General features: G+C 31.9%; 3 protein-coding genes and 1 non-coding gene across 6 annotated transcripts; 3 read left to right on the top strand and 1 right to left on the bottom strand.

The window, feature by feature from the left end:
• The first annotated feature begins 24,661 nt into the window (after window positions 1-24,661).
• On the top strand, window positions 24,662-26,319 carry LOC124834082 (iron-sulfur cluster assembly protein 1-like). Its single transcript, XM_047308689.2, has 3 exons — window positions 24,662-25,015; window positions 25,243-25,297; window positions 25,900-26,319. The coding sequence occupies exons 1-3, from the start codon at window positions 24,712-24,714 to the stop codon at window positions 26,057-26,059; spliced, it is 519 nt and encodes a 172-aa protein (XP_047164645.1). The 5' UTR covers window positions 24,662-24,711; the 3' UTR covers window positions 26,060-26,319.
• Window positions 26,320-37,425: 11,106 nt separating this feature from the next.
• On the top strand, window positions 37,426-37,497 carry TRNAT-UGU (transfer RNA threonine (anticodon UGU)). Its single transcript has one exon. It is a non-coding gene; the product is annotated as a tRNA-Thr (tRNA).
• Window positions 37,498-43,480: 5,983 nt separating this feature from the next.
• LOC124834079 (pantothenate kinase 2-like) lies at window positions 43,481-62,751 on the top strand. 3 transcript variants are annotated; one of them, XM_047308685.2, is made up of 23 exons: window positions 43,491-43,640; window positions 44,000-44,419; window positions 44,946-45,158; window positions 45,353-45,405; window positions 45,664-45,780; window positions 46,218-46,337; window positions 46,645-46,739; window positions 46,822-46,915; window positions 47,022-47,153; window positions 48,069-48,181; window positions 48,259-48,451; window positions 49,247-49,458; window positions 50,529-50,573; window positions 50,644-50,692; window positions 54,553-54,635; window positions 55,944-56,060; window positions 57,003-57,066; window positions 57,696-57,842; window positions 57,912-58,070; window positions 58,470-58,553; window positions 60,642-60,836; window positions 60,924-60,995; window positions 62,384-62,751. In XM_047308685.2, the coding sequence occupies exons 2-23, from the start codon at window positions 44,119-44,121 to the stop codon at window positions 62,471-62,473; spliced, it is 2,748 nt and encodes a 915-aa protein (XP_047164641.1). In that variant the 5' UTR covers window positions 43,491-43,640; window positions 44,000-44,118; the 3' UTR covers window positions 62,474-62,751. The 3 variants fall into 3 exon arrangements, with proteins under 3 accessions (XP_087962358.1, XP_047164641.1, XP_047164640.1); XM_047308684.2 differs by having other exon boundaries at window positions 43,498-43,888; XM_088106232.1 differs by lacking the exons at window positions 60,924-60,995; window positions 62,384-62,751 and adding an exon at window positions 58,897-58,963 and having other exon boundaries at window positions 43,481-43,888; window positions 60,642-60,772.
• A 6,793-nt stretch (window positions 62,752-69,544) lies between these two features.
• Window positions 69,545-71,666, bottom strand: LOC124834085 (dof zinc finger protein DOF5.6-like). The gene is made up of 2 exons (XM_047308692.2): window positions 71,422-71,666; window positions 69,545-71,021 (listed from the first exon to the last, which is right to left on the bottom strand). Exons 1-2 carry the CDS (start codon window positions 71,473-71,475, stop codon window positions 70,059-70,061), a joined length of 1,017 nt encoding a protein of 338 aa, XP_047164648.1. The 5' UTR covers window positions 71,476-71,666; the 3' UTR covers window positions 69,545-70,058.
• Between the last annotated feature and the right edge of the window lie 423 nt (window positions 71,667-72,089).

Here is a 72,089-nt window from a genome sequence, read left to right as displayed (position 1 = left end):
ACTCGGACTCCAAACAATCTTTACATACGAGAGAATATTTTAAAGTTTAATCTGATTTTACATAGTATTGTTTGATTATTTGTTTGAGAATATTTGATTTCATGTTACGCTATTTGTATTCGTAATAACTCAGCATTTGAAATTGCGTTCACAAGTTACCATTTATGTTTTACATGTTTTCGGTATATTTTAAACTTATTGAAATGAATAATTTGATTAACTTAAAATTGAAACTAGTTTTCGGAATATTCTACAAAATTGTTAATTCTATATAATTTGTTTCAGCAAATTTCATCTAAACAAACTAAGTGATAACAAACTTGATGTACTTACAAGGTTGAAGAGATATTTTGTGAAGAGTTTTTCATTTCTCATACAACTTTTACTCCGTCTTTATTTATTAATTTTATTATGTTTTCTCAATACTCATTTTTTACATAATGAATGAGTCTTTGCTCTTTACAAGATTATCTCATGCTCAAAGTCAATTTCTAGAGTTAGAGAATAGTCAAAATGAAGAATAATAAGATTATCTCATGCTCAAGTCAATTCCTAGAGTTAGAGAATAGTCAAAATGAAGAATAATGTAAAAAATAAAATCAAAACCTTATTATTGTGGTATTTATGGAAATATTTTAATATTTATGAGCATTTACCTAACTGGGTTTGGGTAGACTTAGTGGTCCACTGGCTTGTTTACCTTAATGGTACTTAGCCAAATCTGGTTAAGTTATGTAGAATAGGGTTCATTAATATCTTCGGCATTCGAAGTATGTTGCTCTTTGTGCATGAGGTACTGGTAAATAGCACCAAACTCTAGTAGATAGTGCACATTGGTAGTCGACATTCGATATTTACAAGCAGTGCTAGATCTTTAGAGGGAGTGCTAGATCTTTGGGAGGGAGGGAACAACATTTGACACTTGGCATCTATACTCTGCCTTCGCAAGAAGTACTTAGTGGGTACAAAGTAGGTGGTACTTGGTAGGAGGTACTCGATAGGTAGTATTTAGTATGTGAAACTTATCCCTCAAGCAGATGTTGATATGTGAATAACTATTAACCTTTACTATAGTTGGTCCTCAGATATCGGTATGCAATATGTTTTGTGCACCCTATTATCATTAGAGGTCACCATTAGCAAGGCCGAAAGGTCTTCAGTTACATTACATCAGTCCCTCAGTCTTTTCATGTCTTGAAGGCATGGAAAGAGTTTCAGTAAAGGAGTAGTAGTCTACCTTTCTAGTTGAGTTATAGGATCGTGATGCCAGTACAAAGTAATCAGCTTGCACAGTTTTGCAAAGAATTTGCAAAGAAAATTTGTATTATTTTTTGTTATAACCTTACAAGTATAGTTGATATAATCAATAAATTTTTATTTGTCGCACAAATCCAAACCTCAGAGTAATTAGGATAATTTTCTGATTAAATCCACTCAATGAATTTTGTTTCACACCTTTAAATGTGTATGTTTTACTTGTACTAGATATCTTTCTTTCACTAATATGTGTGCTAATCTTAATAACTTATACTTTTTGTGTTTTGGTGTTGCTTGTATGACTTCTTACTATGATTATATTTGATACATGAGTAAAAGATGTTAAAGGTCTAAGAAATACCTCTGAACAAACCTAGGACTTTACATATATATTGTGGATAATAATACTGTGGATAATAATATTGTGGATAATAATACGTATTTTTAAATACTTGATTTTGTAAGCCCTATGTTAGAGTATAATATATGAATCTTGTTGAATATAATGACAATAAACGATTATGAATCCAAGTATGAGTTCAAGTCTCACATTGAATAAAGATGAGAAAGTTGAGGACCATATAAGGATGATATATAAATTCATTGTCTTAAGTTTTTAGGTTGGAGGTGTTATTAATCCCTTATGTGGATTGGACTCGTGTCTCATTGGTGTCATTTCTTTCCAATGAATCATTCCTTGAAAGATCGATCAATGGTATCATTGAAGGCTAATGATAGGAAAAGATTGTCACTATCAATGAGTCTATGCAAATCACTAGTTACAAGAACAATTTGAGTTGATATGTTAGTAGTGTGTCAAATATTTACTTTATAGAATGTGAGACTTTTGGTGAAGGGAAGATATGTCAAACACCAATGAGTGACACCACCTCCTAGCGAAAACTTTCAAACAATGGATTTATGGTCTTTCTCCTTATATGTTGCTCAACTTCCTCATTTTTACTCAAATGTGGAACTCATATTCACTTGGATTCCTAACAATCTCCTTCTCAAGTGTGAAATCACTTGTATGATTGCTTACCCCCCACCAACGAGATACACTTACTTGAAATCCTTGCAAACAAGAAAGACTTTTTATATAAAGAATTCTCTCATTTGGGGTTCTTAACCCACACATTCATACCAGTCACCAAGATAAATCATCGACTTTGATACCATTGTTACATATTTCGTGAGGGGATACATAAAGTAGATTCGACACCAAAAAACTATAAGTAATCTATATAAGAGATTGTTACACCAACTCTAACGTAAAACCTTAAGACAATGAGTTTATGGGTCTTTTTCCTTATATGTTGCTTAACTTTTTTATTTGTACTCAATTTGAGAATCTAACTTACTTAGATTCCAAATAATTTCTCCCTTAAGTATGAGTCTCTTCTACATTGGTAATCTCTCCTCTCCCAATTCTGACCTTTACTTAGTTGGCTATTTATCTTAAAGAAACACGCTTACCTGAAATTATCATGAAGATGTTTGATGTAAGAAATCCTCATAAGATTCTTTACCCACTTTCTATGGACACACTTGCTTCAAATTCCTTCTAGAGGAAAACTCTTAATACAAGAAATTATCATATATAAGATTTTTTACCCATGTATTATTTTGAGTCAATCACCAAGATTAATCACTATCTTTAATATCATTGTTCAATCTTTCAAGGAAGAATTCATAAAAGAAAATGACATCAATAAATTATGATCTAACCCATACAAAAAACTTAACTCCACATCATATTCATAACCTTAAGATAATGAATTTATAATTATTTTAATATATTACTAAATTTTTTTATTTCTACTGAACGTAGGAGTCAAACTCAAACTTGGAATCCTAACGTATAAAACTCCAAAATTTGTGGTTGTGAATCTCACAAAACATACAAGTTACATGATACATTCTTAATTGAATATTTATTATATCTTTATATTATATATAACCCAAAAATATACAACTCATAACAAATATAATATAACATATGTATAACTATAACTCTACATAACACTTTGTGAAATCATACAATTTCATGTCAAAAGCATGATCACAGTAGGATCATAACACAACAAAATATATGGGTGACCTAAATATTGAATTAAATATACTCAACATCGATATATGAGTAATCACACATCAAGAATACCAAATGCTACACATTTCCTCCACAAAAAGATATATATTGATTGATTGCTTTCAAAAGACTACAATTAAGTTTGTATTTATATACTAACACTTGTAACAATACCTGGTTTGTTTGATAATTTATCCGTCTAGTGTAGGTTGCATATAATAGGATAATTTCTTATGCATCTCATTAAGCATCGATATCGATGACTCTCTACCCTTAACTTTGTCAGATATCTCAATTGGCTTTCACCTATAATACATTTGTCTATTTGGCTTTTATTGGGTCTTATCAAATTCCCTAAGTAATGCTTATACAACACATTACAACTTAATATACCTTTTATATATATATATATATATATATATATATATATATATATATATATATATATATATATATCATACTATTGAAAGTTATTATTAAAAAAACTATTAAAATTATGCATCGTTAAATTAACTTCAAATCACTTAATATATACTTTAAATAGATTCTCAAAATAATTTAATTTTAGTTTTAAAATTAAATGTTTAATTATAATTTTATTTTTATCAAAAATAGGATTGATGAGAGTCTTACACATAGATACACATGGACATTATTTTTAGCATAAAAAACTGATACTTATAATGCTTTCAAAAGATTTTCCAAGGTTATAAAAAATGAGAAGGATTTTAAAATTGTTTCTATTAGAAGTGATCATGGAGGAGAGTTTAAAATGAAATGTTTGAAAACTTTTTGTGAAAAGCTTAGTATAAAACACAACTTTTATGCTCCTAAAACTAACAAAATGGTGTGCTTGAGACAAAGAATATATCACTTGAAGAACTAGTTAGAATCATGTTGAATGAATCTTTATTGTTGAAATACTTTTGGGTTGATGTTGTCAACACATCTAGCTATGATTTAAACTATTTGTTGATTTGGTCCAATTTAAAGAAAACCCTTATGAGCTTTATAAAGGAAGAAAACCTGTTATAACTCATCTAAAAGTGTTTAGCTGAAACAATAGTAAAGAAAAATATGACAAGTTTGATGCAAAAGCTTATGAAAGAATCTTTCTTGATTATGCTTCAAATAGTCATGCATATAGAGTATACAATAGACTAAATCAAATTGCAAGATCAAGTGTATATGATGCAAATGAGGAACATTCAATTCGAGAAAAGCAAATTGAAGTTGAAGTTGAACCATCTTGTAGCAATGAACCAACAGTTAAAACTCCTATTCATAGCAGCTTGCCTAAAGATTGGAAAATTCCCAAAGGACTATCAAAGGAATGTCATTGGTGGAATTGATAAGGGAATTTTTATTACATTCAAGCTTAATAATTTTTGTGAAATTGTTGTTGTTGTATCACAAGTTGATTCTAAAACTATTAATGATGCATTGAGTGATAATAATTGAATTGTTACTACAGAAGATGAACTTAAACAATTCACTAGAAATTATGTGTGGTCTCAAATTCCTAGAAGTGATTATATGAATGTGATTGGAACCAAACAGGTATATAGGAATAAAATGGATTAAAATGATAATATTGTGACTGATCTTTGTAATCAAATTAATCAAAACCTTCAATCTGATTATTAAATGATATTTCTGTAAATGCGACACCTAAAGAACCTTTTAAGAGTTATAAAATAGATATTATTTATTTACTTTTTAAATGAATAATAAAGATGAAGAATAATTGGAAAATTTTGAAGAAATAAAAGTTGAAGTAAGTATTTAACCTAAGCATAAATCAAAATTCACAAAGGTTGAAAACAGTTTTGTTTCAAATATTAAAAAGCAGAAAAAAAAAACTATATATAATAACCGTAATCAAAACTCATGTATCTTGAAAAGCTAAAAACTATGTAAGTTTTGAGAAAAAGAAGCTAAACGTTTCCCTTTCTTTTTTTTAAAAGAGAAATGAGAACACCCACAACAAAGAAACAAAAAATGTGAAAGTAAACTCATAAATAAGCTTTAAGCAAACTCCACACTACAATGTAATAATATAATCAATAATGTTATACATTATTTGATTATACCTTATAATCAAATAAAGGACCATAATATATGTGATGTGTCTATGTTGAGTTGGTATAACATTACTTTCGACCCATAAAAGAGAATGCTTTTTAACACTAAAAAAAATGAGTTAAAAGTTCAATAATTTAGATGGTCCAAGGTTTCCACTTTTGATTTACGTTCGATTTCATAAAGAAGTTGAAATTAAAACGTGATTTTTTTTATGGATGGCTCTAAATATTATTAAAAATATTGAGACAGAAAGTTTTTAACTTAAATTTGTTCACAAGCATTCTTGATCATTCTTAAAGCACTTTCTGTCTTATTGTCAGGTCTTGCCCTTCAAACAAATATTCCTTTCTGTCTTTTCGTGATTATGTATGTTTAATTCAGTTTATCATTAATTGGATGATAATGGAATTTTTTTACATAATGATTAATGTTTACATAATAATTTACTTAACAAAAATTGTTATACTCAGCTCTTATGATTGTGTTAAGACCATGTTATCTATTTTATTGACGAAAGTATTAATATTTTGAAGCTAAAACACACCTATGTAAACAACTTCGAGTTGCTCCCATATGACTACGAAGCTATTAAATATAAGGCTTAATTACCTACTTAGTCCCCATGTTCAGAGGTAATTTGCTGTTTAGTACCCGGTTTTAAAAATGTAGTTTGGTACCTATGTTTTGAAATTTGTATCAATTGAATCCTACCCACTTAACGCCGTTATAAATCTAACGTTTTTCTGACTGTGTATGTGATTTATGGACGAGCGGTTATGGACGAGCGTTCGCTTCGTTGGACGAGGGTCCTCTTCTGCCTAACTGGGCGATCGCTTCGCTGGACGAGCGTCCTCTTCTGCCTCGCTGGACGAGCGTCCTCTTCGCTGGACGAGCGTCCTCGTCGCTCGTCCACAAACGCTCGTCCACAAATCACATACACAGTCAGAAAAACGTTAGATTTATAACGGCGTTAAATGGGTAGGATTCAATTGATACAAATTTCAAAACATAGGTATCAAATGCCTACATTTTTAAAACCGGGTACTTACCTCCGAACATGGGGACTAAGTAGGTAATTAAGCCTAAATATAACAATATATAATATGTAATATATAATGAAATTTTCTATTCTAATTTATACATTTCATACTATCACTTTATTTTTATATTTTAAAATTAAAATAATAATATATATAATAAAAATAGAAATTTCTGTTTTATTCATATATTTTAAAATTATAAAAATTGAAAAAACAAATATAATTACTTATATTTTAAAGTTTATACTACACATTACGAATCATACAGTAATATTTTTACTTTTACCTACTTATTATTATTTTTATTTTATTAAGAAAATAAAGTTACTGAGTACCTCTATCCTACTAGTAAAATAAATTAAGACCAATATAAAATAAAGACAAATTCAATTATATATATTGGTGTAACTAAAAGAGCGAATGTATATGAACATGTTGGGTGTCACAAATGCGAAAATAAATTACTTGGTAAGATACAGAATATAAATTATATATTCAAGTATATTTTTTTAATTATTTGTTTTTACTTAAAAATAATAATGTTATATGCCTAAAATATTTTTTACTGTGAATTTTAATTATAAAATATAATATATTCGTTGTGCGTGTGTCAAAATACAAGTTGGCTTGAAATTTAGGTATAAAAAAAGCACAAAAAGAATATTAAAGTAGTGTTGTCAAGAGACATATTTGGTCGAATTGGATTTTAAATAAATGAAATTTTTATACGGATAAATCTTCAATCCGTTAGAATCCGGTTTACTCGAATTAAACTCAATGGTGAATAAAAATAACTCACCTGATTTAATTTAATTATTTATTATTTTATGTTTTAATATTATTAGTTAACATTTTTTTATTGTATTATAAATAAAAATAAAGAAAAAGATGTTTCAAGAGAGTAAAATATTATAAATTTATTCATTCAACACTCTAATCTTATAAATTTATCCATTCAGTACTCTAATCTTATAAATGGATAAGTGACATAAAAATTATCAATATTATAAACTTTTATTTATTCGCTTTTTTGAGTTTGCTTTAAGATTACAATTGAGTTGTATGTTAATTTTTTGAATTGTCTTTGAAATTTAACATCATTTTAAAGTGAAATTATTTAAATTTAAATTACAAAAAATTATAATCTTCTTTGGATTAAAAAAAACTTGATATTAAATAAGTCACTGAGTCAATCCATTTAATCCACCAACAAGTTGGACTGGATTCAAATTTTTTCAACTTGTTAATAAATGAACAGAGTTGGATTAACTCACTACTAGATAGTCAATTTGTGATTAGCTGAGTCGAGTTGAACTGGATGTCCCGTTTTGATGCACAAGTTGCATTTATGTATTTCTTGCTTTAATTATTTAAATTTAGTAAATTATAATTATGTTCTGACCATTTATGTACATACTCGCCAAAAAAGAATGTTTGTGAGAGTAAAAGTTACAACTTTCTTTTATAATAACGATGGTTTTCTCATTAACAACCTCTAATTAATAAAGAAAAAGCATCTGACAGCTTTTTCTTATTATAATAATTTGTTATTCGATTTCACAGTCACAATCACAATCACATTACTACCGACCATTTTCTCTGTCAAGAAAGAGTAGACAATTTTGAAGTTGAGTATAGAACTCAACAACACTGCCAAATGATGCATTCATGCGGTCAAATTCTTTCTTTTATCTCAGAGGTTCTTTAAAGTCATTTATGATCACAGATGCAACAATAATAGTTATATAAATAAATTTATGATCTCAAGTGAGTACAATAATAATTAATATAATTATTAGATGCCTTCAATTTTGTGGTAATAAAACAATAAATATTAATTAGTATAGTAATTATTAAAATAAAAATTATTATTTCAGTTTATATTGAAATTATGGAAAAAGTATATAAATAAAAATTATATAAACAATTTTTTAAATTAATTTTTATACTTATAATTTAAAAGTGACAATGTGATAAGGACGCACAACTGACTTGCAGAAGATTTGAGACTTAATATGTGGTTTTTCCCCACATAACTACCAGATTGTCAGCATACATTTTTTTAAAAAATTGGGAAACAAATTAGCAATTTTTGATAATTATTATCACAAATTTACCTATTTTATGTAAATAAAAATTTGTTGTTGTATGTATAAAAATTTAAAAATTGATAATTTATTATTCAATATAAGTAAATTATTAAGTATAATACAAAAAAAAAATAGATTGAATCATAAAATAAAGTATAAATTCATATATGTAAGCATATAACATGAATAAAATAATAAATAAAAATATAATCATATTCCACTTACAAAAACTATAATAACAAGACATTAAAAAAAACATGGAATAGACTCACCCCAATTTAGGTTATGTCCGTTGTAAGTTTGGTCTGTACCAAGTTTTAACCAACCTTGATTATAATATATGATTGTTATCTTTAGGTTTAATACATCATTTTGTCTTTAGTTTTGGGGTTGTTGTTCAAAGTCGTTCTACGTTTTAAAAAAGTTCAGTTAAGTTCTATACTTCGTTAAAAAATGTTTTAAATAGTCCTTTTGGCTTACGACATTAAAAACATATTCGTGCAGTTGCCTTCGTGGCCAAAACTGAATGATGTGTAAAGTTTTTGCAATAGTGGCACATATGATATATTTGAATGTGTAAATTAAAAAAACTATAATGACGTCAGTTAGGTTTAATGAAATGGGTTAAATCAAATTACCCTTATCTAAGAATCCTATCGTGATTTTTGGGTTTAACAATCTGGTGAAACTGATCTTGTAATCATTGTGGCATGGTGATTCCTTGAAGGTGAAATTTGAAGAGCATACGTACGTGAGGTAAGTGTTGCTAACCCTAGCCTACTTACTTGATGTTCTTGTTGTTGGATTTGGGGGATAGGGTTTGAGGTGAAAATAGAGGGTGGAGTGGAGGTGGAAAGTAATATGGTGGAGAGGAAGCGGATGGTGGAGTGGATGGTGGAGTGGAAGTGGAAACTAATGGTGGAGAGGAGGTGGATGGTGGAGTGGAGGTGGACAAAGATGGTGGACTGGAGGTGGAAACTAAGCCATATATCTTTCATGTGTTTTTCGTTGATATCCATTTGAGACCAAAGTACACAGTTTTAAATTGAAAAGGGGACCACAGTGCACATTTTTTGACCAAAGGGAAAACTAAATTTAACATTACATATAAACACCTGAACGTAAACATTGAACATCACCTTTTGCTACTACTTCTGTCCCTAAATTGTTTGAACCCTAAACCCTTGTACCGACCACTCAATTGGATTTTGGGAAAAAAATTAGGATTTGGTTCACTCGATCTTGCATCGCCGCTAGTCCACTCCACAACCTTCCCCCTTCCTTCCGGTCTCGCCACCAACACACTATCAATGGAGCCAAAGAATCTTGCGCGTTGCCTTGCCACTAACGGACAGAGCCAAGCACATTTTGTAGCCAATAAAACCACAACGACATTGTCTAGCCCTTAATTGCGGACAAGGATCTTTCACTCTAGGTTCGCTTTTCCTTTCTCAAATTCATTGATTAATTCCATTGTAAAAATGCAATTTCATAGGAGACAAAAGTGTTTCAACAATCAAAATGCATCCGACATGTTATTTACATACATTGGATTTGTTAGAACGACAACAACAGTTTTTGTGATCAGCACCTTCTACACCGAACGACAATGCTGATAGAGTCAATAATTATGCACCAGACGTCAACGCCTTTAGACCGAACAACAATGCCATGAACCGAACGGCAATGAAGGTACAAAGAAAAAGAACAGAGAAAGAAAAGACTAAACTCAAGATTGTGCTGAAAAACTTTATATTATTCACACTACTCACTTACACTCTCATCATCTTAATATGTACAAGAGTTGGTTTATTTTACACTAGAAAAATACAACTGCAAAAGACAATTAAGCAACAGCAGTCAAGGCTAACCGACTAACAGACTCGGTTTACATTCTAACACTCCCCCATAAGCCGAGCACCTAGGAAGGTAGCACCCATCCTTATCTTCGATAAACGTCAACCTATCTCGAGCAGCGTCGAGACCGAATGGTGTGTGACCGAACGGTGTGTTCGGTGACACGTAGAACTGCACTTGCCAATTCGTTGAGCAACTGTCCTTGTCAATCACGTGGCGGAGGCGGATGCCAATTTGAGCGAGCTATTCGACCAAGACCGATCGGTGCGAAATAGCGACCGAGTGACGTGATCGAACGGCGTGAGTGCATGAACTGAGTGCGCAAATGCCAGTTTGGCGCCCCTGTGAGATGCCCCTCCTGTTTGGCAGCACTTCCTTCAACGCTTTTCTTCCCAACTGGAAGATCAACTAGCTTCCCAGTTCCATTCTTCCCAATGGAATCAACTTTTTCTTTCATTGCCTCCCTCCACACGGATTTCTTCAAGGCTTTTGTTTGACCGATCGGTTCTGCACCTGCAAACATAGCTATGTGCACCAGATCTTCCTCATCACAAGTCTATGTATCAGTATTCACCTCACATTCAAGAAATCTCTGTGGCAGCTTGTGTCTCCTTCGTGGTTTAGCAGCTTTAGAGTGATGCTCACTGTTTTACACATCTCCACTGCTTCTTGATTGCACACCCTTACTGCTTCCAGAATTAAATTTTGGCTCTGTTGTATTGCCAGATTCTCCACACATTGTAGACTTCACTAGGCTGATCTGAAATGTTCTATTCTTCGAGATCTTGCTCCTCAAGATCAGGTTTTTGCTTTTATCAAACAGCTCAACCTTATTGAAGCCTCCCATTACTACTGTAAAGCCCTTTTGAATTAACTGGCCAATACTCAGAAGATTGTACCTCACTGCAGGCACAAACAACACATTAGTTACAATGGCACGTGAGCCATTCTTCCTTTTGATAACAACATCACCAATTCCCTCTACCTTTGAGGTGTTGTCTTCAGCAAATTTCACCCTACTCTTCTTGGTTTCATCAAAATTCACCAACCATTCTCTGTGGCACGTCATAAGATTCGAACATCCCGAATCCAAATACCACAATTGATCTTGAGAGTATGAGCTTACTGTGGATGTAGTTACCATCAATGTGAGGGGTTTTGAATCAAACTCTTCTTGAGCTATGTGGGCCTCCTTTCCTTGACCCTTCTTATGCTTTTCCCTTTCAGCATGGCACTCATAAGAGTAGTGCCCGTACTTATGAAAATTGAAACATTCAACATTCCTCCTATCCTTCTTGCGGAAGTTCTTATCTGGTTTGCCATTCTCCTCCTCTGTTGAACACTCATCTTGATCTTCATTACTCTTATCATTTCTCCACTTCCCTTTTTTCACGTTTCCCGTTTCCATTTCTTGAATGTCTTCTTCTCTTTCTTCTTGGAATGATGCACCTTCAATGCCTGCTCATCACTCCTGATTGGATTTCTGTTAAACAGCCTTATCTCGTGTGCCTCCAAGGAACTTTGCAATTCTTCTATCTTCATCTTATCCAGCTCTCTTGACTCTTCTATAGCCACAAATATGTAGTCAAATTTATGAGGAAAAGACCTCATGATCTTTTCAATGATCATTAAGTCCGAGATGACCTCTCTCCATCCCTTCATCTAATTGGTGATGGCAATCACTTTGTCAATTGACTCTATCACCTTCCATCATCTCCATCAACTCATATTGCCTCCTTAGCGTCTACAACTTGACCTTCTTGATCTTTTCACCTCTAGTGTGGCACCTGATCAAAATACTCCAAGCTTCCCTCGCAGTCTTCGCATGCTGGATTTTCTCAAAGTGAGCATTGTCTATGCATTAGTGAATAATGAACAACATTTTATTGTCTTTCTTTCTCTCCTCGGCCCTCTGATCATCAGCTGCACCTGCAGGAGACTCTTGATGATTGCCTTCAACCACTTCAAGCACATCTTGGTATCTGAATAGGACCCGCATTTGTGTACTTCATTTACTACAATTTTTGTCCATGAGAATTGGTAGATTAGCGGACGACATACATTGTTGACCATTCTTTACACCCTCGATCTTTCACCAAGAAACACAATCTTAATCTTCTTCACGCTTCAATCACCTTTCCGCCAAACCTTGATGATTTATGAAGCTCCCAAGTCTCGAACCAGGCTCTGGGTACCATTTTTAGAACGACGACAACAGTTTCTATGATTAACACCTTCTGCACCGATCGGCAATGCTGATAGAGTCGAGAACTATGCACCAGACGTCGATGCCTTTAGACCGAATAGCAACACATTGAACCGAACGGCAATGAAGGTACAAAGAAAGAGAATAGAGAAAGAAAAGACTAAACTCAAGATTGTGCTGAAAAACTTTATATTATTCACACTGCTCACTTACACTCTCATCATCTTAATATGTACAGGAGTTGGGTTATTTTATACTAGAAAAATACAACTGCCATAGACAATTAAGCAACAACATTCAAGGCTAACTGACTAACAGACTCGGCTTACACTCTAATAGGATTTACCCCATCTGGGTCATAGGATTGAATTCCTCTCTGGTCATCTTCATCCTATTAACTAAGTAATACACATCCATTAAAGTCTTAAAACTAACAATATCAAGTTTCCACCAAGTTAATTCACTTCACATTGCCACATGTTCATCAAAGTGCACAAGTCATCCAGTTTTGGCCACGGTAGCAATTGCATCGTTATGTTTTTAACGTCGTAAGCCAAAAGAACTATTTTGAACATCTTTTAACGAAATATAAGACCTAACTGAACTTTTTTAAAACATAGGACGACTTTGAAAAAAAGCCCTAAAACTAAGGACCAAATGATGTACTAAACCTTATCTTTATTATAATATCACAATAAAAATATTAATTAATATTTTTTATCATAATAATTATTAGTTTAATGCATATCAACAAATAAAATTACTTGCATTTACAAAGATAAAACATGCTAAAAGAAAATGCAAAAGATAAATAGTTATAAAAACTAATTCATCATTAATTATTTATTAATAAATATAGATGTATTGAAATTTTTATTATATTAAAATAATATAAGTTTTTTAGTATCAATAATCTTATAGGAGTAAAAGTTAATATTAATTTAAATATATTTTTCTTTTAATATTATTTAAAGATAAAATCATAAATATATGATTTATAGATAATGATTTGTAACAAGAAAACTCATTTTCTCTCTTATTCGTATGTCTGTCGTGTGTGTATATATATATATATATATATATATATATTTATATTTATATTTATATTACAATATCTATAAAACAATGTTTATAATTATGTTTTTAAATATATTAAGAATATATTTTCTGATAAAATAAATAATTATAATTAAAATATGTGAATAATATCTCAATATCCCTTTAAATTAAGTATGAAGATCTTGTCTACCTTATACAAAAGAGACTTAAATTATGTTTTGTCCAAGGAGGCTTGTGTAGAAACGTATGCTAGTTGTACATTGGTAGGAATATATGATGGACAAATGGTGTGTACAGGCTAGCACATTCAGGTTTATATCTCCCATGTCCAATATAAACAATGATTAATCAGAATGAGATTAGGTAAAGCAATAGTGCTTCAATGTCGTAGCAAACCTACAACGAGGAGTTTGTTTTAAGTCATATAAGAATTTTTTCAATTTACAGACTAAATTTGGGTCAATGTTTTTGAAACTTTGAGGAACTTTCATGTACATCTTTTCAACCTATGAAGAATCATGTCATGTACATCCATTTGATGAACTTTTCACTCTGTAATTGTTGTAACTACCAAGAAGGTAAGTACAATCACCATTTTTCTTGATGTTCAAATGTGATAAGTCTCACTTTCAAATGTTTTATCCTCCCATCTGAGAGTTGTTTTATTTTGTTTACTTATTTACTTTCGAGAGCTTTCTTTCGGAGCGACAGTTCCTACAGAACTCATGTCTCATTCTCTTTAAAGGCTTATATCTTGTCAGTCATTTGGGCATGCCAACAAAATCCTTTAGATCCTTAAAAAATTTAGGTTCTTTCCCTTCTGTTAGAGCTACAACAAAATTTCGATTTCTAGTAGTAAATCGTTAATTACTTACAAAGTTAATAATAGGGTAAGACGTATTTGAGGCATGTTGTTGAGTAGATGAACTTCTCGGAGACTTTACTTTTCTAATAACATGAGTTACATAATCCTTATATTTTGTCAATGAATTTTGTTTCTCATCTCCCTTTCCATTTTTGTCTCCATATTTTCTTCTTGTAGCAACATGGCATCATCCCCATCAACATCTTGTAGAGACACTACCTCACCATCCACACCACTCATACTTCTTCCATCATTTCTACTACAATCTTTATACAATCTCCCTTGAAGTTATGACACCTTTTTTTCCTTCAAGGCCACGGATGCGCCCTCTTTTATGAGTGATGCATTATAAGTCTCTCATCTAATACCATTATCAACATACTCAATATCAGAATTATTGTGAGGAGTATAAAGAGTACATTAGTACAACGAAAGAATACGACAACGATTTTTTGGGATTATGAGCAGTTTCAGAACTGAGATATATTTACAGGAGGTACAAAGGCGGGACTTTTGGCTTCGGTTCAAAAACTGAAGCAAAAAAGGTTATGATTTTTCTCCGGTTAAGAAAACCCGAAGCAGTAAGCAAAAATAAAAATTGGGTTTATTGTTTTGGTTCTAGTTCCAACTAAGGTCGTAGACCCTTAAAATTAATTAATTAAAGGGTCTATGACTTCGGCTGGATCCAAAATCGAGGCAATAGACATTTTTCTCCCTCGATTTTTACCACAATTGTTGTCTAAAGTCTGTTTTTTTAAAACATTTCATATGACAAAAACACAGAAACAGACTGACATATAAAAACAAGTATCCACAACATAGAAATACAGTCCTACATATAACTATTTACTTGTGCTTTTTGGTTTTGATAGTTATGGTTATTATTTTTTATTAAAAAAAATCTTACAACTATTTGAAACTCCTATTTTTGGGGAAAAACCCTAGGAGCCCTTATTTTGGGTGAATATGAAGTTTAAAAATTATTTTGATTGTAGATCTTTAAACGATCATAACTTTCACTCTGGTTGACAGGTTTTGCATTATTATATATTGATTTTGGATAAAACAAATTATGATATCATGGTAGCTCACGTAGGCAGCTAATCCTTCTACATTTTTCCAAAAAAAATTGTTTTCTATTTTTCAGAATTTTATTTTATTTTTTCAAACTTTGCAAAAATATTTAAAATAGTTAGACTTTGAATTTTGAACTGAAATTTTTTGTGAGGGTTTTCATGATATTTTGGTCCTTCCAACAAAATTTCAAGTCATTTCAAGTTTATTTGAGCATACTATCAGTTTTACTTATACATATGTTTTAATGTATATGGTGTATGAAGAACAATAAACCAAATGAAAACACCAAAAATCTAAAATGAAACTAACATTGAAGGTGGATTTGGTGTTGAAACAAAACGAAATGAATGTCCCAAAGCACCTATCAAAAGAGTATCTGTGCACAAAATCAATCAGTCAAAACAAAAGAAAATGATACATTAGTACTTAATCAACGTAAAATCAAAGAAAAATGGAAAAAATGTTGAGGATGATGGTCACAAAAATGGAAGACGAGACGAGAGAGCGGTGCGATGGAGAAAACAAAGAAGAAATGTGCAAGAGTTTCTATTACTTAGCAAAATTTAACCCTAGAAACACATGTTATTACCTTAGTTATTTTATTAACTGAAACAATAAAAGCTCTATGACCTCGGTTCTACTAAGAACCGCTGCTTAAAGCTTCTTAAAAAAATAATAATATTTTCCATTATTTTATATCTTAGTTCGCGGCATAACCAAAACATAAAGACTTTATGGTCCTCGGTTCTCTAAACAATCGAGGCCATAAACCTAGTTAAAAAACGAGTCAAGTGAAAAGTCAAATTTGCAGTAAGATTTGACCATGGTTGTTCATAGAATTGAAGTCATAGGCCCCTTTAAGAACCGAGACATATATGTTTGCGATAATTGCAAAAATGCCACTGCATCATTTTATGCTTCGGTTGAAAAGAAACTGATGCCAAATATACAAGTTAATATCCATATTTTTTAGGGTTAAATATGTTTTTAGTCCCTAAACTATTGGTCGTTTCTGGTTTTCGTCCCTCTTTCAAAGTAAGGTACAATTTGATCCTCATTCTTTTGGAAACGTTCGTTTTAGTCCTCGGAATTTTGGTTTTAGTCCTCATTTGTTGCTAAATGAGGACCAAATTTTTAAACAGTGTTTAGTTTTCGAGGACTAAAACGAACGTTTCGAAAAGAATGAGGACCAAATTGTACCTTACTTTGAAAGAGGGACGAAAATCAAAAACGGCCAATAGTTTAGGGACTAAAAACATATTTAACCCTATTTTTTACTAGTGGTATTGTTTAGTTACAAGATAAAGGAAATTCATTTTCGTAAAATTTCACATTTGTAGAGACAAAGTATTGGTGAGATTCCAAATCATACAATTTTCATCCCTTATATCCATAAGGATACCCCACAAAAATACACTTTGACTTCTATTAACAAATTTATCTCCATCATGACGTTGATGATGTGCATAACACAAGCAACCAACAACTTTCATGTTATCATACCTTGGTGGTTCAACATAAATTTTTTTGTTAAGGGTCAAATAATTGTGTACATTAGACGGTGTGAGATTAATTAAATGGCATGTTGCTAATACACATTCATCCCAAAACTGTATTGGTAAAATACCTTTAAATTTGAGTGTTCGTGCTACATTCATGATATGTTGATGTTTTCTTTCCACTCTTCCATTTTTTTTTGGAGTACCCACACAAAATATCTCAAACATAATTTCATTCTTTAATGAAATATCATGCAAACAATTAAATTTGGTGTCATTGTCACTTTGTGTTTTCTTTATTTTCATATCAAATTATCTTTCAACAAAGGCAACAAAGTGCGTAAGCATAGACATAAATTTAGTTTTGTTGCATAACAAATAAATCCAAACTAAACTGGGATAATCATTGTTAATTGTTAAGTAATAGTGCGCCCCACTAGATCAAGTAGTGTGATGAGGTTCTTATAAATCACAACAAACTAATTCAAACAAACTACTTAGAATATGCTTACTTAGTGAAAAGCGGTTCCTATGTTGTTTACCACAAGGGCATATATAATATATTTTAGTATTTTTGCTTTTACTAAACTAACTCATAGGAGGGATGAACTTTAACACCTTTTATGATGGATGACCCAACCATTTATGTCATAGATCAATTGATCAATCCTTGTCAAACATTAATGGGTATATCTTCATAATATCGAAAAAAAGTTTGTCCGTTCCTTCACCCACTCCAATTAATGTCATCATATTTTGGTCATGTATTATAGACAATGCATTTGTAAATTGAACGTGATACAATTTAAGGCATCGATTAATTAAAATACAAAATTTAAGTTGTAAGTTTATTCTAGCACACAAAGTACATTATCAAATTGAAAACCACCATCCAAAATCACACTACCCTCATTTGTAGTAGTGACATCTTTCCCATTTGGCAATCCTACCAATATGGTTGTAATCCTTTTCACGTTTATCAAATAAAGAAATTTCCTGTCATGTTGTGTCCATAATTATGTTCATAAATAGGTTAAGAATATATCTCATAATTAATGATAAAATAAATAACCAATGATAATATCACAATAATATCTCAATAATTTAGGTTTAAAATTCACTTCTTAACATGGTATCAGAGCCACATTTTTAACCTATTTTAGCGACTTTTGTTATTTGTTGAACCTATTGTATCACATGTTGTCAGAAGATTTATTGTTTGTTTAGTATTGTTCCATCTGTTATCGGGTCGCTATTTGACCACTTATTAATTTTTAGTCCCAACACTTGAAATGTATATGTCTCGACGTGAAGGATAAGTGTTAAAAGTCTCACATTGACTAAGGATAACCAATTTACAATATATAAATGAACTCAAACTTAATCTTATAAACAAATTTTATAGAATTGGTTAAATTTAAAGTTCACTTTTTACCAGATATAACAAATTTCAAATTTTAAAATAGATAATACCTTAAATATGGTAATTTAACAAAATACTTAAAATGGAAAAGGAGAAAAAAAAACTTATTCTAAAATTATTCAACTTGCATTTTGAAGTAATAGTAATGCTGATTTTTGAATATATGAAACTCTTTCAAAATTTATTGACACAGATTAGACTAATGATAGAAAATGTTGTCTCATTCAGGAGGTTTGACTTTGATTATGAAGATAATATTCTGAAGTTGGGTTTTGTAGTACGTAACTGCATAAACAAAATTTATCGTTAGTGGAGGAAAATAATGGCTTACGTATTCCAACATATTATTGAAATGGTGATACGTGTGAAAATGAAAAACAGGAAAGTGTGTCACTGGGCTACTCTTCCTCAACTGCATAACTGCAAATTTCACTCCTCCTTCTTCCTTTCCTTTTATTTTAGATCGTTTGAAATTTGTGAAGGTAAATTCAAGCAAATATTATTATTATTATTTTATATTGTTGAAATTAAAGGTCATTTTATTATGTAACAAAAAAGATAATCTTATGCTATATCATTTTTTATATTTTTGTGCAACATTACCCATCATTGTAACTCTAATTAATAATTTAATAACAATGATGTTGGTAATACTTCTTCATTAGTTATTTAAACTCTAACAACTATTTGTGATACGTCATGTTTTATTTGTTCATAAAAAAACTTAACATCATTAAACAAATAATAGTTTAAAAATTTAACCAATAGGTGAAGAATAAAAATAGGGTTTATGAATAAAATTACATGTAAACTTTTATGTATAATGGTGTGAACTTTGATTAAACTAACATTGTAGTAATTAACTAATGTTATTTGATAACATATAAAATGTCGTTGAAAAATTTAGAAACTAAAACTCGTTAACTTTTATTTAAAAATTAAAAATCCAGATAAAATTCAGAAAAAATCACAAGAAGAGATAAAGATATGTGTTTCTAATGAATTGCTAATTGGTTAATGGGGTTGCATTTCCTAAAAAATCAATATGAAGATATTTTGCATCAATTGGGAGATGATGTATGCAGGGTAACTAAGTTCAAAGTTTCCACACTCTCTTTTCTTTACTTTATTCTGACGATTTGTTTTATATACAAACCATGAATCATGTAAACCAAAACAATTATAAAATGCCTCGGAAGCAAAGATTAGGTCAATGATTAGAGTTTAATTTTTTAAAGAAGAAATTTATAAAAATGCATTATTGTAAAATATTGAACCTAAAGTCAATATTTTACCCACTTGTATTTTTTTAAACAACAACAGAACTAGACCCTAAGTATTTTTACCACTAATTAAACCATGATTAGCTTATTTTCAAGTTGCTAGAAGTCTTAACAATTGTTATAGCAAACACATAAAAACATTCATGTATAGTATGAGACCAACATGGACATTGGGAAGTGGTCGGATCCGATTTTGATCCACCTGAATCCTAGTATGGGCAGTAGCCAAGAAGCTCATTGTGTCTTTAATGAATCGTTTTGTAAGTTAACCTATCAGTAAAATTATGTTGTATAGTCTACGTGGTTAAAAACATTAGAAAAGATTAGCACGAATCAGTATAATAATTGTGGTTAAGATGTGATTGAAACATAATTACGTTAATAATAAGTAAAAGTTCAATATAATTTATATAAATACAGAGTTTAAGCAAAAATAGTTTGTCATATTGATTACTTAACATTCATATTCTTTCTAACCTTTTTTATAGGGTAATTCTCAATTTGCATTGAAGTTGCATTCTATTATATGTCGCTTGCTAGAAACAAATTTTGTTATAGTTGAAGGTTTTATATATGAGTATCCCATTACATAACCAAAATTATACTAAACAAGAAATTGATTATTACTTGATGTAAATTATTCTAAAAGATAAATTTTTAAATTATTTTTTAGGTATCCATTACCTCAGTCCTACTAAGCTATAACAAACAAGTTGTAAGGCTTTTTCGATGTAACCCTAAAGAAAGAAAGCAAATATTATATTGTGATGAGGATAGGAGTCGGTGGTTGAATATGAAGATAATAATATTTTTTTCCATTAGACCCACACACACTTTAAGAAAATATTATTATTATTATTTATTATTACTATTATTATTATGGACTATTAACCAAATATATGATACCCTTTCATGATTAGCCTTTCTGGATTAAGAAATCATAAATTAATGATTGATCAACTAACTTATTCATTTATTTATTTATTATTATCATGGTTAGTCAAAATTACATCAAGCGTGATTTTGTTCATTTACTAAGAAAGCATAAGTTAGGAGTAATTAATAAAAAAATAAAATGTGTACGGCTTCTTTTGTTTATTATCACGTGCGTGGTATTTGCTTGTAAAATAATTAGCCTATTTCTATTAGCTTTTAATAAGCATAATTGTATATTGTTCCCTAAAGGTAAGTTTAAGTTGCATTCAAATTCTTTTATTTTCTAGAGTTAACAATTTTATATTTTTTATATGTGTATTCATTTTTCTTATTTATGTTTCATATTTCTTCTTTGTTTTTGTCTACTTTTAGTGATTTGGATTAAAATGGTGGTTAATTACTCCTACTTTCTAGTACCCTTTGTCTACACTTCTTAATTTCTTTCTTTTGGTTTAATATACTTAAATAGAATCTAAACTAGAAATAGAATTATTATGGAAAGATATAAAAGACAAGTTTATATTTTATGAATAAAAAATACAAAATAAAAGAATAAAAAACTATTAGCTTTTATCTTACTTCTCTTTTATCTCATTTCGTCATCATTTAAATAATAGTAATATTGAAGCTTTATTGATGATAAAGGTAGCACCCAAACTCATCGATGATAATAATAATAATAATAATAATAATAATAATAATAATAATAATAAATAATAATAATAATTAATCTTATTATTATTACTATTATGATATATCAATCAATCGAATTAAAATGACCATTATATATGTTTAATTTGTTTGAGGTATATTTCATGGAATTATCTAACGCTCCGCGTGACTAATCAAAATCTGAGATCAAGAGATGAAAGATCCATGTTAATTACGTTGTAGATTAAAATAAAATAAAACAAAATCTAACCTACACATACTCAAAGTCGTTAACAACGTCTTGTCATTTTAATATAAAATCCGTGCTCAATTAGCCGCCTTTATATTCCTTGGCAGCTTTAAATACCATATTCTGTTAGGAAGAAATTAAAAATGGATTTTTTTTTAAATTTGAATTGAATTTTAAATAATAAAAATTTCAATTTTATTTCTAAACTATTTTTTTCATTGTTTTATATTTTTTAATTCTCTTTTATTAAAATTTAAATAATTTCCGAATTTTCATTTTTTAAATATTTGTCTCAAATAGGTATGTTAATTTTTCTTTTCAATTAAATTTTTATTTTTTAAAAATTAAAACAGGTTCTTATTGTTAATATTTTACTAAATCGTTAAAAAAAGGAAAAGAGTATCACGTGTTAGTTTTTGGTCATTTTAATTTTTAAATTTCTTTTAATTATTTTTATTTTTATTTCTTTTTTCATTTATTTAAAAATAAAAATTTGGCAAATATCAAATTCATATTGTGTTATGTGATAATAACACTGTAACATAACATTGACAGTCATGCATTAGTCTCAATTTAGTTTTTTATATTTATCTTGTCTTAATTTAGTTTATTTTTTTAAAAGAATTAAATAATTTTGTCTCTTCCCAAATTTAAATAAATTTAATTTGTATATAAATTTTATATAAATGTTTTTATTAAAATTGATATTTTTATTAAAATATTTTAATAATATTAACTTTATTTATATTTATATTTAATTAATTATATAAATATTAATTATGTCTTTTAAATATATCTTAAAAAATAATAATAACATGTCAAGCTAGTGTGGATTTTTCAAATGAGATCGAGTCACTAAATAAATTATTAACATAAAATTATATTTTTTTTAAAATAAAAAATGAGAGAAAATTTTCAAAGAAACCGTAATTATAGGTCGATTATGTTACTCTTTTTTCTTTTTCATACTCTTCTACATTAATTAGAGTTTTCATGAAATTTTCTCCAATTTTTAATTTTAAAAAATTAAAATTTCATGACATTAATTTGTTCATTAAACCACGTAATTTAAAAATTCACATTAACATGTCATGTCACTGATTTTTTTTCAACTCTTATTAGCATATTTAAATAACATAATTAAGATTTATATAATTGACTAAATATAAATATAATCTAACTAAATTTAAATAAAAATATTTAATAAAAATATCAATTTTAATAAAAATATTATATAACATTTATATACAAATTAAATTTTGTTTTAATTTGGGATGGGACAAATTTGTTAATTTTAAAACAAAAATTAGGACTAAATTGAGACAAAATAAAAATACAAAAATCAAATTAAGACTAATGCAATGATATGTCACATGACAATTACACATGGCACTGTTAGTCTCACATCACACTGTCATTGTCACGTGACACAATGTTAATTTGACACATGACAAATTTGTATTTTAAAAAAATTAACAAGAAATAAAAGATATATTTTTTAACAACAAAGTATAAAACATAATTTTATAAGCACACAAACTTAAGCACTTTGTCTAGTTAGTCATATACAAACATTTTACTTATATACTTCGTTTCATAAACTTTTATTTAAATAGACACAAATGTGGTAGCTTCGTCTTATAAGCTTTTACTTGAAAAGACACAAGTCTTTTGCTTTGTCTAATAAACTTTTCTTTGATTAAATGAATGTTTTATGCAAATGTTATCTTTTTTTTTCTTATAAAATAATATTACATTATCATCTCTACATCAAAATCTCTTGAAAAACATGCCTAAAACAACTCCATACAAATAATTTTTTCTAAATAATTGGAATTCTAGCTTTTGTTTATATATAGTTAGACGTATTAGACTTCTACTTTTCCCAGTTTGGAGAGAAGATAACTACGTAGGCTTGATAAGTTGTGTGTGTATTATAAAATTGAATAACAAAGTTACATGCATTTAATGTTTGTTTAAAGAGTTAACTCATCTACTAGGACATGGACAAACACTAGAATAAAAACCTCACAATATCTCACAATGACCATAAGTCCTAAACTCTTAAAACTTTTTTTATATTTTGTATTTTGGAAACACCTTACAAACTTCCAAAATTGAAAGTTGAAATTACAATTCCAAATAGCATAATCTAAAATTCTTCTAGCTAGTAGTGGGATGCTTCTTCCATATTATGTAATCCAAAATTCAATCCATTATGATTATAGAATCCATAACTACATTACATATGAAATTGCTATTCTAGATTGCTAAATCCAAAAATAACTCAAAAATCAACGTGCCATTGCTCAAATACGTTTAAATAAAAATTTGAAAAACCTATCCAGAAGAGCTAACTAACTTCAATAGCTATTACATATTCACATCCAACAATATTTTTTTGCTAAATCCATTGATCAAAGCATAAACTTGCAAGTAAAGGCACCAATGGAGAACACGAATAAATTTTGTAGATTGAATTAGTTATAAAATAAAAAGGAAAAAAAATAGTCATTCTAAAAAATAGGAGGTGAAGGAGAAAAATATAAGAACACAAGAAGTAAAAGCCTTCCTTGAATTCTTTGAAAGAAAACGAAAAACTTGTCCAAAAATGCTATCTAACTTTAGCACTTATAACACCTTCACCTCCATAATACATTTTGCTAAATCAATATCTAATGTAAGAGCTGACAAGTAAGAATATTAATAGAGGACATCCATACAAATTTTGGAGGTTGAATGGGTTACAGAGCGAAAAGAGCAAAAGACCTTTTATATATATATATATATAAAAGAAGAAGTGCATGCATAAAAATTGCGGTGCAAAAGGTAAAAGCCGTCCAAAGGGTAGGAAATCCGTTTCTATTGAGCGGCAACTAAGGCCCAATTGAACGATCAAAACCAACATAGTTCTAAGAAATATTGAAGAATCTCCACTCGCCACGTATCCGATCAAAACCGCCTCAAAGGGAATCCTATTTATTGTCTTCCTCGTCTGTGTCCCTCTCAAAACCACTCGTTCACAACCAAAGAATAAAGAGAAAATGATGAGAATCGCTGCAAGCGCGAAGAGACTTCTTCCAACGCCGTCGTTGGAGGTGTCACCGGTGGGAGTTAGGGTTCTGCCGCGCCTCTACCACGAGAGGGTGGTGGACCACTACGACAACCCCCGCAATGTTGGATCCTTCGACAAGAACGACCCCACTGTGGGAACTGGTCTTGTCGGGGCACCCGCGTGTGGCGACGTAATGAAACTCCAAATTAAGGTTGACGAGAAAACTGGAAAGATCGTCGATGCTCGCTTCAAAACCTTCGGTTGTGGATCCGCCATTGCTTCTTCCTCCGTCGGTAATTTTATATTTATTTAATTGTTTAATTTATTATCGTGTTAGTTTCAAGCTTATCTTTTGCTGTTAGGGTTTGTGCAATTTTTGGTGTTTTAATTTTCGAATCTTTATTTCATTTTTCCTGGAAATTTGTCGTCAATGGTGTTGAAGAAATTTGTTGTGCATAGTACCTCCTGCCTCCGATGACTGAGGGTGTTTCTGATTTGTAGTTTTGTTATATTTTTGCAGCTACTGAATGGGTGAAGGGAAAGCAAATGGAGGAAGTTCTGTCAATTAAAAACACGTGAGTTGGAGCTCTTGAAAACGTTTGCTACACTTGGTTATTATTTGTTCTGGACATCGCTTGTATGTTATGTGATTTGGTATATTAATTACATTCTTTGGATTCGAGGGTTAGTGCTTGGCTCTTTCAGAAAAGTAACGTAATTGTATCTTAGCCATAAGAATGGTGAAAGTTGACAGTTATAGCAAGTTTAGTGCCTGGAATTGAACAAGTAACATGTGAACTATGTGGAAGAATTTACTTTAGATGGTATTTTTGGAGAAAACACAGCCTAGTTCAACACGAAATTTACATTTTCTTTTATTGTTTTGATGATTAATATTTGATGTTTTCTTGTTTTGCTGTCATATGTATGCATATGTTTGTGTGTGTGTCCTCCTCAGATGACTATGAGCTGATGAATCTAATGACTGATGAAGAATATTTTCATCTTTTGCTATGTTGTTTACATACCTTTTGCTTTATTGATTAGTGCAACACATCTCTAGGACTTCTAGTCCTGCTAGGTGATATTATTCTAGCTTTGGTTATGCTTTTTCATGATTAATTGCTCTCTTCTCCGTTTATTAGTTGTTGAAGAACACATTGCTAATTTTATGCAGTGAAATTGCGAAGCATCTTTCACTTCCACCCGTCAAGCTTCATTGCAGCATGCTTGCAGAGGATGCCATAAAAGCAGCTGTTAAGGATTATGAAGCTAAACGTGCCTCAGCAACTACTGATGAGCAGGGAACAACTTCAGAGAAAACTGCCACTGCTTGACATTCTTGCATTTCTGAATTGTATGATGATGAAAACAGCCATTGCTATGGCTTTTAGACGACAGAGTGAATGGAAATTGTATGAACATCTTGAGGTCAGATATGTTTGGTTGGAGCTAGTTGTAGTATTTGAATTGTCCTAATGTGAAGTAAATACTTGTTTCCCAGGATGTAGTTTGTCATCTGTTTTGAGAAGCTAAATTATATTTTTACTAAAAAATATGTACATGTAATAAAATAAAGCTATGATGTTGTGTTGAACCCACGTAAATATTTTGTTAGTGAAGCTAACACACCATTTTACCCTATTTTGTTTTGGATATGTTTGTCTGACATTCAACTTTATACGTCTTCTGACAATGAGTATAGAAATACCACTGTATAATGTGTAATGCATCCTTCAAGTGAAGGATATTGGAGCTGGGAGAAACAGAGAGTGTGCGAGTGTTGGGTGCTTATGTAAAACAGGGTTAAGAAACCGTTCGTATCATGAACCTTCATAAATATTTTTATGGCATCTCACTCGATCACAAATGAGATATAGACACGGATTAAAAAAGGATTAGTTCTGTAGTAGAGTCCTTAAATCAATTGGCAGCAATTGATTAAAACTATGAATTGTGAATCTGCGATAGAGGATGGGAGTGTAAACCTTTGATAATCTGGATTGTTCAGGGTTGTTTGTCAAATCTCATTGGTTGCGTAATTTAGCAGTGTGCTTTTAGCTTAGGTCTTGTAATCTTTATCTTTAACAGAATGAAGCTTTGTTTTTAAAAAAATTATTTTAGTTGTTTGTCAAACCTCATTAGGTGGTTATTTAGTTTGCCTCTAGTGTTTCCTATTATAATTGATTAGATTTTTCTGGCAAACCTGTCCGAGGGTTTTGTGATCATCTTGTTCACAGAAGCTATTATGACCTTCATGCAGTTAAAATCAGCAGAATAATTAGTGGAGAACATATAAATCTATCAATATTGGTTACGACTTGTTTCTCCGTAAACATTTTTAAAAGAAGAAAATAAGTGATACAATATTTTTTACAAAATTAAAATTAGTTTATGAAGAAGTAAAAAAAAAATTTGGGAAAATATGATAGCTTTTACAAATTTAATTATGTATATGTTGTGAAGTTATGTTGTGATAAATATTCCAGTGATGTGGGTTGTTTTTATCTTTCTTTTCATATCTTTAGTAAACTATATTACGATAAAAAAAATTGATTAAATAATTTAAAATGGATTTATAATTTGGAATAAGAATACTTTTAGGTAATTTAACTTTACGAATAATATTTTAAAAAAAAAGAATCTAAGAAAGATAAAGAATTAAGTTCAAAATAAACAAATAAAACTAATGAGAATATATTAAAAGAAGGCTAACAAAAAAGTGAAAAATGAAAAAATCTTACTTCAACATCTCTTCCATTTGATAACTTTTCTATTTATTTTTTTACATATTTGCATCTTCGTCTTTTAATACTGATGGAATAAACTCTTCCAAACTATACTACTCAAACCAAGGAGAGAAAGGAAAGATTATCAAATGGATGTGGTTTGCGCAAGTTTAATAATTAAAATATGATGTGTATAAGATAGTTTTGATGTAATGAGATGATGACTCTTCCTCTAAATTATATGATTAAGTAAAGGGAAGGGGCTATGATAATGTTTGGGTGCGGTTAAGAGAGGTTGAGCCAAGAGTGACTAGAAAAGATTTAGATGGGGTGTTTTAGTTTTGGTGACCCAAGTTAAGTAGTATGACACAAATTTAATAGCATAACACTACTCAATTCAAAAGTGAATTTACACAAGGGGAGATACTTCTATTTATAAGTTTAGGTAACCGTAAAAGTGTTTTCAAATTCCACAAATAAAACCTTAACACTTTAACTTAGAAACCAAAGTAAAATAATCTTCGTTAAGAGCATGACATATAACCACTACAAAGGAGAAATAATCTCTATTTAGAGCATGACACATGGTCATAACTAAGGAGAAACTCTCTCCATCAAGAGCATATGGCCACTGTTAAGTGTTAAGACAAAATTGTCTAGAGAGGCTAGACTATCTAACAATTTGAGTTTTGAAGTTTAACATAAAACATTAACAAATTATGGTTTAGTGAAGTAAAGTTTCTAAGCTAAGTACATATTAGAACATCATTATTAAATGCTTGCAAGATAAGCAATGACGTATCAATAACTAAAGGATAAACAATACTTGATAAAAGCACGTCTAATGAAAGAAGCAATAAATGTTGTATAATTTATCAATTGTGGTAATACTTTAAAAAGCATAAACTTACACTAAATGTTCATATTACAAGTCATGCTTCAACGTTCTTTTAACGTAAAGAACATTCAATGCATGAACGTATTATACCTTTTTCTGATTTACTTTTTCTCTCTTTCAAATATGACAATACCAATATTTACTCAAAATGGTTGCACATGGATTAGAAAGACTAGAGCTGTCAAAACGGGTAACCCGACCCGACCCACCACGAGTTGGACACTTAGGCTGTGTTCTTTTGAAGGGATTTTACTGTTTACGGAGATTGACGAGTATGGATTTGCAAAAGTAGGTTTGTTCTCTTCGCATGATTTGCACCGATTTGCAAGGACGGAAGAGCGAGGATTTGCGAATAAACATTGTTGAATTCATCTCGCCAAAACTGTGACGATTTGCGTTGATTTAGGAGACAAAGACTTATATGCCCCTGAGAAATGAAGGAAGGAGCAGTGGTTGAAGAAGTGATGGAAGAAGCCAGGTATTCGGTTCGAAGAAGAGGGTATCCGGTTAAGAGTGTTGTTGAGTCGCACATAATCGGTTACAACGTTGGTGTAACCGGTTACACATTGTAGAAGACGGAGGCGTAAAGCGTATTCAGTTACACATGCCGTAACCGGTTAACTCTGTGTTTGCTTTGAAGTATGCACTGTTCAGAGAGATAGAAAAGTGGTATCTCCCGTTACGATTTTTAAAATTTTTAAAATGACCTCTAATAAGAGAAACACATTTTACCAACTTTCTTATCCTGCAATGCAAACTCGACTTTGCTTTTATTTTATTTTCATTAATATTGGTTTGTTTACAGTAAAAAAAAGAGTACTTACTGTCTTGAACATTTCTTAGGCGATCACACATGCATCATTAGCAAAAGAAAGAATTTTTTTTGAAGCACAGAGAGTACAATCCAATCCAACTAACAACATCATTTTACATATGCTCTTAAAATGAATATTGTAGGCAATGTTTTTACATTATTAGCAGCTGTTGCAGTGAGACGTTGCTCAGTTTTTATGTGGAGTAAGAAGATTAAGTAAGAGAGTCTCTGCTTCAAGGAGTTCTGCCCTTAGTCCATTCAAGTATATTGCACCCATCACATCTTCAAACTCTTCTGATCTCTTGAACCCTTCAGCACCAGCTTCGTACAGCCTCTCTATTTCTTCACCTCTTCCTCTCAAAACACCACCAATCTCTTCATATTTTCTCACACCATCACGCTGCTCTTCTCTCTTCTCAACTACCTCTTCCTCTCTTCATATTTACTACATTAATTGCACTACATTAATTTTCTCTTTATAAACATTTTTACAAATAAATATAACATTAAAAAATAACATTTTATATTACTTTTATAACTAGGGACATTTCGGTAATCTTTAATTTCTACCAATTAAATTAATTTTTAAAATCTATCACATCAATCAAATCCTACACTAATTCTCACAAACTTTACTTTCAAATCTACTCTCAATTACCCACAAATCTACTCAAAAAAACAACTAAAAAATTACCCTCAAATCCACTCAAATCCATTCAAATCATCTCCCCAAAATCATCTCCCCCAAATACACCCAAAAGAACACACCCCTAGTGAGTCAACCCAACCCAACTCATTTATTAGCGAGCTGAAAAAATTCGAACCTGACCTGACTCATCATGAGTTGGTGGGTTAAATGGGTTGACTCATTGGCTCATTTAATTAACGTCTTTTTCACCCTCTTCTTCTGAGATTCTTATAACATGTTACTTTGATCTATCAAATTGAAACATTAATAATTGGACCAATTGATATAAAAGAAAATGAAACAAAAGAAATATATTGTTATATATATTCTAATTTATCAAGCATAAAATTTTGCCAATTTAATTTAATGAGACATACACAACCGTTTGACCAAGAAACTAAATATAGCCGTTAACAAAAATATATAGCACAAGATAAAACTGTCATGCTTGTAGATAGGTCTAAAAACAAGATAAAACAAATGATATATTCTTGAATTATCCAATCTATAATATTATCCATCTATTAAATTGGAGTCCTAAATGGATAAATCCACAATATTATGCTCTCTTGAAACATCTTCTTCTTTATCTCCATCTATAATATTATCAAATCTATAATCTTAGGGTTTTATTTGCAAAGGGGAACTTTTGGAAAGACAACAACGCGAAGTAAAGGTTGTGCGTTTTGAATAATTAATTTGATTTCAATAAAAAAATAGGATTTGGATAATTAATTTAATTAAAAAAATAGGTGGATTGATGAGCCAACTCGACCCACCACGGGTTCTACCCGTATGAGCCGGGTTCTTGGTGAGCTGGGTCAAAATTGGCTCGCATCAAAATTTTTGTATTTTTTCGAACCCAACCCGACTCAAACCTGTGGTGAGCCGGATTGGCTCAATGGTTTCAACCCATTTTGACGGCACTAAGAAAGACGTTGTGAAATAGGAAGACATTCCTGGAATATTTCTCTAAAGCTTTATGATTTGCCAAAGTCATACAAGCTCTCATTGCTAAAGCAATGATGTTCTTCCCAAGATACAGAAAAGTACAAAACTTCGTACAAGAAGCCACGTACTCTCAAGAAGATCAATTATTTCTGAGTAACTATCATCTTTCAAAGAAAACTATATAAGGACGCTAAAGAGAAAAGAAGAACTTTTGCTATCACTAAATTATTACGTTGTTATTCTCTCTAAAGCTTACATTGTCTTAGTATATTCTTAGAACAAAAGAAAAATCTTTCAAGTTACCAGATTTCATTGTATTGTATTTATCCTCTATCTGAAAATTATTCAAATTTGTACTTGTAATCAAACATTGGTTGTGTTTATATATTTAGAAGTGAAAAAATACTTGTACTATTTAACTTAGTTGAGTTAAACATTCTAGACAGGTTGTCTAGGGTTCATACCAAGAGTGGTTAAACTCGAACTAGTCAAGTTGACTAGGAGAGTGGTTGATAATACTTGTATACTAGGAGTTGTTTATACTTGTTTGTAATATTGTATAAGATTAATGGAACCTTTTAAGAGATCTTAAGGGAGACTGGAAATAGTTTAGTTGAGTGTGTTAAGACAAAATCGTTTGAGAGATTAGATCGTCTAACATCTTTAAGTTTTTAACTTTAACAAGAATAGTAAACGAAATATCATCTTAGAGAAAATCACGTATGAAGGAAATAAACATAGACACAAATAAGAGAAAATGAAATATCGTCTTAGAAAGTAAAGCATCTGAGGTAAACCAAAAAGGTGAACAAAGACATGTCTCATCAACAAGACTAGACAAAGATCACTAAGGAAACCTGTAGAAAACAAAAGTCTGAATGCTAGGTGACAAAAGATCTATCATCTAAGAAACAACCCAAGTGTCTCCAAAAATGTCTAATCAAATGAACAACGAAGAGCTTTGCTAACAATGTTTACCAAGCTACAATCTCAAAGATTATCTAAGAAGAAAAAGATGAATCAGACAACATAACATGTTCTAGGTAGAAGCTTCTGATCAGTAGGAGAAGCCTACACAAAGTTAGTAAGACACCATGCTTAAGATACCTACACACAAGTGTCTGAATTACTATTCTAAAACAGTAAGCATGAAAATTCTTTCTAAGGAAGAAACAAGTTTTACAAAGATAATCTATGATAAGCATTGTCTGAACCTGTGCAAAACTTAAGGATAAGTTCTCAAGCTTTGAAATTAATATATTTATCCTTGTATTCAATTAATGTTAATAGAAAAAGAGCTAACACAAATATACTGTCTAATGAACATAATAAATAATAAGATGAAGTCTTAATCATGTCATCAATGAAAATGTCTTATAAAGGAAACAATCTAATGAAAAACATGCCTATTATTATACTTCAATAATGCTTTCATTAACAAGTATCCAACACTTTACATTGTTTGTCAATATTTGAACGTTTTACTAAACCAGATGCATTTATTATTGACATGACATATGACAAAATGGTTTTGAACAAGAAATAATACTTAACGTATATAAACGTTCAAAAACATTAAATGTCCATGTAATGCTTGTATGCTTTGTCCTTGTTCACTGTGTAGGTCATAGATATATAATGGATAAATTAAAACTAAAGCACACGTTGAATAACGACCTTGAGAGAATTACAGAACAGTCTAAGAATGTTTCTATTGAAGATTTCTGCTCTGACCAAAACCACAGGAAAATACTAGAAGGGGGGCTGAATAGTGTTTTAAAAATTCTTTCGTAATGTAACGTCTCACGAGTGTTATGAAGTAAGTTGATCAATAAGATTTATTTATACGAAATTGTTTTACAAAGCTTGCGAAAAGATATAATGAATAAAACAGTGCGGTGAGCACAAAGAAATGTGTTTCTTTATTCAGTGTCTAGAAAATGATTTGTGAAAATCTTTTAGAAGAGTTGTGCAAACACTAGGTTTTATGAGAAACTTTTGAAGAAAAAGATTTGTAAAGCAAAACAATGAACAATGAGTATTTTTATACTAGTTCATTCTAACTAAGTTACATCTAGTACTCTCTTAAGAACTCTTGAGAGGTTCTACTAATCTTTTTGAAGATTACATAAGTATTCTCACCACTTCTGGTTTATGATGAGTTTTCTCACCATTCCTAGTACCCTAGACAATTCTAGTATCTTCTTCCTAATACGTTGCCTAGTAAAGTTTCACCACTTCTAGTTTACAAGTATTTTAACCACTCTAGTTTACAAGTATTCAAACCACTATTGGTTTATAAGTCTTTACAGTTTTGGATGGTGTTGCAAAGTATCTTAATTTAGTTTTATAGCTTTAGAATTTGCTTGAAGTGTTGTAGGAGTTTATGCATACTGTTTTCAGTTGGTTGGTTCATTCTTTTAGTCTTTCTTTCCCTGGTTTTATGGTACAACATCAAACTTTATTTGTTTAAGCTATGGTAAAATGAGACAAAAGCTAGGTGAAAGAGGAATTTGAATGTTGGTTTCTTTTGTCTTATGGTGCATCTCATGCAGGAACCAATTCATATTAGGTTATGTTTTAGTTGGTGCAACAGATTTTTCACAAGCTTATAATTGAAATAAAATATCATTTTTGGATAGGATGCAATGTTTAATTTTAGTTTAAAGCAGAAAATGGATATTGTTAAATTAAATATTACAATGTTATTTCATTTAATTTACAGTATAAAATAAAATTATCTAAATAAAAATTAACTTAATTTAGTTATAATTCTTACCATAAAACATATTTCTATCAGTTTTAATTCTGTTAGATCATTTTTACATATAGAATAACATCTTTAATTCAATATTTTTAACAATTATAAGAGTGACACAAACACTATTCCTAAAAAGTCAATGTATATTATGTCCCTATAGATTAATAAATTGGTCGGACGGTTAACCCTTTAGTCAACAAAACATGTAGTTTTTCTATTACAATTAACTGAATGGCTAAGACGGTATTTTTTATCAGGAAGATTGAACAATTAAGGAGAAAGAGTTTAAGAGAGAAGACCATTCTGATTAATTACCTAATCAAGGTTAGTTGAGTTTGGGTCATTACAAAACTAGAAATAAAGGTCCAAGGTAAGGTGATCGGTTACTCATTAATTGCGCATTCATTATCCTTGCTTTTAGAACTGAACTAACTTTGGTATTGGAGGACCTTTGACAGGAACCCCTTTATTGGTGTTGATGAATAGGAATTGAACTTAGAACAAGAGTATTGGACAACCGACCATTGTAAATAAGCCAATCGACCCCACATATTGAAACATTTTGGCGCATGCCATGAGGCCAAGCGAAGACTTTCTAAACACATGGTGACTACAAGGAACATGACAAAAAACGTTGCATTAGAGGAAGCCTAGATGACCAACTGGATCTAAGGGAAATGATAAGGTCATAACATGGTTATTCCTATTACTGTCGAACTCCATTGATTCTTTTGCCACCATCCGATTGAAGTTTGGATCCCAATTTTGTAGAAGTCGACCACACTAATTAACCTTGATCGCTCTGGTCAATGTCAGGCATGAGAAAGATGAATCCCTTAGAGCATTCATGGAGCAGTTCAGAAAGGTGGTCAGGAAAATACAAAACCGTAGGTTTGAGGTGACAATGCACCATATGATCACAACCCTACGACCAGGGCTCTTCGTAGATAGTCTATACATGCAACCTGCAAAAAACTTATATGAACTCAAAATTAGATGGCCAAGTTCATGTAAATGGAAAAGCAAATACAAGCATAAGCCTCATCCAATGACCAAAAAGGAGTTGATAGAAACCTCGTAGGAAAGAACATGATTCAAGACCCAAAGAGTTGGTCAAATGGCCATCCTTTCATTAATATATGCCTCTAAACATCCCACGTGCGAAGATATTTGAAGAAGCTCCCAACACGGATCTAATGCCTACATTGAGAAAGAAGGTATCAAACTCAGAAGAAAATAGGCACTACTTATACCATTGCAACCTCAAACATACCATTGAAGAATGTGTTTCCCTATTAGATAAGACTAAATAACTCATCTAGGTGAGGCACTTAAAAAAGTTTGTCAAAAACTGAGCAATCAAAGAGAAGTTCACCTTATAGGCACAATCCCTAACTCGCACCTAGGATCGATTGTCGTAAAGAGTTTTCTCGTTGACAAAGTCGGAGTAGAAGCCACAACAAAGACCGTTCGCTAAGGATCAATATCATTTCCATAGTATTTGAGGGAGGAGGATCCTTAATAGCTGAATAGAAAGATATATTCAGTCTCTTAAGACCATGCACTTAGTGTATACAAGGATATGCATCATGCCCCAATCATATTTACAAATGAAGATTTCTCAAGGCCCTTGATCTTGATCAAGACAATCATATGGTGATAATTGTTGAGATTTCTAATTATGACATCAACAAAGTATTGGTGAACCAAGACAACTTGGTTAACATCCTTTATTGAAAGACTTTTTGAAAGATGGATATATCAGAAGATCTTATTGTGCCATACAACAAGAAAATTGTCGAGTTCTCCAACAAGTAGGTTGATACCAGAGGATATCTCAACTTACAAACATGGATCAGATCCGACCAAGACAGTCGGGAAATTCGCATCAAGTATCTCTTGGTTGAGACCAACACATCCTACAACGTGTTGTTAGGTCGACCGTGCCTAAACGTGTTTGGGGGAAATTTTGGCTATGAAATTCCCTTCGGATAAAGGTAAAATTTGTACTGTCCATGCTAATTAAAAGATCGCCAATAAGTGTTATGCGAATGGTCTTAAATTTCTTGGACAAATATTATGGGTACAATCAGCTACTTATGTACCACCTATATAAGGAGAAGATAATCTTATTATCACTAAACGTGCTAATTATTATTATGAGATTATGTCGTTTAGTTGGAAGAACGTTAAAACAACTTATAAGTGGCTTATGGACAAAATTTTCCACCAACATATAAGTAATTATATAAAAATATACATTAACGACATAGTAGTGAGATCTTTATTGATCAACGAGCGAGTGAAGGACCTTAGAGAGGTATTCGACCATATAAGGCATTATAGAATGCTACTGAACCACTCCAAATGTGTTTTTAAAGTAAAAGCAAGTAAGTTTCTAGAAATCATGTTGACTATAAAGGATATAAAAGCCCGCCTAAATAAATGAATGGTCATTTTGTATATAATTAAGAAACGTACAAAATTTGAAAGAAGTGGAAACGTTAATCAACTGCCTGACTCTCTTTCAAGATATTTATCTACCTCGGCTAATCGAGAAAATAAGATCAATCCTCATGAAACAAATAGCGTGAAATAACGAGAAAATAAGATCCATCCTCATCCAATTAAAACACTAATTTTTCATGCACATGTAATATTATTACTTACGCATTCAATCTATACGTAACATATATGCATACATATATTATGTTACTTCCACTACTTAGATCAATACTTTCAAAATTATATATATAATTATAATCTCCTCATTCCATTTATATAATATTAATTAGCATTTTCAGAGTTCATTCAATCTAAATAGCCCCCAAACTCTTCAGCCTTCATTCAATCTAAAAACAACGCTAACCCTATAAAAAGACTTCCAGTACACATTCACCGGCCCCTACACTTCTTTATTATCATTTCTCCTTTAACAATCTTTGTTATTTATTACACGCAGGCACTATATACAACATATATAATATTTAACCACACAATTAAATCATCCTAAAACATAACAAATACCCAGAGTGGAAGTTGAAAGTTGTGCTACGTTATTATTTAGTTGAGATGCTCCATGAGAAGGTACAAACCAAATTCAAAAAGAAACTAAAAAAATAAATGTAACAAGAAGTAAAAACTCAATTCAAGAGAAGATGGATTGTTCTAAATCCTTCAAATATAGAAGAAGCCAACATTTGTATGTAATTAAGAGAAACAATGATATCATCACACACTTCTATATTCATTTGACACACTTGTACAAGGATAAAATGGTCATGTATAAACTTTTATATATATATTTTTTAAAAAGATAATAAAAAATAATATTAAATGAATATAAAAAATTTATAATCAATTTTCAATTAAGAGGTGTGACTTTCACATGAGTATTTACTCCCAAACATTTGCTTTACTTCCTTGTGTAATCATCACAACTCATTGCATATATAATCACGCATCTCAATCTAAAATTTATTATCCATCCACAACAATGCCTACTAGTGAATTCTCCATTCAACTTCAAAATTTCTTATTGTACTTATTTTCATTTATGGAATTACTCTTTCTCATATAAACTTAGCTCAAACCAATCACCATATGCCACATTCATAATAAAAGATATTAAGTATGGTTACCTTTTCACATACCTCATTCATCTAATTCATTCATATAAAAATATTATACCATTCTTTCAAAATTATGATGTCTTTAATATATAATTTGTCATACCTAATTTATTTCAATGTATCCCATCTAAATCTCCCTTTTTCACGTAATCGTACAAGAGTTCCTCCCATCTAAATATTAATTAGATAATTAAAGAACAAAATTTGATTTGAATAGTCCAAACATGTAAGCCTTTATAGCTCAGTGGTAGAGCGTCAGTCTTGTAAACTGAAGGTCTGTAGTTCGATCCTGCATGAAGGCACCTTTAAAAGATTTTTCTTTCTTAAATTTTGAAATTAAAGTTTAATCTCCAAAATTATTTATTTAATTAGTTATTCTCCTCATTTACAAAATAGTATAAGTATTGAAGTTAATTGATACAATTCCTTAAATGAATTATACATGATACAATTTGTGAGTCTATGGATGATCTTTTAGTCAAAGTTGTTTTCTATTCTTTTTAAGTTCAAACTAGGTCCGAACTTGTATGGAAAAAAAAAGGTTGTAAAGAGCATTTAATTTGATGTTTTTTGTTATTTTTTTAATATTTGAATTATCCTATTTTACAACTTATTTATTTATTTTTTCAAAGTTTTGTTCATTGAAATTCAAAATATTCTTTTTGGGTCATAATACCATGTTGAATATAATAAAATTAGGTATTTAATCTTTCTTGTGTAACAAATACACATAGAGTAATGCATTTATAATAATGAGAATGTGGGCTAAACCCAAATACAAATGAATATGTAAAAATAACATAATTAATATAGAGATTATGTTTTTCTCATTATCATAAAATGCAATAATCTAACACTTCTTTTCAAGATCGTGCATATAAATCATATTTATCAAGATTTTATAAATATAATCAAATATTGATCCCTGTAAAGACTTGGTGAAAATATCTGTTAATTGATCATGAAGACTCCATCGTTGTGTCAATATGTGTAGAATGGCGGAGATGATAAAGGTCACATGAGATGAACTCCAATGCAATAAACAAACAAACAAAATTTGTAAAAGAAATAACACAATCAAGAGAACGAGTTAGACGATTAATGAATAATATGTTAAAGGGACCCAAAGACATAAAGAACAATGTCAATGGTTAAAGATTGAAAAATATTAACAATATAAACACCATGAGATAAGACCATAGACCCATCAGTCATTCTAACCTTAGGTAAATTACTCGAAGAGGATAAAGAAGAAAACAAAGATTTATTACCAGTAATATGATTTGTGACACCTGAGTCAAGAACCCAAGGTCTAAGAGAAGAAGGCTGAGTTAGGATAACAAAAGATATACCTGTGCATGCAACAAAAGTAGTGAAACTAGAATTTTGACGATCATCATACCATTTAGAAGTCTATTGAAAAGAGAACATTTGTCTAAGCTACTAGAAGAGGTAGTCGAAGAATCCATGGAGAGAGAAAAAACCATAAAAAACTAAGGTTCTTCAATCAAGATAATAAACACAAATCCTCAAATAGGAGAAGGGGACGACCTTAGTGTAGTTGATAGCTACCAGATGAAATTCAATGAAGATTTGTCACTAAGAACTAGTGTTTTATGACAAGAACTAAGAGATCCTCTCTCAATGAATTCAAAATTCAAATATTAACTATCAAAAGCTTTAGGTTCTAGATACCATGTTAAGAAGTAGACTATAAGCGTAACTCAATCCTACAAAACTGACTTGTAAGGTGAAATTTGCATCCATTTATATACTATAAACTGATCTTATTTCTAGTTGATGTAAGACATCCAACAATCTTGTCATATGGATTTGTGACCTAGTCTATGCTATAAAAAAGAACTATGTCTAATAAGTCACATAAACATGACTTAGTTCCTTGGACCCAGTAGATCCTGAACTATTCTTTCAAAATCTATTGTCTAAAGCATATGACAAGTACAAATCTCATAGATCTAATTTAATACACAAATCTTATGGAAATAAAGCATATTATCATGAATAAATGTGCGTTGATGAATAATATGCATTGTTGAATATATGATGTGTGAAGAATGTTGTTTAATTTTGTTGATAGGGGGAGCAATGTGAATGTTAAACCCAATCCCTTATGTGTTTGGTTTTCTATGATGACAACAACATATATGTTTCCATGACAACAACATAAATGTTTCTTTATGTTTAAAACATATATTGTCTTAAATGTTTGGTTTACATACTTAATATGGTCATACATGTGTTTACATTTGTAGTATGCATACTCATGTTTTCAAATGTTAAAATCACTTGCACAAAGCATATATGTATGAAGTAATCGATTACAATGGTTATGTAATCAATTAAGTTCATCAGATTAGCTAATGCTTAAACTGTGGCAAACTACAAGTTTTAACCGATTACATTATATGTATGATCGATTAAAAATCGTGTCTTTCCTAACACCTATTTGCAATGTGATGTGATGAGTTTTGAGAAGAAAAAGTTTTCAAAATTGACTAAGTGTAATACTTAACCGATTACACAATTTCCTTAATCAGTTAAATCTGATACACATTGAAAATTGTTTTCGTGATAAGTCTTAACTGTCATAATGATCACATTTTCAAAATGTTTTGACTTACAATTTATGTGCAATCGATTATATTAATTTCTTAATCAATTAAATTTGTTTACACATTGAAAATTGTTTTCGTGATAAGTCTTAACTGTCATAATGATCACATTTTCAAAATGTTTTGACTTACAATTTATGTGCAATCGATTACATTAATTGCTTAATCAACTAAATCTATTTTAATGTAATTATGGTGTAACTCTGTTAAGTGTGTAACCGATTACATTATTTTAGTAATCAATTAAAAAGCGTTAGACATGTGGAAATCTATATATTGACGCGTAGCACTCTGCATTAATAACTTTTGATCATTTGAACTTTTAAATCTGATATAAGAGAGTCAAGAAGAGATTTTACAGGTGCGCTGGTTCTCCAAGAATCAAGATACGAAAGATTTGACACTTTGAAGGATTCTTGAAGGATTTCTTAGGACTATCATTGGCTAATCAATCATCTACACATTGAGGTGTTTTCTTTCCATATCAGTACCTTGTTTACAATCCATAGATTGTGGTTTCCCTGTGCGTGTTGCCAGGAATAGAACATGTTGTTCTTGTGACTTTGAGAAGGGTCTCAAAGGGGTATTGCAGAAAGAGGATTGTTCTTTCTGTAGTGTGTTTTCCTGTATTAGATTTGTGAGTTAGTGAGGAGATTATATTTGAGAGTTGGTCTCTGTAAGTCTTGCTGTATTAACTCAAATCTTTATAGTGGAAAGTCTTTTAATGTCAGGTTGATTGAAAGTGACTGAATGTAAGCATTCAGGCCAAACCAACATAAAAATCTGTGTTTGTTTTCTATCCTTTGACTCTTTTAGTGCATTATTTTCATTATTATCTTGTGTTTTAAAAATCATTTTAAAGATTTTCAAAAAGAGAAAAAAAAAGCATTTCTATTAAAAACCAATGGGTGTTGCTCCCTCCACCCCCACACATCTCTTCCTCCACCTCCCCAATTTTCTAAAATGCCAATTATATCCTTCTAAAATGACAATTATATCCTCAAAAGTTAAAATTTTTTATTTTTATTATTTTAATATTTTATTTTATTTAAAACTTCTGATTTACTTCCCTCTGCACCTCTTCCTCTCTTCCATTTCTGTTTACCTTTCTCTCTTCCGTCAAGCTTCTTCTTCACCGTTTATCATTTTCTCTTCCGTCAAGCCTCATCAACGTTTAAAAACTAATCATATATAACATTTAAAATTATAAATTTAAATATAAATTACTGTAAATAAAATACAAGTTAGTGTGACACAATTGGAGTTGCTGTCAACTAGAAAGTGGGGTAAATAATTTTTGGAGTACAAGAAATAAGTACAAGTCTCAATCTTGCAGGTGTTTTCTTCCAAGCTTGCGAAAAAAAATTTGAAACAAACAAGAAATTGGCTTCACGAGGTTCCATAATGTTGGAGCTTAATTTATTTCATGGCCAAACTACGTAGGTAGACTAATTAGCGGGAAGAATAAAATTAATGAGCAGAGAAGCACATGGGTGAGGGGTTGTAATAAGAGGCCGTGGTCCCGTGACTAGTGTCTGGTGCACTCTTTCTATAATAAATTTACCTCCATTGAAATCCGTTAACGGATGTTGAGATCCGTTAACGGATGTGGAGATCCGTTTAAGGATTAATATTTTAAACTTGGTGTAGGGAACAATACTCCTGGACGGATGACATCTTTCAACGGATGTCAACATCCGTTTAAGGCAAAACGGATGTCGACATCCGTTTCGCCTTAAACGGATGTTGACATCCGTTGAAGGATGTCATCCGTCCAGAGGCAGTGTTCCTTTTACGTTTCGTTTTTATTTTACTACGTTTTACGGCTCATGCAAGGATTATAGGCTTAGATATTAAAAGGATTATTGGAAGTATGGGAAGGGTTTAAGGTTTAGGATTATTGGAAGGATTATGACTACGTACCTGGAGAGGAACTACGACAAGGACACTACACCACAAACGCACTGCACCACGTAGTGCACCGAGAACAAGAGGAAGATTGCTTGATAATTCTTTTCACGATTACCAAGCTTTGCAGAAAAATATTTTACTCATACAAGGAACTACGTAGGTTATCAGGTTATCAGTGAAATATGATATAAATGAATAAAATTAAAAAACAATAATTTTAAAAATAAAATTTTAATGAGGGGCAAAATAGTAAAGGAAAGGTGGAGGAAGGGGCAAAATAGTAAAGGGGAGGTGGAGGAAGAGATGTGTGAGGGTGGAGGGAGCAACACCCAAAACCAATTCACCCCTATTGGGAAGAGAAATAGACCTAACCTTTCTTACAAATTTATTGTTCTATACTTAGCTTCAATAATTACTTTTGGCTCTAATCTTAACGCAAATTGATCTTTTTCTAAGATGACGCTGTCTTTGCTTCTTCGTTGTGATATCCTATGATGACATTTGTTGGATGATTCTTCATCATTTGTCAATACATTTAGTTGGTTCTCTCTCTGGTCATTTAACTAGTTTTCAAAAGCATATATGTTTGTCTTTGGCATTTAACTAGTCTTCAAAAGCATATATGTTTGTCTTGGGCTTTTGCGGAGTTTAAATCTGCAAAAGAATAATCTAACTTTGATAATTTATTGAACTTACAACAATAACTTATTGAACTATTGAAGTTTTCGATTCCATAAGCCTTAAAAGTTTTAGAATATCTAAAAGAAAGATTCTTTCATTGAAATCAAACTTTCTTAAAAAAGAAATATCGAACTTCGTATCATCTTTCTATAATTGATGGGGAATTTTATTTTAAATTAATAGTCTAATTCTATTTTATAAATAGCAAATAATGGTATAAATTTGCATTTATCATTGTTTGATTTATTTATTATATAAATCTATTTTTACGTTTCAAAATACCATTAATTATGATAAGTTGTTTCTGGAGTTGCAAAATTATAATTAATATAAAGGCTTGAAAATTTTCTTTTCGAATTCTCCTCCGTGATAGAAACAATTGATAAAACCTTTTTCATTTGAAACATGTTTACAAATTCTGAGAAAGATTGTGAAAAGTTTCATCCTTTCAAGAATTTTAGTAATGTCCATATAGAATAGAGGTCTATCATAACTATATTGTATCATTTTTCTTCAACACCAAACAAATCCAAATGAATAAGTTTAAGATGTTTTTATGTAGAAAATGTATTTAATACTTTTAACTTTTATACCTCCTTGATCAATAAGATTGTTTGTAAATAATATTACTAACTAAACTTTTACAAGATTGTATTTTTGCTAATTTGAATATAACTTCAAACTCGTATGCCAAATCTAATGATTTTCTTTGATAGTTATAAAAAAACATTTTATCGAAATTTTTAATTCAATGATTAACTAATATTATAATATTTAATGATAACATGGGTTATTTTCTAAAATTCTTATTAAAAACCCTAAAACACATATGCCACAATACCTATATTTTTACTAGCTTTAACCGTGTATATTAACATGTAATAAATTGATCAAAATAGGACTTCTTATAGTACTCTCAACATACCTAATTCAAGATATATTTGAGGAGTTCATAGATTCTTTTTTTTAATACTTTGTTTTCTTAAAATATATAAATAAATAAAAGTATATATAATGAAAAATGTAACAAACGAACCGAACAGCACGCTCTCTATGGGCGCGTAGATACAATCGCGCGTAACGAAGTGATGACGAACATGGAGTAGGCGCGCGTTGAACTCGACGTATACCACATATCATTGATTCATGGGCAATTAATTTGACGCAGATAGCACCGTTTGCAGTCTGTTATGGCATAACCGGTTTCTCTCTCTCCGAAGGTTTGGTCCATGATTGCCCCTATTTTTGTTTTCGCTTTGATCCTAGGAAGGAGCACTCTCTCACTAGTCCTTGTCAAACAGTCATTCATTCACTCGCTAACCTTTCAATAAATTCCAAACCCGTTTCCTCGGCGCGTAATTGCGCAATTCCATTTTCTCCGAGATCGAAATTCCTTTCGCGGTTTGCATTATTTTTTTATCATTTCATCGACGTAAAAATGGCTTCTCCATTGTCCCACGACGTAGTGGTAAATAGTAATTGACATTATATTATATAATACAGTAGTATTTATTTTAAACTTTAGCATGGAATGGATAAAATATATGCGTGTTTGTTTTGTTTGATTTTGCGAGTGTAGGATAGGTACAGGACTAGTGACCAAATATAGGGGAGTGACGGAGGAAGGGAGGTTGGTGGGGTTAGGGAGCGAGTTTGGATTGGTTTGGTTTAGTTTGGGTGGTTCTGGATTTATATAAGATGGCTGCTTCTTTAGAAAAGGAACAGAAACAAAACCAAGTTATTGGAATTATCGAAGAAGAGAAATTGCAGAAGCAGGAGAGTAAGAGCAGCAATAAAATCACACGCACGCAAGTGGAGAGTGGCGAAGGGGAAAGAGAGATGACTCCTACGGCTTCCAATTCCATGCACAGGTCTGGTTCGAGGCCTCAACTTGATGTGAGCAAAGCTGAGATTCAAGTTAATGAGGAGGAGAAGTATCCAACCATTTTGTTGCCTAATCAATCTGATGATTTGTCTCACCTAGCACTTGACATTGGAGGTATATATATCTAAATAATAGTTGTTGTTTATTAGAATTAATTCATAGTACCACATTTTATTTGGTGTTTTTTCTTGTTTTTTTTGTTGAAGTTTAATGTGGCCATGTATACTTCATGATATTTTTTTAGTTCCTTTTGATGGCAAGTGGTTTTTGTTGTGTTTCGCTTTTGGAGGGAGTTGAGAGTTAGAATTGACAATTTCTGTTAGTATATTACAATCTTTTGAGGCCTCCGTTATTAAACCTATCACTCTTTTATTAGGTTTTACACCTGGTAGTGTACCTTATTTCTGATGATTTCATGTTGTCCCTTGAGGGCTCTGGTGGAGAAAACAGAATAACTAAATAAAGGGCCCATCACAGTTTGAAATTTTTTTCTTTTGGGTTCTTCACAGTTTGTTTTGAACTTAAGGAAATATAATTGGTAAATTGACTCAATTCTGTATTAATTCAGGGAAAGTAAATGGCTCGTAGCCTGTGGAATATGTCCGAACTCTGAAACTTAATCTTATTAAATCACGTGCAGGATCTCTGATAAAGTTGGTGTACTTTTCAAGACATGAAAACCAATCAGTGGATGATAAAAGGAAGAGAAGTGTAAATGAGCGACTGGGGTTTTCTAAGGGTAACAGGAGAAGCTACCCTATCCTTGGTGGAAGACTACACTTTGTAAAGTTTGAAACGAGAAAGATTAATGAGTGCTTGGATTTCATTCATTCAAAGCAGCTTCACTGTGGTGGTAATAGTGTTGCTTAGTTTATTACATTAATCAGTCTCTTCTACATATTTGTTCTCTAAAATAGTGATGGGCATTCAATATCATCCAGTAATCTTCTATGTGTTAAGTCAATTTCACTACATTATACATATCTAAATACTTTTACACAGGACCGAATGAATTTATGATTTTTGAACTTCTTTTATTGGCTATAGGGTTGGAGCCATGTTACTCGGATGGTGTGACTGACCAGAATGGCATAATTAAGGTAACTATTGAGTCTCTGACTGTTATTTATGTTTTTTCACATGATTCAAAAGCTATATTCTGTTTTATTTTTCTAAATATATCATTTCTTCAAATGATCAATCATAATTTATTTTAGATTGCTCATGAAAAGCTGTATCCTTTTGCTATTTATCTCATCTAGATGTAGTTATTGCAAAAGGGATAACTATTTTTATTTGTCTTTTTCACTAATGCTGTTGTTGAAGTACAACACTAACGAATTCATTTTATGGCAAAGGCTACTGGTGGTGGAGCATACAAGTACGCTGACCTTTTCAAAGAAAGACTTGGAGTTAGTCTTGACAAAGAAGATGAAATGGACTGCCTTGTGGCTGGAGCTAACTTCTTGCTTAAGGTGGATGCTTCTAATTGCTTGTTTCACTTGCGTTTTATTTATGTCAGCTGAGCTAGATAGGATCAATAGATTGTCTTTTGAATTTGTACTCTTACTCCTAATTCAAATAGACAATAAGAAATAAAGATTTAAAGAAACTTTAAATTTGCTTCTTTTTCCCATGTTATTGTGTATTCTCCTTGTTTTAAAGGTAAACAGCCAATTGACTATTACTTTGTTTTCCTTCTTGACATTGTATGGTTCTTGCTACCAACCTAGATCTGATTGAGAACTATGTTAATCCTTTCTGTCATAGACTTGTGGTAGTTCTTCTATCTCTTAGTTTGGAATATGTCACCAGTAAGTTTTATGGTAGTAATAGTTTTTCTTGTTGACTGATCTGTATTTTTTCTTTTCACTGTCAATAATTTCTGATTAGAAGTTCTACCACTTAGTAGGCAATTCGTCATGAAGCTTTCACACACATGGAAGGCCAAAAAGAGTTTGTTCAAATTGAACCCAATGATTTATTCCCTTATCTTCTGGTTAATATTGGATCTGGTGTTAGTATGATCAAGGTACAATTTTTCTTTTTTCCTGATTTAATCAGTTTCCTTATCGCTTTGGATATATTCTTCGGTAAAATTAATCAAGCTTCTCCCAAAGGTTAAAATTAACTTCAGCTTCTTATCTTTTGGAGAAGTTAAAAGAGGAGTCTCTTATAAAAAGTTGAGGTACGAATACGATGATTTTACTTCTGGGAGAAGTTTGATTCATTTTATCTTCTAATTTTCTTCTCTTATAAGTATTTATTGAGAAGTTTATCCAAATTGAGCCAAAAGACTAACATGTTCTTATCTGGATTTCTAATTTCTGTTGATATAGGTTGATGGAGATGGGAAATTTGAGAGGATTAGTGGGACAAATGTTGGGGGTGGTACTTATTGGGGCTTGGGAAGACTTTTAACAAAGTGCAAGAGGTCATTTTCATTTGACTTGTTATTTTATATATTGCTATTTTTGAACTATTGAGTATTAACAAGATGATGAAATGAATTTCAGTTTTGATGAGTTGCTTGAGCTGAGTCAGAAAGGAGATAATAGAAGTATGGACATGCTAGTTGGGGATATATATGGGGGTTTGGACTATTCTAAGGTAAATTTTTTCTGCTATTATTGTTTCCCTATAAAATATTCATTATGCAGTGAAATTGTTCTAAATTAATCAACTGAGTGTTCCGGGTATAAATAAACCATACTAGATTGGCCTATCAGCTTCCACTATTGCTTCAAGTTTTGGCAAAACGATATCAGAAAAAAAGGAGCTTGAAGAATACAGACCTGAAGATATATCACTTTCTCTTCTAAGGATGATTTCATACAATATTGGTCAGGTGAGTTGACTACTATAATTTTACCATCTTTCATACATACATATATACTGTCTCATTCATCTCATTCTATTATTCAATTCCTTATTTAAAATATCAAGGAACACTTTTATAAATTAGACGTGTAAAAGTTATGTTCTTCGTACTTAGTTTATTGAATATTGTCAAATTTCACTTAAAATTTGTGTGGGTGATGGAAAAACAAAAGGATGCAGGGGTTGTTTGGGGAGTTTGCCCTTATATAACATCAAAATTCAGGGTTTTAACTCAAATTATTGATCCCCTCTGGATCAATTAGTGGAAGACTAACGTTTTTAAAGCTTTGAGCTTTAGGTGGAGACTTATTGATGGTCCTATTGTCTATTCTCTCTTAACATGCAAGAGCTCTTTGAGCATGACCTATGGACAAGCTCATTCTACATTGATTTGAAACTCAAACCTTTGATTGGAAGAACGGGGATCAAAGAATTAAATTCTTGACTACATAGAGTATGATGTGATGGACTGCATAGAGGGTCATGAATGACGTTCTATCTGTAGCAACACTAATAAAAATGACAGTTGAAAGAATATAGTTTGGAGAAGCTTTTGTACAAATGTAAGCAAAACAAGATTTTTTTTTTTTTCATTTAATCATCCAACTTGTATTTACAAAATTTCAGTCTAGGTCTTTGAACATTTGGTAACTTTCCCTCTCAAGATTTAAAAGATAATAGATAGATTTTTAAATAAGATTTTATAGATGTAGTTTCTGTTATTTAAATGCAACCTAAAGAAAGCATACAACTCCTAAATCAAAACTAGTCTTGGTGACACATGGAAGCGTTATTAGGCATCCATCTTCAGTAATTATTACCTTCTATTCTATTTTTTGTTCTTCTAGAAGATACCCAACCAGTGTTCTTTTCATCTCTGTAGATAGCTTACTTGAATGCATTGCGGTTTCGGTTGAAGAGAATCTTTTTTGGTGGATTTTTTATAAGGGGTCATGCCTATACCATGGACACTATTTCTTTTGCTGTACATTTCTGGTACATAAAGACATAACTAGATTTCTTTTCTTTCAATTAAATTACTGTATTTATTCATTATATTATTTCTCGTTTAGGTCAAATGGAGAAGCACAAGCAATGTTCTTGCGACATGAAGGATTTCTTGGAGCTTTAGGTGCATTTATGAGTTATGAGAAGCATGGTTTAGATGACCTCATGGTTCATCAGTTGGTGGAAAGGTTTCCAATGGGTGCTCCGTATACAGGAGGCAAGATTCATGGCCCACCACTTGGAAATTTGAATGAGAAGGCAAGTGATAGGGATTGGAAATTTCTAATATATACTGGAGGCTTGGTTAAGATATACGGATAATGTTTAGATGTCTTTCTGCTAGACTTCTTAGTTAGGAATTTAGCACGTTCGGTTTTGCTTAGCTTTCCACAAAGACAGCTTACAAAATAGTTAATCCTAACATAACTCTCACGTCAATTTAACTCAAGTCAATTTAATAGGGTGTATTTTTAGGGAGCATCAATTCTTTTACAATCAACAAGGTCGTCCCTTTTGTGTTGGACGTTAATCTTGAAGTTTCAATAATATAATAGCTTAAGTAATTCCACTGACAAGATTCTTCTAGAATAATGTCAAATGTTTTTACCTGTAATCATATTTGACTGAGTTGGAACAATTGTCTACCATTTTGGATGCCTACTAAAGACAAAATGTGTGGAACATGAAAATGGATGATGGAAGTACCTCTAAATATCTGGCATCAGATCATAAATTGAGAAGGTAAGAGTTAAAAGGTAATCTACTCAGAAGTGCATGTTTCATGTGCTATAATTGTTTAAAATAAAATAATCAAATTCTAATTGTAGAATTGGTTACCCTCTCCTCACACACATTTTCCGCTCATTTTCTATTTCCCACGTTGATGCAAGTGAGTATGTATGCTAAAGTTTAGTTTGAGTTATTGTTAGGTTGCATTTATTTCCTGCAAATTCTTCCAGATCATTATGACTTTGATGTCATCAATAATTATTTGCTTAAGTTCTGAAGTGACTCAATTGGTTAGAAATTTATGATTTAGAGTTTTCAATGCAGATTTCGTGGATGGAGAAGTTTTTGCGGAAGGGAACTGAGATTACTGCACCTGTGCCAATGACACCACTTGCTGGAACTACTGGACTTGGGGGTTTTGAGGTTCCTTTGTCAAAAGGAAGTACTCTGCGATCTGATGCAAGTGCTCTAAGTGTCGGTGTTCTCCACTTAGTACCAACATTGGAGGTGTTTCCATTACTAGCAGACCCAAAATTGTAAGAATCATCACTGAATGGTCCGAGATCATTGGTTTAATCTTTTGGTTTCCCATGTTTTTTATTTGTTTTGGTGATTTATATTGCTAAATATGGCAATAAAGCTATGTGTGTTTGCATTTACATCCATACTTATATATGCCATAGAAGTCAGCAGTGTGGCTACAGAAGTGCTATAGCATAATTGAAGAGTCCAGTGGAGGGGCTGCCATCTGTTTCAATAGCGGAGCTGTTCTCAATGGCAGCCATTGCAACCCAATAGCAGCACAGCCAAAATACCAGATTTTTGCATGCTATAATGGTGCTACTTCAAAATAGCATCGAACATCTATTTGCTTCTTTGAAACAATGTTATTTAGGTTATTTTTTGAGTAAAATTATCATTTCTCTCCCTTTTTCTAATGGATTCTTTGCTTCTGAAACATAGATAGTTTTTGAAACCCTTCTTCCTTGACCATTCCACTATAAAAGTTGCCTCTGTTTGGTACCCTGTTCTTTCACACTTTCTAGGACCTTTTTTTCCTTTGTTTTGCTCGCATTCTTTTATCTTCCTTTAAACTTCCTCTTTCACATTTTACTAATGTTCATCTGATTTGTTATGTTCTTCTACTTCATTATCTGTGTGTGATAACTGTGACTTTATTTTTTGGAAATTGCTTTAATTTTCTTTCTTTTGGTTTTACTAATTATATATAGTATAAATTATTTTGTTAATATATTAATAGTTAAAATGTCAACCTTCTCACCTGCTACGTGGTTTCAAAAGCTAGAGGTTGTGCATTGTTATCCAAGATGGATAACTATGATATATATTAGTTTATTCTATGAGTAAATCTTCAATATCAATTTTTTTTTTTCAAATAATCATCAGACTTTATCCTTCACATAAGATTTAAAAGTAAAAATCGGTCCTCTGTCATGACAAACCACTCCTATGACTTATGTTTGTGAAGTAGTTACTGACTATTGTTTGCTTCCTCACTCATTGCTTTTGCCAAGTGATTATATATATGATATCATAATTTACCTTCATTTTTTTTTAATCAAGTATTGAATTCCCCTTTTTACAGGTATGAACCAAATACAATTGACCTATCAGATAACAGTGAACTAGAGTAAGGAATTTATTTGTAATTCATAGATCATAGTCTTTCTTCTTAAGCTAACAGTTTGTATCTCGTGTAGATATTGGCTCACCATTCTATCAGAGCATTTGTCAGATCTTGTGGACAAGGTAATCAATTTTTTTGAAAGTTGGAACACCTGGTGTTCATGCTTATGGCTCTTTGTACTCAAATGTTTAAACACATTAAGATTAGACTTATAGGACACTCTCAAGTTTAAATAATATTTCTCTTATAGTGTCATTACATACATTTGATATATATACATACATTAATTGGATAAATTTGGAAATAAGCATTGTCTATTCTAGGAAACAAATCCCTGAGATTGTGGGATTGATATACTAGTAATAAAATCAAGATATAACCAATATACGAAAATTAAAAACAATAGGAATCAAATCTGAAATTTCCTAAAATATTTCGATACTCCTCAAGCTGGTGAATAAGTGTTCTCCATTCTGAGTTTGGATATAATTCTCTCAATTATTTTTCTTCAGCCCCTTGGTATGTCTACAAGTTGTCCTTGATTAGACACATGGAGTGTAAATCATGTCACCATCAAGCTTTTCTTTGATAAAATGTTTATCAAAATACAGAAGAAGGGATGATCGTGGTATTTAGGCCAGTGAGAAAGGTTCTATGGGTACATGAGAATTTTTCAAAGGATAGATAATTTGTCAAAGAGTAAGGTGGTTTAGTGGATCTAGTTCCTTTTCTAAGAGCAATCGGGAGATCTAAACTCTGGTCTACTTGTGCAATAGGTTGTATAGAAGGGAGTTCATTACTAGTAAGATCATCACAATTTGTAGAATTAGGATTTATAGGGTCAGAAACATTTACCTTATGTGATATAGGGTTGAACTCTTGAACATGAGTAGATCCTTGAATGACCTTTCCTCTTCGAGTATACACCAAATTTTTTCCAAACTTTATATCATCACGTGATTTAATAACTGACCTTGCAGATTTAGGATTTTGATCCACCTCTATTCCCTCCCTCTCTACTTCAATTTCAATGGGATTACTCTTTTAAACCTCACTTTTTATCAAAAAAATAGATTTGGGGATATAAAAGGCTCATTATCTTCCTCTCTTAAACTCTCACCTCGAAGATGAGAATGATTAAAACAGTTAACGTGCCCATTGAAGGTGACATCCCTTGACACAATTTTTTGGAAGGAGGATGAATGCACTACCCTTTTTGTGTGACAAAATACCCTAAGAAAACACATTTAGTAACCCTTGTGTCAAGTTTTCCCCTTTGCTGTTTGTGAACATGTACATATGATACACACCCAAATATTCTAGGTGGAAGATTAAGTGTATGAGTTATGTGTGGATGGAATGAGTGTAGAACTTCCATTGGACTTTTTAAAGACAAAACAGTAGAAGGTAATTTGTTAGTTAACTAAGTGGAAATAAGTATAGCTTCCCCCTAAAATGTTTTGGAACATTATTTTAAAAAAGTAGTGCTCTAGTTTGTTCTAGTAAGTGCTCCTTTTTCCAGCTAATGACTCTATTTTGTTGGGGTGTGTATATACATGAGGATTCATGAATCATCCTTTAGTTTTAAAAGAAAGAATCGAAGGTATGATTGAAATAGTCTTTAGCATTATTAGACGTAATTTTCTTAATAGTAACCGCAAATTGATTCTTAATTAGTGACACAAACTGCATAACAACATAGCTGACCTTAGATTTGTGTTTAAGGAGAAGTCATGCCCTTGTGCAATCATCAATAAAGGTGATAAATCATTTGACCCCTGAAATATTAGGAAATTTAGAAGGACTCCACACATCAATATGAACAAGATGAAAACCTGAAGTGCTTATTTCATTACTCATAGGAAAAGGTACACATTTGTGTTTAGCCAGTTCACCTCACAATGAAGACTTTGTAGATTTAAGTTTTTGAACAAGGAAGGAAACAAAAGCTTTATAACTTGAAACGAAGGATGTCCTAGACGACAATGTACCATCTGAATCTTTCTGTTAGGAATAGAGTTTTCAGACATCAAATATTGACTCTTAATGGAAATATTCAGATCTTCCATGTACTAAACATCATTTCATTCTCTAGCATGTCCAATTGTTCCCCCCACCCCCAATTTGTTGTTCTGCAATATACAATAGTTTCTATAAAAATACCACGTTACATGAGAGATCTTTGATAAGTTTTTGTATAGATATAAGGTTTGTGGACAATTTAGGAACATGTAGCACATTTTTAGAATTATGGTTGGGTTTTTTGCACATCTCCTTGACCAACTGCAGTAATCATGCTTACATCTGCATTGGAAATTCTTTTGTTGCTAGGACACAGGAAATTTGTGGAAAAATATATAGGAAGAGGTGTCATATGATTAGTGGCTCCAAGGTCTAAAATCCTTTAGTGCATGAAGGGTGTATTTGAGATGTTAAATCCAACCGAAAATGCTAACTTACCATAATATGTCAATGAACACATGCATGTAAGTTGAATACATCCCTCCTTGAATTTCAAGAACAGCAACATGGGAAAGAACAACAACATAAGTTGCTTTACCTCCTCTCTTTTGAGGACCTTCTTTGTATCCCAAATCTTTGCTCCGGGGTTTTCCATGCAACTTTCAACAGTTGTCCTTAATGTGGCGTGGCTTGTTGTAGTAAGTACCCAATACTCCTTCGTTTTGTAATTCTTAGAGCTTGTCCCCATTTCCCATTTCAGCCATTACAATCATGCTCAAGTAAGGTACAAAGAGAGAAGAATGAATATGGACAATATGAATCTTGGAGCAATGAAAGCTGCGTTTTTAGGGTTTTTATGCTAGTCTCAGGACATTCATATGATATATATACATACATTAATTGGATAAATTTGAAAATAAGCACTGTCATTCTAGGAAACAAATCCCTTTGATTGTGGGATTGATATGCTATTAATAAAATCAATATACAGCCAACACAACATTAAAAACAATAGGAATCAAATCTGAAACTTCCTAAAATATCTCGAGAGGCACACTTGTGCACATGATACGAAACCAAGAGAGAATATAACCTTAGCTTCTAATAGTATGCCCTTCTAAAAGAAATTCATAAATCCAAACACCAGAAAACAGTAAAGCTTTCCAAATTCACTGCATTTCTGTACTAAAAGGTAAAAGTCTGCAGTAAAATGTTACCTGAGTGCCTTAGAGGCCAACAGGAGCACTATATTACCGTAATAATTGTGTATATTCCAAACGACTTGAAGAGACTTTTGGTCACTGGTCTTAATTAAAACCTTACTGACATAGTGTATATATGCTTTTGCATAGTGGATGATTCCACAATCCGCTGAAGGTAACAGTGAGGCTTATCAATAATCTTGCAGCAGGATACTGTTAAAATAAATAGCTACGGGTCTCAGAATTAGATATACAAAATGGTAAGAGGTGAGCTTGTCTAGCACGTGAACCTAACAACAATGAATGATTGATATGCTATATGCTGAAAAAAATTATTTTTATGTTTTAGATTTAAAATTTTTCCCAAAATCAGTTAGATCATGGTGTGTAATTTTTTTGTATAATTCTTATATCTTGAAACTTCTGTTTGATTTGAGAAAATATTTTATTTTCATTCCTGTTATACTAGCAAATACAAAGCTACACTATTTTGCTTTGTTCCTACTTTTGAAGATTTGTGCTGGAAATATTGAAAATAAAAACTTGTTTTTGAATCTTTAAAATAGGAAACAAAGTGAAAACAAGACCTTCATTTTATTATTGGTGAAAAATACAGATGAAAGCAAAATACTTTCCCAAACTAGACTGGATCTTAGTTATGCATTTATCTTGTTGAAGGGATACATTCAAACGTTGGCTTTCTCAGTTTTGTGTATAGTTCCATCTTCTAATGGATCATCTTGTTGGAGGTAAACTGTGAAAGCCAAATTATTAGACAGTAGTTTATGATTGTGATATTCCCATTTAAAACATGATAGGCAGTAGCAAGTGAAGGTGGAACTGATGATGCCAAGAGAAGGGGTGATGCTTTTGCTCGTGCATTTTCAGCCCACTTGGCAAGGTAATATTGACTTAACATTCCTGTTTTGATGGCTTACTTTTGTCATTGATGCATGGTAACTCTGCTTATCTTGTTGTGAACTTATTAAGTACTATTTGAGAGAATTTTTGTGTTGTCTTTAATCAGTTGGATTAGTTTTAAAAATTTATTTTGGGTCAAGTCCTCTTGTAGCATATTCCATAGTTTTTTATACTCATTAACATAATACAAAGTATGACAAGCATGTCAAATTTTCTAGAATGGGTACTTGAGCTCTGTCTTCTCTATCCCACACCCGCACTTTTAATTTTGTATCATGTGAAGAGAAAGGCCTATGTGTGCTTGATGAAAAGTTACAGAAATTGTACTGGATTATTGGTTCTTAACACAACATTCTTTGAAAGTAAAATATTTTATGAAATTTTCAACCAAGTTGAGGAAATATGGTATTAATTTTAATGTAAAATTAAATTCAAATGTCCAACATAACACGTTGCTAATCAAATAATTGATGTAAGTTAATCCATGATGCTTTGGTGATAACTTGTGACTTAAATCTGCTCTTCAAACCAAGCTTCAAATCTTGTTTCTAGTACACACAACAACTTCCCCACGAGCTTGAATCATTCCACGTCAATCGTATTTTTCCTCAAAAGAACATAATGAAAGAAGTTCCCTCATTTGAATCCCTAAACTAAATTTCTAGCATCAAATAGGTTTATGAAATGTCCCGTGAAGAGGAAAGAAATTTAAGGAAAGGAAGTAAGTGGAATGGAAACCAAAGGAACATAAATTGGTAGAAATAGAGTAGAAACAGGGACTGTATAGTTGAACAGAAATGAAAGATAAGTAGAGTGAAAATTGATTTTTTGAGATTGTTTAACTTTTTATTAATAATAATTTTTTATTATTAATATCATGTTATTTAGTTATTCTATAATAAGATAAGAAAAAAAAAAGAAATTTCAAGCTCCCATAATCAGTTATGGATATCTCTATAATCAGTTATGGATGTCTCTATAATCAGTTATGGATGTCTCTAACCAGATTATGAAAGTTTAAATCAACTAGTATTCTACGATTTTAATCAAGTATGGTATGTTACATAGCATAATCGATCATATCCCAATTTCCACGCATATCTTCAACTCTCAATGGAAAAAACTTGACACGAGACTCACTACTTTTTTAAAATTATTGTTATATTCTTAAAATTCATTGACTTGACATAAGAATAAGCTTTTATTTATTTTTATTCTTTTATAAAGAGTCAGACTATACTTGGCATGAGCTTTTTTCAGTGATCAAATATCTCCACAAATTGAATAGGTTGATGGAGGAGCCTTCGGCATATGGGAAGTTAGGGCTCGCCAACCTCTTGGAAATGAGGGAAGAATGCTTGAGGGAATTCCATTTTGTTGATGCCTACAGAAGTATAAAGCAGAGGTATTCACCTTTTTTCTGTAGAAAACGATAAAAATGGGGTCTTTACCTGTGTTTGTGATGTAGCTGAATCATCTTTTAAGTCCCTTATTATGTGTACAAATTGTCCTAAAGCAATTTTCTTAGCTAAACGGGAATTAGCTGTTGATGTGAATATAAAACAAGATATCGTATACTAGGTCACTGAAACCCGTGTGGATTACAACCTTAACTCTTTCCATTAATGAATGGACATATAAGAATGTTAAAGTTTCATTTACTTGGTAAATTAGAAGAAAGGGGAAATCACGGTTCTTGACTCTTCTGCTGTGCTTCCTTGTAATTTCTTTCTCCTACTCATTCTCCTAATACTATTAGCATATATAGAGTTACCATCAAGAGGCTAAAATGGAAATCTAAGTCTATTTTTATTATTTTTCTGAGGGGACTGATTATTCTTTTAAGATGCAAATGAAACCTCTTGTTTGGAATAAAATATTCATCAAGATTTGTTTGATTATTTTTCTCCTCAAGTAAAAATATCTTGATTTTTCTTATATGTATCCAGCCTTATTCATAGCCCATTGATCCTTAAATTTTGGATTTTTAATGTATATATTTTATTTATGCCCTTTTGGATTTAGAATGTGAATCTCAAAACAAAGTAGAGGGTGGCTTGCATGTTGCTCATGCCATGGGATCTGGGTTGGACGTCGATCATATATACACAGCCTAATGCTTACCCACAATAGAAATGGAGCTATTACTATTACGTAATCACATGACAAACTTTTCTGTTGTGCTAAGGCTCACTATTTTTTTGTAATATATAAATATTCTTTCTTTAATAAAGAAATCCATGGAGAAAATGTAAATTTCATTTGATGACATTTTCATGCCTATATTCTATGGATAATTTTCTACATTTTATGAAAACTTCATTTGTTTCGATTGTGTGTAAAATAGGGAAAATGAGGCATCGCTTGCTGTTTTACCTGACTTGCTGGTGGAACTTGATAGTATGGATGAGGTAATCTTCTTAATCTAGCATGTTGGAATTGGGAGGAGTCAATACTGTTCTCTCATGTATTGTTTTATGATTATGATTGGGGTTGGAAGGACTAGTGACAAAAGAAGTCAGGAAGGATGATACTGCTCTAGTATCATGTTGAGGATCAAGAAGAAAATTATATTGAATTTTGTGTATTGGGTACACACATGAGTGTTCTTATTTATATTTATAATGAAGAAGAAATATAATAATAAGGAACAAAATCAATATCTAATAATGCAAAATATTTGGCAAGATATTTCCTCATCAAATCATATCATATCTCTAACTTAACTAACTTATATTTGTAACAAGTGGTTTATCTAATTAATATTATATCCTTGCAAAGAAATTGTGTTTGACAAATTCATTATTTTGGGTGATAGTATAACTGCATGAGTTAGCTTTATGCTGGTAGCACACTGGCTCATTCATACATAAATATCTAGTATTTTTTGTTCTGCTAGTGGTGGTACAACTGTATTAGTTAGCTTTATGCTGGTACACACTGTAATTTTTTGTACATAACTATGTAAGTATTTTTTGTTCTGCTGGTGGATTAAACAATCCCAGCTTCTAATGTACTTTGAAACCCTCCTTTGTTTTAGGAATCAAGACTGCTTACACTAATTGAAGGTGTTCTTGCGGCAAACATTTTTGACTGGGGATCTCGTGCATGTGTGGATCTCTATCATAAAGGAACTATTATTGAAATTTACAGAATGAGTCGCAACAAAATGCGTAGACCTTGGCGGGTAAGTGAGACTAAACATGTTTGTTTAGGTAGTTGATGGTTCAATACTAACTAATTATTTCTAATATAGGTGGATGATTTTGATGACTTTAAAGAGAGAATGTTAGGGGCCAAAAACAAGAAAAATTCTCGGCACAAGAGAGCTTTACTTTTTGTAGACAACTCAGGTGCTGACATTGTTCTAGGGATGCTTCCTCTAGCTAGGGAACTCCTCCGCCGGGGAACTGAAGTAAGTTGACTTCCTATATTTTGGAATTTTGTATTGGACCAAAAAGGTTTTTTTTCTTTCATCTTAAATCCCCCTCCAATACTATTATCATTATTAATAATATTAATAATAATAATAATTTGATTTGAATTTCAACTATTACTACAAATAATTAATTTAGTTTTCTAAATATGTTTTGGTAATAGATGAATCCACAGTTCGTAGATAATATTGATATTCATTGGTAGCCCTGTCTCAAATGTAAAATCTTCCTACTTTTTGGTGTGGTTTCTTTATGAATATCGTGATTTCATTTTTCAAGTAAACTCTATTGGTTTTTGTTAGCTTGACTGCTATACAACCCTGGCTGATGCTTATAACTTCTATGTTACTGCAATAACTACAGATGTGTTCTTCCAGGTAGTGTTGGTTGCAAACTCTCTTCCTGCTTTAAATGATGTAACTGCAATGGAGCTTCCTGACATCATAGCTGAGGCTGCCAAGGTTTGTGTAGTTTTGTTCTGTGAACACTAATTTGGTCTGTTACATTTTATGTTTTAGAGCTCCTTATAAATTTCATGTGAATGTCCTCACCATTCAGACACCTCTATTTGTTTTAGAGATCAATGTTGAACATGGCTGCCATTAAGTTCCGTTTGTATTTATGTTATAGAAAACTGTTAACATTTGCCACATTGGCTAAGAATATGGTATGAATACTCATAATAAGACTTGGACAATCCTCCACTTTGAGCTGGCTTGGTCCCTTCAATTAATTAAGAATTAGTAAATTATTTGAACACAAGGAATTGAGATACAAAAGTACTGATATTTCTGTTAAATGCAGGGTACTACGCAGGAAAGTGAGGTTTTTATTGTATAGGCTAACTCTTTTATTTTGTCTATTCTTACAAGTAAGTTTTTGCATTACTGTATGAAATGGAATAGGAATATTTATATTTAATTATGTAAACCTTCTTTTACAATTGATATAAAGTGATATGGCATTCACTTGATTTCAAAAAGAAGAACTCATTTTGTGTTATATGTATTGTCTATGAAAGGGTTGTTAAATGTCTCCAGTGCCGTTGACCTTGTTATGGGGCCCCACTAGCATGGAATAGGGTCAAACTGCTCCTTATTAGGTTTTGGCCTATCCTCCCCTCTTGAGATGACTTTTGAGAGTTCCATCTTAATCTAATTTTAATATGATATCAAAACATATTTTCAACCATAGTGTTTGATGTTAATTTCTTGGCAAGCGTAACAATTGAAACAATTGAAGTAGTATAGTTGATAAATGAAGTTGTCACCACAGGAATTTGCACTCATTTAGACAATTTGTATATTTACTATTAAGGACCTAAGAATTTTGGATTGAAGGTTGATGTAAAGAAACTAACTACAATCATAGCATTAACACAAATGAGATAAATGAATTTCTATAGTTGTTGCAAGAACCTGCAAGCATATAAGGTAGTCAATAATAATATAAAGTGATCCTCGGGCTTGGATTTTATATACTCAACTCAATAGCCTTTAAGAATCCATTATACTCAAATCCTAATTCCTCACTATAAGATTCTAAACCTTATTGTAGAAACATTAATCCATTAGTTCTTCTTTAATAGATGAATTTTATGAAGAGAAAGTGCTACAAGATTGACCAAGACATCAAATATTATACTAAAATGAAATCTCTTGGTTGTTCAACCTTAGGTTGATTGCTTTCGAAACATTTTCTGTTGCAATTCAACATACATAAATTATTAAGTCATGCAACATGAAGCACAAAGATAGAACATTTGCATCACAAAAATTGAGCAAGAAAATGTATATCTTGAAGTTGAAAGTCTCTTAAGTGCTCTCCACATCTAGTCCATGCACCAAAATCCCCCTACCAATGCGTAAGTGTTTTCTCTGGTAGCAAAGTTTTCCTTTTTTTCCAATGTCTATAAAGTAAATTTTCGTTTAACGACTTTGATGTTTCACTAAGTGAAAATGGCATGGCTTTGGACTTTTTGAGGGTTTTTTTATTCATCTCATTGAGTGAAATCAAAAGGTTGAGTTGTCATTTTCAAGTGTCACTCACTGAATGAGTAAGCTTCTCGCTAGTGAGACATCCCAGTAGTTACTTCCTGCTTCTCAAGTCTTCGAGCTCCTATTTTTCTACCAAAAATGTGTGATAGTAGCCTATTGAACAATGAACATAGATGATTTTGCTGTAACAGTATATAAATTCACAAAAATTGAAAAGAAAAAGTTCATTGCATGAATGCAAATGTAGATGTTAGAAAAAAGTACGATCATGTAAGTAATCTCCACACTTACCATTGGACCGGTCCTGCTATTCCTGCAAATTTTACAATGTGTTGTCTCAAGTGTGATGGGTCTTTTTTTATGTCCTACCTTATTTAAAGAATATGGACAAAATACTCCTTATGTAAGGCTTTGGCAATGCTTTCTTGAGTTTACTTTTGGGGTTTACTTGTGCTCTTGCTCATTTCTAATCAACCTCGTATTCAAATTCTATTTTTTGATTTCACCTTGACCAAATCATCTTTAAGTGGAACTAATTCTTCTAGTTTACAGCATTGTGACATTCTAAGGCGAGCTGCTGAAGTTGGAGGCTTGCTTGTTGATGCAATGATTAATACTTCAAACAGCTCTATAGAAAATTCATCTTCAGTCCCTTTGATGGTTGTCGAGAACGGGTGTGGTAGTCCATGTATAGACTTAAGACAGGTCAGCTCTGAGCTTGCTGCTGCCGCAAAAGATGCTGATCTGGTGGGGGCACTCGATCTGTAGTTGATAATACTACTGTGGATCTAACAATTTCAAGGATAATTATTCTAATTAAGCTTTTTTATGCAGTTAATTTTGGAAGGGATGGGTAGAGCTCTTCATACTAACCTCAATGCGCGGTTTAAGTGTGATGCTTTAAAGGTAATAGTATCTGGTTTACAGCTATTACTGCAATTTGATGAAATAATCTGGCATTTTCATCATTCGGTTTTTGGTCGAATATCCTTGATTTAATGCTTGTCTAAACTTTATTGTCGTTTTTTGGCTCGTGTCGAGGACTCCACTACTTGTGGTTGTTGCAGAAGTGATAATCATGAATCAATTGCATTCTTCATATGCGTTATCTTTCTCACCAGCAGCATATCTAGCATTAACCATGTTTTCTTCCAATGTCCTTATCTTATTTTGTTCAGCAAAGAAGAATATTATTATATAATAATGGTACCAGAGGTATCTACAAGTGTTAGGGAATAATAATAAACAATGAATATGGTGTGTATATATGCAATGCAATGGCATATAAATAGACTCTAGCGAGACATAAAAAGTCTCCACCGCCTATATTCATCCATAAGTTCATCCAAATACAACACCCTAGCATGTTCCATTTTTTATCTTGTTTTACGATCCAAAATAATTATAAGGTAAATAATGTGGACTTTGATTTCTGCCTCCATCCATCAATTGCGTCCATGTTCCCTATTATGCCCACCATCTGTTACTGGTATTCTTTAAGCATAGTCTCACTTGAGGTTGAACAAGATGGAATATACCCTCTCACACACATCCACGTATAGGAAGTAATTTCCTTCATGTTTGAGTTATGATCAAAATTTTCATCAGAGAACACACTTGTTTCTATACCTCATTTCACGTTATAGCCCCACACAAAATCCATCCTATCCCTTTCCCTTCCTTCTAGTTATCTATAACAAAAAATTGCTAAGTATTCCATGGCTTTCTGTGGCATAACCCATGTTGTACCTACCAACTACAAGCAAATCATTCAATATCTCATGACTTTCGTCACATGCAAACAAAATGTGGACAAAAGTTCCCTGCTTCTGTCGACAAAAGTGACACACCCCGCACCCCTTTTCAAAGTTGATGTCTCTGTTGAAAAAGTTGCCCGGCGTGTCAATCAATTGTTGAGTATTCTCCAGATGAAACATCGTACTTTAGGTGGAAGTTTAAGTGTTTAAGTCGCCAATTTTGTCTTTATCAACCTGACCACCATAACTTAGCAGGAGAGCAAGCGCCTCATATGTTTGCTTTGGCCAAGAATTTGTCGCCATGACCTCATATGCATTCACCATAGCCTTGTCGTTGTGATTTATAATTATCAATTTCACGAGCTCATTTTTTATGCCATTGTTAATCTGGGTACAATACTTGATCACTTCTATCATTGTTATGCTTCCACTGCTTAATTACTTACCACATTCTGTTGAAAAAGAGTGGTCTGTTTGATACTTTTTTATTATCCCTTCTACCTGTATTTATTTATTTATTTTAAATAATTTTGGCAGCTTGCGATGGTGAAAAATCAGAGATTGGCTGAAAAATTGGTTAAAGGGGACATATACGACTGTATTTGCAAATACGAACCTGTTAGTTGAAAGCTTCTGTGGACGGGGTGATTCTATAATTTAATCAGTACTAAGACCATTAAAGAATCGTCTGGGTGTATAAATTTCGCCTTATGCTTTTTGTTTCTATGCACAGTGCAAATCCATATTTTTCCATTACTAATTGTGTACCGGAAGCTTAGACAAAACTTTGGGGAATAATAGTGTCCAATATAATTATAGTTGTTCACTCCTTATTTTATTGTTAATTTTGTAAGTTAGTACAATGACTCGTTGGATTATTTAAAATCACATTGAATTATCAGCTACATTTTAGATAAATGTTCATAAATTAAGCTCTGCGCCGAGGAATTAATTAATTATGGGTCTAAAACTTAAAACTTTAGTTTTTTATGGAATAAAAAATAAAATTTATGTTTAATTTTTCGATTTATTTTGTTTTCAGGTAGTTGTTTAAACGAGTTACATAACTTTAGAAACCAATGTTAATCAAAAGTAATTTTGTAGAATTAAATTCATTGAACGTTTATCTTACTGTTTAGTTTGGCTGCTTGAAACATCGTCTTTTATGGAGGCCAAGGGAGTAGTGCAGATATACATAATTTATTCACCCGTTACTAACTTTGCAAAATTTTAGATGACTAAAATACATAAGTGCAAGCCTTGCAAAATTTTAGATGACAAATAGAAAACCTATGAATGAACTTTTTCGTAAATATTTTTTTAGAAAAGTAAATAAGTTGTTTTATAGATTAAAATTAATTTATATATTAGTTAAAAAAATAGAAAAGTTATATTAAAGATTTTCTACTAACATTTTACGGAGAAGTATTTTTCCTTTTTAAAAACTACTTGTGAAGAAATTTGTTCAAAATGTTACTCATGTGTAATATTTTTGTTTTTGTTGTTGCTACAAGCTTTAGAAACAACAGATTTGTTAGCTGTTATATATAATTTTATGGGATAGCTACTCCATCTTACATCTCTATGATTGTCCAGTGCATCCATAGATGTAGAGTGACAAATATGTGCGTAGGAAAAAAAAGTAATAAGTTATTTCTTGTTACTCTCTTCTACACTGTACAACTCCTTTGCACCTCCATACTTTGTAGCTTTTTACTTTCTATATCTCTTCAATTTTTTTACCCCCACAAATTTTCAAAATGTTCCATCTTCCAGAAATTTTCTGGAACAAATTTTCAGAAGTTTTCAAAATAACGAAATTTGCATACTAAGCTTTCTAAAAAAATCAGAACACATGAAATACATTTTGGTACAATTTTTTGAAATATAATTTTTAAAACAAAATTTCTGAAATACATTTATATAATGTATTCGGGAACGAGTTTTTGTTTTTAAACATTCTACGTGAATTATGTTTTGAAAAGAGATGTTTTGGAACATGAAATGCATTCAAAAAAGAGTTTTTCAAATCAATACTTTTTTTCACATTTTTTCTTTTCTTCGGGTGTTCTCCCTCTATAGTAACAGTGATCATGGAAGTGATGGGGGGATAACAATTATGAAGGGTGTATGAGTCTTTTCTTATTATTGTGGGTACAGAAATTATAATTAATTGTACCACTAAAAGCCAAAAATTATCTTTTCCTTACAACCTATTTTCTTAGATAATGATATTTTTATAACATTTTCTTTACAACATTTGATTGATCTATGTTAGTTTTTATGATTATTATTATTGATTGTAGAGTAATTTTGAATCAATCATGAAATGACACATAAATAATGTTAAAATATTGTCAAAATAATATTGTTAAACTATCATTATCCATTTTCTTAATAACAAAAAGATTGTTTACATTGTTATTAACTTTCCAATTTCTACTAATAATCACAATGAAATATCTAAGGATTATAACTAGTTTTACTCCTAGCTCAAGAACATATCTCTTTTCCCCTCCCTCCTATTTTCTTGCAAAAGAAGAAACACATAAGATGTAAAAAGTGGAACACAAATTGTACTCCAGATTGAATGTTCTAGAATGTAAATATTGTATTATAAATTGCACATTCCAAAAATACAATATTACATTTCTGATTACATATTTTAAAATGTAAAAAGCCAAAAGAAATAAGTTTCAAAATGTGTAATTCAATAAGTCTCTATTTACACAATCCAAAAGTCAAACTGAAAAAACAAATACAAAGTATTCACCTATAATAATGGGGCTCGCTCCCACTGTTAAAAAACCTATGCGTTTATAATGATATTATGAAATATCATTTTTGACTGAGCCCTGTTTTGTTCCACGATTTCTGCAAGCATCACTTAAACCTTACATTTCTTTTATCAAATTTCTCATCCGCATTTCATACTCCATGAACAATCTCACCAATCTGCGGGGATTCTCTCCATACGAGTCTTAGATACATAGATATAATCTTTTAAAGTATATTAAATTTTTTTTAACAAAAATATTTTCATATATTATGAATTTTAAATTTTAAAATTAAAAATATTTAAATAATTTCTGATTTTTTTTATTTTTTATTTTTTATTTTAAATTAAAAATAAAAATGATTAAAATACCTCTATGTTTAAAAGTATGTCTTTTTAATAAATAAGGATATATTTATGAACTAAATTTGATACAAGGAACTATATATATATATAAAAATTAACCCCTCTCTGTATCTTTTTGTTGTAATAAAAGCAAAATGAAGATTTCTTAGAAGTTAATTTTAGAACGAGTATTGATAAATCTGATCTCAAATATTTGAGTCGAAAAATTCTTTCTTTTGATTTTTCTTATGCGCTTAGCTACCTTTATTTTCGTTCAAGCGCGCATGTATGTTTTTGTCAGTTCGCTTATTATTTTTAGCTTATGCTAAATTCTATTTTGTTTTCTCTTTTGATGAAAAAACAGTTTGCTTTCACCTTTTCTTGTTTTTATTTGTCTCCTTGCTTTTATTTCCTTTCCTTCCTTCAATGAAAGAGATTTTCACAGAGACAATAAGTTCAAGCGTTGGATGAAATAACATCTTTTTAAGTTTCCTTATTATATAAGAATTGGAGTATCTTAAATACTCTTATATTTAAATATTTCTTTTACTGATAAAATAATAATTAACCTTTATCATATTTATTATCTATCCTTTTATATATAATATCATAAAAATGTTATAGTTGTGATTTGGTGTTTTTTTTATTTATTTAATAGGGTCAAGTGGATTAGAAGTTATTCATCATATTTATAAAGGTTATACAACAAATGTCATTTTAGACATAAACGTAAAACTGTGGCCGAAATTATAAAAATCATGGCATAAATTTAGGTAGCGATTATCTCATGGTAACAACTTTTAGTACACAACTTTCTTAAAATAGTTATTTAAAATCCTAATTACAACATTCATGATTTCTAACACGATTTAGATCCCCATTATATTTTTGATTTTGATTTAAGTCATATTTATTAAACTATTTTATACAAAATATGTTTTTGTTTATACAAAACTTAAAGATGGAAATTTTATATACGTTTTCAAATTATTACCATCACACAATTTATAAACAAGAGTCACCTATTTGGAAAGGATATATTGATTTATAAATAAAATGAAAAAACAAAAGTCAAAATACAATTGTCGGATACAATTTTTTTGCTTTATGTAGAAAAGGCAAATTATGGAAGTACATAAATTATATAATAAATATGCAAAAACATAACAAATGAAAAGAATATAGGAAGGTTGAACATACACACGTACCATGGAGGGACGTACTCGTTTGAGCCCGGTCACCAAATCTGAACCATGGGCTCTAATACCATTTGTAGGGAGGTTCAACATACAAATAGATCTCTATACTAGTAAGATATTGTCCGCTTTGGGCTAAGCCCTCACAAATTTGCTTTTGGTAGCATTCCAAAAGGCCTCTTACCAATGGAGGTATCTAATGTGTATATAAACTCATGTCCATCTCTTGTTTTATCTAATGTGGGACTTTGTTTGTACCTAACAATTTATTGTTCCAAGTGTGAGTCCAAGTCTCACATTGGACAGAAATGAGAAAGTAAAACACTATACAAAGGTGAAAGACCCATTAACTCATTACCTTAAGGTTTTTGGTAGAGAGTGGTGTTAATCCCTTATATGGTTGGGCTCAGATGTTATTGGTGTTTGTGTCTCCCAACGTTGCCAAAAAGTGAATTTTGCACCGTTGCAAAGAGAACGTTGCACAACGTTTCTATTCTTCTTTTGCAATACAATAATATTTCATAACAAAACTTCATCTTTGATAGACTCAATTGTGGTATCACAACTTTATGCTTTGAGTACCGAGAGAGAAAAAAAAGTGGAGAGAGTCAAACACCGTGAGAGAAAAAGTGAGTGCTTGATTTTTTTGTGAGAAAGATGACAAAGGTAATCAATGGGATGAGTGTGTCACAACTGTCGGAAAAGACTGATTACGACAATTGGTCTTTGCAGATGAAGGTTCTTCTTGGATCCCAAGATGTATGGAACATAGTGGAGGACAGATACAATGAACCCGCGGATGATGAGCATTAGACAGTGAACCAGATTGCTGCATTGAAAAAGACAGGAGTGAAAGACAGATCGACTTTGTACTTTTTGTATAATGTAGTGGATGAATCTAGATTCGAGAAAATAGTTAATGCAAAGTCAGCAAAGAGAAGCATGAGAAATTTTGAAGGTGACATACAAAGGAGATACCTGCGTGAAGCAAGTCCGAGTACAAGCTTTCAGAAGAGAGTTTGAACATATGGTGATGGATGAAAAAAAGGGAGTTGTCGAGTTTATAGCTCGAGTGCAGAAGATGGCCAACCAACTCGAAATGAATGGAGAAGAGGTTCCTCATAACCGGGTTGCGGAAAAGATCAAATCTGACAGATGATTTTGAAAGTAACGATCACTATTGAAGAGACAAAGGATTTGTCAACTCTCACTGTGGAGGAGTTAGCTGAGTGATTAAAAGCCCACGAATTGAAGAAGAAAAAGAAAAAGAGGGAACCCGACGATCAAGCACTACAGGTACAGTTTGACTCGAATAAAACTCGGATTACTCAAAGTCGAGGTCCTAGCGGCAGATGGCGAGGAAGTCGAGAACGAGGTGAACATGGCTGAGGTAATTTTGAGAATGATAATGAAAAACAAACCGGACAACAGAATTGGCGTGGTCGAGGACAAGGAAAAGGCTGAGGAGATTGGTCAGGAGTTGAGTGTTTTAAGTGTGGCAAGTACGACCACTATGCAAACGAGTGTAGATAAAAAAAGTGCTACAATTGTGGTAAGTCCAGTCACGTTGCTAAATTTTGTTGAGCTGAGAAGAAAAGTGAGAGAAATCTTCTTATGGAAGAAGACTAAGAAAAGTGTGAAATCTTGTCGATGTCGGATGCAATGGACATGGAGAGCCCGATCCCAATAATGGATGAAGTGATCACGGTAAAGGATGCACCAATTGTGGAGAAGGAAAACCTGGAGAAAGAACTCAAACAAAAAAATGAAGAGATTCAACAAATAGGGAGGCTTTTAAATGAAGTTAATGATGAATAAACAGAGGGTTGAGCTTGAGGAGTTGAAGAAGACGACTCTTGAAAAGGAAGGGAAAACATCTAGTGTTCTTGAACCAGACGAAGAGGAAGATGAAGATGTTGAGAAGAACCCGATTAAGAAGTCGGTAAAAATTGTTAAGATATCACCTAAGGTCAGAAACGAGTTGGTCGAAGTTATTCAGAATGCGAGCATAACAAAGCTAATCAAAGCATCAAAGAGGTCAATTAAGGTAAAAGATAGGAGGGCCATAAGGAAAAAGAAGAAGTCAAATCTGATCTTAAGAAGCAAACCCGGTGTGGGATGATGAAAATGGAAAGTTGAATGAAGTAAGGAAGAATTTAAGTTTATGGGGGAGTTTATTGGGATAAACTTAAATTTTAGAGTTTTATTAATAATTTTGTTTAGATCTTATTTTATTAGTTTTGGATCTAGTAATATTTAATTTGATTTTGATAGAGATAAAATGGGGATAGGTAGTTATGATTTTCTGCTTATCTAGGTACAATATTATTTTATGATAGATTAAGGAGAGTTTATTTTTAAGATAATTGATATTTTATTTTTAGATTTTATTTTTATTTCCGTAATATTGTAAGTATCACGGCTATTTAAAGCCCTTTAATTATCAATGAATACCAAACTCAATTTTAGGAAAATATTAAAGTGTGTGTATGGTGAGATCTTCTCAACAATGGTATCAGAGTGGATGGTTTATCTTGGTGACCGGCTCAGACGAGTATAATGATCCATATACCGAAAGTCTTCCTGGCAAAGGGTATTCAGGTAAGCAAGTCTTGTTAAGATGAACGGTGGTTGGAAAGGGCTACTCGTGGTTGTGGTTGGTTAGGAATGCTTCCGCTGGAGGGGGAGTATACCTATGTGGAAGGGACTCACCCTTGAGGGGGAGATTATTGGGAACCCAAGCGTGAGTTCAAGTCCAACATTGGATAGAAAGGAGAAAGTAGAGCACTATACAAAGGTGCGACCCATTAACCCATTGTCTTAAGGTTTTTTGTGGAGAGTAGTGTCAATCCATTATATGGTTGAACTTAGATGTCATTGATGTTTGTGTCGCCCAGATAAAATCTCCTCCTTGATAAACTCAACAAAGAATTGAATAAGTGTAAAAGTTGAAGTATGAAAATATTAAATTGAAAGAAAATGGGATAAATTTTTAAAATTGTATGGTTTATTTCTTCTTAATAATTTATAGGATAAAAACACCTTAAACATAAATTTATTTTTGAAAAATTCATCACTAAAACACATTTTATGCTTTTCATTGTCATTCGCAGTAAAAGAAAGACCTATAAATCATATGGATCCGAACGTATCTGGTTTCAATTACTTTACACTTCTTTTTGTATTAATTAACCGAGTTTACAAAACTATAATTTTGATTGAACCATTGTTCTCTTTTTTCCTCCACGTGACACGTCCAATCCCATGCAAGGATACGGAATATTCAATATTGAATAAAGTCTTGGTTAATTCCTTGACCAAAAAGCAATTAAAAATATCTATAATGAAGAAAAGAGAGGAGGGAAGTGATAACACTAGAAATGAATTAAGGAGATGAAGAATTAAAAGCCCTACAAGCATAAAGATAATATAGTACTTACTGCATTTTCTTTAACTGGAATAAAACTACCATATCTTCCTCGATGTTACAGCATAAATCCTAAAGCTTCATGACGTGTCGCACACAAAGACACAAATATAATATATATAAACCAAAAGGTGACGAACCAAGGGCAGTCGAATTGGACTCTGAAGCTTCTCATTCACACTCTCTTGGTTATATAAGTCAATAAAAATCTGAACAAGACCACCCTGAGATAGATATAGCTAGAAAGAAACACTACACAAGAAAATACGAGGAACCCTCCCATCATCAAAAGGCTTTATGTATATAATATAATAATAATATCATATAAAATAAAATATACGGAGTGAAAGTGATGATGGTCATTGATTATAGGTCATTGGTCAAAAGAACCAAGCCAAGAGAGAGATTAGCCGTCGATCATATCCATGCACATCATCATCACCTGAGTTGTGACTTGAGATTTGGGTTTTAGACCAAAGGGTTTGTGGTGGAAGATCCATAGCCGTTCATCATGCCAGTCCATGATCCTGGACCGTTGAGATACCCAAAGGAATCTTTGCCTGCATCAGAGCAACCCTGGTCTTGCCATTCGAGGGACAATAGCTGTTTAGGGTTTGGCTTCACATCGATTGAGGCATTATGGTCCTCATTGGCATCGTATGGCAGCATCAAGCGTTGGCAAGAGTCCATTAAGTAGTTATTAGCACCATTGCCAGTGTTGTTGCCATCAAGAGACATAGACATGCCACCAAAAGCTGAGGGGCAAAGACCGTGAAAATTTGGTGGCAACCCATTTTGAGCATTACCATGCATATCTCCCAGCCCAGCACCCATGCCCATGTCACTGTTTCCAAAAAAATCAAAATTCCTAGAACTACCACTCCCAATTATGCCCTCCAGCTTGCTCTCCATCATGAAGTCAATTGGCCTAGGGTTCTCGATCATGCCAATACCATACTTACCCTCCATAAAGCTAGGGTTTCCCAGTGACCCTGCATTCGTCCCAAGCAAGTTGCTGAGGTGGGAAAATTGTACATCTGGAAAAGAGAGTTGAAGGTCTTTGGGGTTGTGATGGTAGGAGGAGGGTGGGGGCTGTGTTTGACTAATTTGATTGTTAACTAATGGGTGGTCATTGGATTTTTTTGCAGAGACTTTCTTGTTCTTTCTGCAGCCTCCACCAACAGGAATGTTCCTAAGAGTGCCTCCTTTGGTCCAGTACCTTCTGCAGGTCTTGCAGAAGTACCTTGGCTGAGAGAGACTGTAGTTGTTGTAGTAGCAGAACTTGGTGTGGGTTGAGTCACACCTGGGGCACTTTAGAGCTTGGTCATGTGGGGGTCTTAGCCTCCTCTCTATCATGGGCCTTGAGCATGTAAGCATGTCCCCAGAGGGTGAAGAAGAAGAATCCATTCCAGACTCCTCGTGAATTGTGCCCTGACATTTTCCGTAAAGCAAAATATTTAATATTTAACTCAAATAAATCAAAACTGCGATGTTAGTGTTAGACGTATACTGTAAAAATTTGTCTTGTTGGATTTTAAATGTCTTTTTCTTTCCATTCTTTTTGTTCTCTTCCTAGTTTTCTTTTTCTTGGCTTTCTCGTCTTTTTTTTTTCTCCTTTAATTTGGTCCAACCAACTCTCACATTGCAAAACAAAAAGGTTTCAGAGGGTGCAACACATTGTTACTGACTTGCAAACCAACGTTAATTAACTAAAACCCTTGAACAAAAACTCCCCGAAACTGCTGTTTACACCAGAGACTGGATTAATGAGAGTGATAAAAACATATACATTCCCAAGTTGTGTGTGCATGTGTGTGGTTATATAGTATACCTGCAACCAATGATCTGACGAATCCATGCAGACGTGCAAAGAAGATAACCCCATTCACTGCACACACGATGATGTTAACAGAACTGAACTGTGGGAGTGCTACTTGAAGTTTGTGAAAGGCATTGCAGAAGATGATGAAGGAGAGAAGGTGGGAAGAGGAATAATATGTGAAGTGGGAATCGAAGAGAGGGAATTGTATTGTAGGAAAGCATGTGTGTGTGAAGGTGTGGTTGCTACATGGGACGGGACAGTGAATAAGAAGGAAGAAAAAGTTGAGGGTAGTGAGTGAGAGGTGGCATGTTGTCGCAGAGCTACAGTGTGTAAAACCCGTCGGTGACAACAATGGTGGGCCTTAACCTGTCTCTCTAATGCCAATAGCTTATCTCAACTTGACTAAATCTTCACTGACACAACGGACGGTGAGATTTGGATCAGGTGGTGACGTGGAGAAAGGATGAGCGTAGATGGGTATGTGTAGAGAATGGGTACGTCACGCTAGTCGTGTCTGACGTGACAGAAGCTTGAGAATATTTGGGTCCCCGATAAAGAACGCATACCGAAAGAGCACTCTACGTTGCAAGCCCCACACACACAACACAAACACCATTTTGGACCCACTCCACCTCCTCCCACAAGCAAGGGATATATTCTCATTTCCCACACGCGCC

Source organism: Vigna umbellata, chromosome 2 (genome assembly GCF_029865625.1).
Source record: "Vigna umbellata cultivar VRB3 chromosome 2, Vumbellata_1.0, whole genome shotgun sequence".
In the NCBI taxonomy this organism is placed as follows: Eukaryota; Viridiplantae; Streptophyta; class Magnoliopsida; order Fabales; family Fabaceae; genus Vigna; species Vigna umbellata.
Note: the sequence above shows the minus strand (reverse complement) of the source record. Positions and strands in the feature narration are given on the sequence as shown.

What these genes read in the sequence shown, in the direction of transcription:
- LOC124834082 (XM_047308689.2), top strand. Translation starts at nt 24,712, where the DNA reads ATGATGAGAATCGCTGCAAGCGCGAAGAGACTTCTTCCAACGCCGTCG. An exon ending in CATTGCTTCTTCCTCCGTCG is followed by an intron (nt 25,016 to 25,242) that starts GTAATTTTATAT and finishes ATATTTTTGCAG; the next exon opens with CTACTGAATGGGTGAAGGGA. An exon ending in GTTCTGTCAATTAAAAACAC is followed by an intron (nt 25,298 to 25,899) that starts GTGAGTTGGAGC and finishes AATTTTATGCAG; the next exon opens with TGAAATTGCGAAGCATCTTT.
- LOC124834085 (XM_047308692.2), bottom strand. Translation starts at nt 71,475, where the DNA reads ATGGGGTTATCTTCTTTGCACGTCTGCATGGATTCGTCAGATCATTGG. An exon ending in CGTCAGATCATTGGTTGCAG is followed by an intron (nt 71,022 to 71,421) that starts GTATACTATATA and finishes GGAAAATGTCAG; the next exon opens with GGCACAATTCACGAGGAGTC.
- LOC124834079 (XM_047308685.2), top strand. Translation starts at nt 44,119, where the DNA reads ATGGCTGCTTCTTTAGAAAAGGAACAGAAACAAAACCAAGTTATTGGA. An exon ending in GAGCTAACTTCTTGCTTAAG is followed by an intron (nt 45,781 to 46,217) that starts GTGGATGCTTCT and finishes ACCACTTAGTAG; the next exon opens with GCAATTCGTCATGAAGCTTT. An exon ending in TCCTCCGCCGGGGAACTGAA is followed by an intron (nt 58,071 to 58,469) that starts GTAAGTTGACTT and finishes GTGTTCTTCCAG; the next exon opens with GTAGTGTTGGTTGCAAACTC.